This window comes from Phyllobates terribilis, unplaced genomic scaffold (assembly GCF_046119375.1).
Source record: "Phyllobates terribilis strain yellow unplaced genomic scaffold, ASM4611937v1 Scaffold_12__6_contigs__length_324123572, whole genome shotgun sequence".
Lineage (NCBI taxonomy): Eukaryota > Metazoa > Chordata > Amphibia > Anura > Dendrobatidae > Phyllobates > Phyllobates terribilis.
In genome coordinates this window covers 177308580-177380668 of record NW_027362772.1, presented here as the reverse complement: position 1 = coordinate 177380668, position 72089 = coordinate 177308580, and the positions used below count along the sequence as shown (strand labels likewise).

At 47.7% G+C, this 72089-nt stretch overlaps 1 pseudogene; it reads left to right on the top strand.

Moving 5' to 3' along the window:
- Nucleotides 1–44469: 44469 nt before the first annotated feature.
- Nucleotides 44470–45561, top strand: LOC141173186 (actin, cytoplasmic 1 pseudogene; annotated as a pseudogene).
- The last annotated feature ends 26528 nt before the right edge of the window (nucleotides 45562–72089 follow it).

The window sequence follows — 72089 nt, the reverse complement described above, 5'->3', positions numbered from 1 at the left end:
GTGACTCCTCTGCAAAGGCTGACAGACTGACCCTGATCTTAGTTGGTGCCCACCTTATATACACCCTCTATGTGTGAGCTCAGGTGACCAGCACCCAATGAGCTCCTATCTTTACCCAGGCTGCTCCCCCTATCTGCCCCTACACTACATGGGATGTACCACCCCCCCTCCCACTCCAGCCAGGAACAGACTCGGTCGTACCTGCACATTTCTAAGTGGGAGTACCGTCGGTCTGTTCCTCGGAAATGGGATGTATGTAGTGCATGCAGCCTACCGAGCTCAGATCCACACTCCATCCTTACCCGGGAGTGGAATATCACACCTCTGGATTGAGGTGCAATACTCCTGTAGCAGCCGAATCCTCAGGGTGCTACATATATGTATACCTTATAGTGTGTGTGTACAGGGCTGGTTTGGTTGGTTTTAGACAAATTGGGACCCTGGGCAAAATTCAAAGTGGGGCCCCCAATTCTGAAATATTCTCCAACAACAGAACAGGCATCTCACTTGTCATTGATGTACAATCCATGTTTTTACAGCAGCAGCTATTAATCATTTACAGGACCATTTACAGTTTGCTATGTTACAGAACTGTAATATATCTGTAAAAATCGGTTGCTGTACTGTGTCTCTGAATGACATCAGATTTTTTTTCACCCGTAGCCTTGAATGGGCGAGGCTCATCCGATTTAAAGTAGAAACTAGTGCATGCTCAGTCAGTAGAAAAAAAATCCCTCATCTGCAATGCCCCATTGAATAACAATGGATCGAGTCCCCCCCCCCCCCTCAGGATTTTGTGCTTTGCATGTCTTTTTGGAAAATAGAGCAGGTCATGTCACTTTTTTCACCCACTGGAAGTAATGGGTGGTGAAAAAAAACGCTGGCAAAACACTCCAAAAATGTAGGTGTCAAGTTTTCAGCGTTTTTTGTGCATAAACCAGAATGAGATATTTTTTTTTTCACTGAACTTAATGTACATGCATAACAGAGACAAAGTGACAATGAAAAAAACACTGAAAAAACACACCAAAAACGTACCTAAAAAAAGCAAAAAATCAAGAAAACAGCAGCAAAAATCCTGAGCAATCTCCTGGCAAGAGATCAGGTTTTGCTGCAGAAAATGAATGCAAAAAAAATATGATGTGTGAACATAGCCTTACAGTCAAAGAACAGAAAACATTAGCACAATGCTGTCTTTTTGTACATCAAAAAGCGATTTAAAAAAGTAATGTCCCCCCGAACTACTGCTAATATCCCTCTGGCTTCAGTGCAGGAATTCTATTTGGTAGACTGAGTAGCTGCCCAAATACATTCGTTTCTCACAAAGGAGCTGAAGATAGAGTGGCTGTAGATGTCAGAGGGTGAACAGCAGCACATTGGGTCAGTGGTTAGCACTGAAGCCTTGCAGTGTTGAGATCTTGGGTTCAAATCCCAGCAAGGACAACATCTGCATGGATTTTGTATGTTCTCCCTGTATTTGCGTGGGTTTCCATCTCAGTGAAAAAGGAGCCATAGAGTGTCTGGGAACCTTCCCACACACACTTTTCTTAGCCAGGACTGCTTCTCGGCAGGGTTGGACAGTCCCACCAGAGAATCCTCGGGTGGGCCCTGATTTCTCCATCAGGAGATTTCATGATAGCGCAAAGTTTGCAGCAGCTATGGGGCTCTTGAGCGGGGAGAAAGGTTATCCCTCAGAATCAAATCCTCTGGTGGGCCTAATGTTTTTAAGTTTGAAACTGCTTCTCAATGGGAGTTGTATTTCACCACAGCCATATTCTTTAGCTCGGTGAAAGGACTGGCATAGAGGGAAACTGTATCTACTCCAGCTGTCATTTCTCCGTCACAGGTTCTGCCGATTGTCACACACGACCATGCCTGGCTGTATGTTCAGCCTGGGGAGTGCTGCAGTGCTTTCAACTTGTGACTGATGTGGTCATTTCGGAGATGGAGGCCGAACTGGAGGGGGAGGTGCAGGAGCTCAACAATGTGATTACATTGAGATTACATTGGAGACTCTGGTTTTTATACTAAAGAAAGGTCCTACTGTGGTTTTTTTTTTTTTACATTGTTTTTTTTAAGACAAATGCATTCACCGGCAAATGTGATTTTAAAATTTTACAACCTTATCTGGACATGTGATGTGTGACACATCGTCAGACACATCCTGTTTCATTAATATTGGAGGGACTCTGAAAGTCACAAAACCTATTTTTATAGGGCCATCAGGCGGCCCTCGCTATGGTTAGAGAGCCATCAGCTGGCTATGCTTTGCTGTTCCAATTATTAACGAGTGGGTCTGCTATACTGTTATTACATATGCAGTGACTGCAAGGGCTGCCAAAAATTTGGACACAACCCAATACCTCTAAAGAGACATAGAGTAGGGTCTCAGTAAAAAAAAAGAATTTCCCATTATAAAGGAGCGGGTCTCCTATAGTGGTAATGCCCATGCTGTGACTGCAAGGGCTGCCAAAATTTGGGAAAAAACCCACTAACAATTTAAAGACACATAGAGCAGGGCCACAGTAACAACTACGACATGTTCCCATTAGAAAGGAGAGGGTCTGCTATTCAGTTATAGGGTATGCAGTGAGTCCAACGGCTGACAAAATTTAGGAAAACCCCCACTAACAATTTATAGACACAGAGCAGGGCCCCAGTAACAACATATTTGTATTAGAAAAGAGAGGGTCTCCCATAGTATTTGCCTATGCAGTGAAGCAATGGCTACCAAAAATTTGGTTGAACTCCAATGCCCTTGGCAAGAGACGTAGAGGTCAGAGAGCCTCCCAAAAACAATGTTTCCATTATAAGGAAGCAGGTCTTCCATAGTGTTTGCCTATGCTGTGAAGCAACGGCTGCCAAAAATTTGGAGGAACTCCAATGCCCCTGGCAAGAGACATAGATATGTTGCTATGGTACATATGGTGGTGATATGGAGAAGGATGTGAAGGATGAGGATGCAGAGAAGGAGGAGGACAAGAGCAAATAGACAAAATCAGGAGGCGTATACTCATGTCTGGTGTGAAAACAGAGGTGCATGGGAATAGAGTTAGCCCTCCCCAAAAAAAAGACACTGTATTTGAGTTTATGTTACGCTGCTATCATTCGGTGGTGTTGAGACGTCTGGCACAATCCAGCAATTGTTCATTTTTATAAGAGTCAGCCTGTCAGCATTTTCAGTTGACAGGCAGATGCACCTTTTGGTTATAATTCCACCTGCAGCACTAAAAACCTGCTCTGACAAAACGCTAGTGGCAGGGCAGGCCAGGACCTCCAAGGCATAGAGAGCCAGTTCATGTCACATGTCCAGCTTGGATACCCAATAATTATAAGGCACAGAGGAATCACGGAGGACGTTGGTATGGTCAGCAAGGTACTTCCTCACTATCTTCCAAAACTTTGCACTCCTTGTGAGAGTACCCTGCGCCTCATGGCCTGTGCGATGGGAGGGTCTGAGAAAACTGTCCCAGAACTTTGACAGTGTTCCTCTGCCTTTGCTGGATTGCATTTGTGGCTCTCTCGCTGTCCAACGAACTTTGACCTCTGCCTCCAGCGTTTTCAGATGGGAATATTTTCAATAATTCTGCAACAAGGGCCTTCTCATACTGCCCCATTTGATTTGGCCTGTCCTGCAAAGGAATAAGAGACAGAAAGTTCTCCCTGTAGCGTGGGTCTAGAAATGTCACCAACCAGTAATGACTGTCACTCAAAATTTGGACAACGCGAGGGTCATGGGAAAGGCAGCGTTTCATCGGAATTGGATATTTCGCCTCCAGCTGTTCGCCCCCAGCAATTCGCCCCCGGATACATTTCGCCCCCGCACATTTCGTCCCCAGCAATTGTTCCCCATGATGGTTTTCCCCTGCACATTTCACCCCCGCACATATCACCCCCAGTTCGCCCCGGTCCGGGGGCGAAACGTGCGGGGGCGAAATGCGCGGGGGAGAATCTTCCTGGAGGCGAATTGATAGTAGCGAAATGTGCGGGGGCGAACTGATGGGGGCGAACTGCTGGGGGCAAATTGCTGGGGGCGAACTGCTGGGGGCGAAACTTCCTATAACCATGTAACATAAACTCAGCCATGCGTGCCAGACTGCTAACAGGCAAGACTTCCATGTCCTCACCAAGAGGATGACTGACCATGCTCTCCTCCTCCTCCTCTCTGTCCTCTGGCCATCCACGCTGAACAGACGGTATGACAGCTGTGCAGGAAGTACCTTCTATAGTGCATGAAACTAGCTCCTGTCCTTCCTCCTCCTCCTCCTCATTGTCACCCAATCCACGTTGGGATACGATGAGGCTGGACTGTATGGAATCACCTTGTATGGTTCTTTGCTCCATCTCACTCATCATGCTCCCCCTGCAACGCATCCTCTTTAATTGCGAGCAGAGAGTGTTTCAGAAGACAGAGAAGCGTGATGGTGACGCTAATTATGGCATTATCGCCGCTCACCATCTTGGTGGAGTCCTCAAAATTTTGGAGGATAGTAAATATGTCTGACATCCATGTCCACTCCTGAGGTTTTATGTGTGGAGTCTGACCTGAATACCGACGGCCTTGTTGATGCTGGTATTCAACAACTTCCCTCTTCTGCTCACAAATCCTTCCTAACATCTGCAATACAAAGTTCCAATGCGTGGGGACATCGCAGATCAGTCGGTGAGCTGAAAGCTGCAAACATTGCTGAAGCATGGCAAGGGCAGCAGAAGCTGTAGCTGACTTTCTAAAATGGGCACACAGGCGGCGTACTTTGACATGCTGATCCGACAGATCCGGGTAGGTTTTGATAAACCGCTGAACAACGAGGTTAAGCACATGGGCCAGGCATGGTACGTATGTAGCACCCCGAGGACTCGGCTGCTACAGGAGTATTGCACCTCAAACCAGAGGTGTTGTATTCCACTCCCGGGTAAGGATGGAGGGTGGGACTGAGCTCAGCTAGTTGCATGCACTACACTCATCCCATTTCCGGGGGACAGAACAACGGTACTCCCACCAGATAGATGTGCAGGTACGACAGCGTCTGTCCCTGGCTGGAGTGGGAGGGGGGGAGGAACATCCCAGTAGTGTAGGAGCAGTCAGGGGAGGGACTCTGGGCATAGGAGGAGCCCATGGTTGCATTGTGACCTGGGCTCGGGTGTCAGAGGGAGTATATAAGGTGGGCACCATCTTAGGACAGGGTCTGTCTGTTCAGAGAGGAGCTCAGCCAGAGAGGGCTGAGGGGGAGCTGTGGCTCTGTCTGGGCCCAGCTCCAGAGCCAGGCCTGAAGCAGAGAGCGGAAGAAAAAGGAACACAAGGAAAGGCCCAGAGACGCAAGCAGAGGGAACCCTGAGATCCCACGAGTGAACTAAAACGGGTGAGGGGTTGGCAGAGAAGGGTACCGGATCCCAAGCTGGTGGAGGCAAATCATCCTTAGCCAGGAACCGGAGGTCGTGGTCAAGCTTTGGCACGACCCCTCGCCAAATCCACCAGGAAGGCACGCCACATAGGGTCAGGAAAACCGGAGAGAGGTTTTGCCCCATAAGGCCCGAGGAAGCCGGACATAGGTGGGTCCCTGGTGAGGACGGCCAGTAGGAAGGAAGAGAGGGGAGCTCAGGACAACGCTCTGGAACTGCCTGGGAGTTGGCCGAGTCCCGCACCTGGTGGACGCAGCACGGCTCGGGTGGTCACTCTTGGCCGAAGTGACCGGAGCAACACCTGTGAGTAAAAGCCTTGAAACTGCACCACACGTCTCTGAGCTTCCTTGCTGCACCATCACTACCACTATCATCCACATCTGCTGCCCTGAGGCCATACCCCTCCCGTTGGGGGTTATACCATCCACGCTGCACATCCGTACCACCGGCTTCAGCGGACTGTCCTGCAGCGGCGGCTTCATAGCCGCATTCAACGGGTGGCGTAGTCGAACACCGTACCATCTTCTGCTAAACTCTGCCGCTCAGTTTGACTCCCTGGGCACGGACCGGGTCACCGCCACGAGACTACTACCCCCATCTGATCCGGCTCCGGGTAAGCCCCCGTGCGCGCGATGCCGCACGACACAGCAGGCCCAGGGGCGCGTCAACTTTGGCGTAGTCGGCAGGATTACGTGCCCGCAACCGACGGGTACTGCGTGCCTGAAGAAAAGTTCACATTTACCGTAAAAAGGAGTCTCCCGCCAATTCCGGAGGGTCCCCGCCATCGGACGCCATCTCGGATCGTTTCCCGCCGTTTGCCCGCCATCTGCAGCCTTTTCCCCCGATCCACGGAGTTTCCCGCCATAAGGAGACGATTCCCGCCATCTGAGACGATTTCCCGCCCTGGCAGAGCGGACTCCATTGTGGGCGTGCCAGAGGGTGGCAAGAGGCCACCTCCCATCGTGGGCCAGGTCCAGGAATGGCGCCAAAAGCGGAAACCGCCCCCACCAGCAGAGACTGCAATGATAGAAATGTCCATCAGCGTGAGAGGGCTGCCCCTGGAACTGACAATTACTAAGTTGCCACGGGACCACCCTCAATGGGGGCGGATACAGAACAAAACAGAGAAGATGGGTGCGGCCTGGAGGAGTCTGGACAGATCGCACCCGGAGATGGAGGAAGAGTCAATCAGCACCGACCCTGTGGTCCGGAACCTGTTGCAGGCTGCCACCCCAGAAGGCCTGGTGGAGATCCTGGCACAGCTCCCCAGAAATCGGGAGCGTGCACAGACCGCGCTGGAGGCCTTGGCCCGGAAGATGGCCCGAGTGCAGCAAGAAGCACTGGCCGAGTGGAGGAGAGAGATGGTCCAGCAGGCTGGAACCCGCCAGCAGAGGATGCCACCCGCAACGTGGAGCGTGTCTGCCCCTGAGGATGGTGCAGGAGGAACGGAGGCCGGAGACGACGCCGCGGAGGGAGCCGCAGAGATGGAAGCAGGTAATGGGGACGTCATCACCCCGAGCCCCGTAGCCGTAAGCCTGCCCCAGCTCCCCGTCGCAGAGCCCGAAGTTCCACTCACCGCGCCCGTTGCCGCACCGCCGCTGCTTCCAACTAGGCCTCAAACGGCAGGAGCCGCGGTCGCGCCCTCTGTTACGCCACGCCCCTTGACCCTGAGCGCGGCAAAAGAGGAAGTGCCCCCGGCCTGGTCGCAGGGCCGAGTACCCCAGGGCGCCGCTGTCTCCACAGTACCCTTCACCTTCAGAGTGCCACCGGCCTGGTCGCAAGGCCTGGTGAATCCGGGCGCCGCTGCCCCCACCGCGCCCTCAACCTCCACAGTGCTGCCCCTGGGCGAAGATCTGTTTGCGCAGCATACTAGCCCGGACGGGCTGCCTTTCGTTTGGCCACCGGAGTACGTCAACCCCCGACTCCGGAAGGAATGGCGTCTGTGTGAGCCTCTGATCCCGGCTCCGGCACCCGCCAAAATTGTTCCGCTCCCGCTGGAGGAGGCCCAATTTGTATGGGACCCCACCGGCGAAGACCTCATGGGGTTCACCCAAGAGACCCAGGCGGCCGCAGCCCAACGTGAGGAGTGTTGCCGACAACAACTGGAAGTCTTTCAGAGGGAACGGCGAGAGAGGCGGGTCCGCGAGGAGCGGCTGCAGGTCCAAAGCGCGGAGCAGAAAAGCCGGACCCGACGAAGCCGCCGTGCGGCCCACGGTCCCCGCGCCACCGGGACTGTAATAAAGTTTCAAATGGAGCACGGCTGGGGCTTTATCCGGGATCACAGAACCCCCGGCGATGTCTTTGTTACCCGCAGGGATGTTGAGAGCCACCTGCCGGAGGGACACCGAGGACGTGACCTCTACCCGGGTGATGAAGTCACCTTCACCCGGCACCAGTGTGCCAAAGGACCATACGCCCTTCACGTGCACCGGTTGACGGAGGAGGAGTTGCAGTATGAGGAAGATCAAGAGGACCCGGACGGGTCTGAAGACTACCCTCAGGAGGAGATAAGGAGAGGACATCGCTACTAAAGGGGAGTAGCGTAAGCAAAGTACTGTAGATAAGTTACCCGTATGGGTATTTGACATGTTGCTAAATGGAGTGTGGTCCCCGTTGGGACTAGTGTGGGACTGTTAAAGAATTGTTTCCTGTGTGCCCCTATCCATTACCAGGCTGAGGACTGTGAGCAGCCATTCCCCTATCCCCACTGGCCGAGGACTGAGAGCGGCCATACCCTGTAAATAGTTGCGCTTCCTAAAGCGCCCCCTTCTGGTTTTATAAAGAACTGTTTTTCTCTAGTGACTGTTGCACTTACCTGGTCACAAGTTGCACGGTGGCCAGGGATCACGGACGTATTAGTCAAGAATGTTTTATATGAAAAGGTTTTATATTATGAAAAAAAAAAAAAAAAAAAAAGTTGATATATTTTATATGTAAGTGCACTTTAAAAAAAAAAAAAAAAAAAAAAAATTTGTATGTTTCATTAAGTTATGCTCTTTTCCAGCCCGAGGACGTGCTGTGGTTTACCAGGGGGGGATGTAGCACCCCGAGGACTCGGCTGCTACAGGAGTATTGCACCTCAAACCAGAGGTGTGGTATTCCACTCCCGGGTAAGGATGGAGGGTGGGACTGAGCTCAGCTAGTTGCATGCACTACACTCATCCCATTTCCGGGGGACAGAACAACGGTACTCCCACCAGATAGATGTGCAGGTATGACAGCATCTGTCCCTGGCTGGAGTGGGAGGGGGGGAGGAACATCCCAGTAGTGTAGGAGCAGTCAGAGGAGGGACTCTGGGCATAGGAGGAGCCCATGGTTGCATTGTGACCTGGGCTCGGGTGTCAGAGGGAGTATATAAGGTGGGCACCATCTTAGGACAGGGTCTGTCTGTTCAGAGAGGAGCTCAGCCAGAGAGGGCTGAGGGGGAGCTGTGGCTCCGTCTGGGCCCAGCTCCAGAGCCAGGCCTGAAGCAGAGAGAGGAAGAAAAAGGAACACAAGGAAAGGCCCAGAGACGCAAGCAGAGGGAACCCTGAGATCCCACGAGTGAACTAAAACGGGTGAGGGGTTGGCAGAGAAGGGTACCGGATCCCAAGCTGGTGGAGGCAAATCATCCTTAGCCAGGAACCGGAGGTCGTGGTCAAGCTTTGGCACGACCCCTCGCCACATCCACCAGGAAGACACGCCACATAGGGTCAGGAAAACCGGAGAGAGGTTTTGCCCCATAAGGCCCGAGGAAGCCGGACATAGGTGGGTCCCTGGTGAGGACGGCCAGTAGGAAGGAAGAGAGGGGAGCTCAGGACCACGCTCTGGAACTGCCTGGGAGTTGGCCGAGTCCCGCACCTGGTGTACGCAGCACGGCTCGGGTGGTCACTCTTGGCCGAAGTGACCGGAGCAACACCTGTGAGTAAAAGCCTTGAAACTGCACCACACGTCTCTGAGCTTCCTTGCTGCACCATCACTACCACTATCATCCACATCTGCTGCCCTGAGGCCATACCGCTCCCGTTGGGGGTTATACCATCCACGCTGCACATCCGTACCACCGGCCTCAGCGGACTGTCCTGCAGCGGCGGCTTCATAGCCGCATTCAACGGGTGGCGTAGTCGAACACCGTACCATCTTCTGCTAAACTCTGCCGCTCAGTTTGACTCCCTGGGCACGGACCGGGTCACCGCCACGAGACTACTACCCCCATCTGATCCGGCTCCGGGTAAGCCCCCGTGCGCGCGATGCCGCACGACACAGCAGGCCCAGGGGCGCGTCACGTATGTGAGCTCGCCTCGCCTCAGTGCTACATGCGATCTCCTCTTGCCACGCTTCAAGTGGACCGGGCGAGAGGCCCGAATTTATAAATGGAAAAGTGAACAGCTCTTCGGAGTGTCCAAGTGTGCTATCTGTTGTCTCTGGGCACTATGCATGGTGGGAGGAAGGAGGATCAGGGTGAGGAATATGCAGTCCAAACTCACGGCTACTGAGACTTGACCGCGTGGAAGACAGGGTAGTGGTGATTGTGGCTAAGTGACTGGAAGCATTATCTGCTATCCAACCAATAACCTTTTCACACTGCTCTGTGTTCAATAGTGGTGTTCTGCAGTCCCCTATTAATTGAGACAGGAAGGTCGAGTGAGAAGATGTGGGTGTTTGTTGTGGCACAATTTCAGCTTGCCCACGGCCTCGTCTTCTGCATGCACCATCACCATCACGTCCAGCTCCCCGTCCCTTGCCCATTTTAAATGGAGGACAATATTTTCCATGTTCACCACAAATGGCTGGATTTGAACCGCAGTGATATGTGATAAGTGTGACGGAAAACCACAGTTTAAAATAGCTGGCATGTAGGTTACTATTTTTCATAGCGACCTCATGTTAATAACTTCCCTGACACACTGCAACAAAATTTAAATGGAGGCCAGAAATGGCTGAATTTAGAGCGCACTTACATGTGATGTGTGTGACGGAAAAACAGTTTTAAATAGCTGGCCTGTAGGTTACTATTTTTCACAGCAACCTTGTGTCAAAAACTTCACTAACACACTGCAACAAAATTTAAATGGAGGCCAATATTTTCCACGTTCACTACAAGTTTCTAGATTTTTATCGCTGTAGTATGGAAAGAATCTGGCTGTATTCTGCAGTGGCAATAAGCAAACGGAGCAGAAAAACAGTGTTCTCTGGATAGCTTTTTAAGCAAATAATCAGGATTAAAATTAAAAAAAAAAAAAGATCACTGGCCCCTGATACTTGAGGCTATTTCTAGAAATATCTGTAACAGCAGCAGCAGCCAGAACTGGAATGGATCCTATTGTTCTGTATTATACAATGCAGTCTGCCACATACACTGCCTGCCTAGCTCTGACATAGAGATTATGTGTGTGTATATATATATATATATATATATATATATATATATATATACATATATATATATATATACGTATATATATATATATATATATATATATATATATATATATATACAGTACAGACCAAAAGTTTGGACACACCTTCTCATTTAAAGATTTTTCTGTATTTTCATGACTTTGAAAATTGTACATTCACACTGAAGGCATCAAAACTATGAATTAACACATGTGGAATTATATTCTTAACAAAAAAGTGTGAAACAACTGAAAATATGTCTTATATTCTAGGTTCTTCAAAGTAACCACCTTTTGCTTTGAATACTGCTTTGCACACTCTTGGCATTGTCTTGATGCACTTCAAGAGGTAGTCACAGGAAATGGTTTTCACTTCACTGGCGTGCCCTGTCAGGTTTAATAAGTGGGATTTCTTGCCTTACAAATGGGGTTGGAACCATCAGTTGTGTTGTGCAGAAGTCAGGTCGATACACAGCTGATAGTCATACTGAATAGACTGTTAGAATTTGTATTATGGCAAGAAAAAAGCAGCTAAGTATAGAAAAACGAATGGCCATCAATACTTTAAGAAATGAAGGTCAGTCAGTCCGAAAAATTGGGCAAACTTTGAATTTGTCCCCAAGTGTAGTTGCAAAAACCATCAAGCGCTACAAAGAAACTGGTTCACATGAGGACCGCCCCAGGAAAGGAAGACCAAGAGTCACCTCTGCTTCTGAGGATAAGTTTATCCGAGTCACCAGCCTCAGAAATCGCAGGTTAACAGCAGCTCAGATTAGAGACCAGGTCAATGCCACACCGAGTTCTAGCAGCAGACACATCTCTTCAACAACTGTTAAGAGGAGACTTTGTGCAGCAGGCCTTCATGGTAAAATAGCTGCTAGGAAACCACTGATAAGGACAGGCAACAAGCAGAAGAGACTTGTTTGGGCTAAAGAACACAAGGAATGGACATTAGTTGGACACTGTTGGGGATTTATTCAAAATTGAAGGCATACTGAACCAGCATGGCTACCACAGCATCTTGCAGTGGCATGCTATTCCATCTGGTTTGCGTTTAGTTGGACCATCATTTATTTTTCAACAGGACAAAGACCCCAAACACACCTCCAGGCTGTGTAAGGGCTATTTGACCAAGAGGAAGAGTGATGGGGTGCTACGCTAGATGACCTGGCCTCCACAATCACCAGACCTGAACCCAATCGAGATGATTTGGGGTGAGCTGGACCGCAGAGTGAAGGCAAAAGGGCCAACAAGTGCTAAGAATCTCTGGGAACTCCTTCAAGATTGCTGGAAGACCATTTCCGGTGACTACCTCTTGAAGCTCATCAAGAGAATGCCAAGAGTGTGCAAAGCAGTCATCAAAGCAAAAGGTGGCTACTTTGAAGAACCTAGAATATAAGACACATTTTCAGTTGTTTCACACTTTTTTGTTAAGTATATAATTCCACAGGTGTTAATTCATAGTTTTGATGCCTTCAGTGTGAATGTACAATTTTCATAGTCATGAAAATACAGAAAAATCTTTAAATTAAAAGGTGTGTCCAAACTTTTGGTCTGTACTGTATATATATGCAGTATATATATATATATATAATATATATATATATATATATATATATATATATATATATATATATATATATATATATATATTGTGAGACAGTGACCGGGATCGTATACGAGGGACGTTATATATCCCCCAGAATGTGTACAGAGACCTATTAAATCCATTGGAGTGCATTGCAGTCACAAACTCACCTGCGGCTGCAATGCAGGAATGAAGGTGAGCAATGACCTGGTCAGGCTATCTGGCTAAGACAGATTAAATAAAACCCGGCAGGGCCTTCATTTCTTGGAGGAGGTCACAGGAGGCAGTGGGGCGGCCTCCTCCCTCCATTCCGGGTTTTCCAGTGGCTCTTGCCACAGGTCCTTAAAACCACTGCACTAAGGATTAGTGTGGTTCTATGTTGGAACCTGCTAGGATCACAGCAGGGAAGCTCAGCAGGATTGAGGGTGGCTGAACCCACGCCTGGAAAGCCTCTGCACCTGTCAGGCTCTGAGCGGCCCGGCGCGGCCATTGCCCACGGCAACCGTTGTTTAAAGACTTGTGTTAACCCAGCTGCGAACCGGAGGACTGTCCTGTTTACCCGTGAGTTGCTGAATAAATCTTTTTATCTTGGACTTACTTGGGTCACTGCCTCAGTTACTGTACGGTGTGAACACCGCCGCCTTACAGCTTGGTGGAGAATGCGGGCATTGTGACTGAGGCATACTGAGACATACCCCACCGGCAGCTGCATGACCACAATCAGTTCCACCCCGTGGACAAAATGGACGAGCTATTAAAGCAGCTGGTACTCACCCAGCAGCAGCTGCTGCAGTCTCAGCGGCAACAGCAGGAGGAGCAACAGAGTCTCCAGCGGCAACAGCAGGAGCGGGAGCAGCAGCGTAATCAGCAACAACAGCTACTGTACCAGCAGCAGCAAAAAACAAACAAACTGTTGCTGCAACAGATTGCTGCCCTGCGGGAGACACCGACGGCATCAGCCTCGGAACGTCGAGATGCCCGGGACAAGGTTCGCTCAGCGTTGAGGAAGATGGGACCGGAGGACGACATGGAAGCCTTCCTGACCATTTATGAGCGCACAGCGGAGCGGGAAAACCTACCGACCGGCCAGTGGGCAGAAGTGGTGGCTCCGTTTCTGGTTGGCGATGCCCAAAAGGCCTACTTCAACCTAAGTCGAGAGGACACCCAGGACTACCAGAGGCTCAAAGGTGAGATCTTTGCCCGGCTGGGGGTCAATACATACGTGAGGGCTCAGCGTGTGTTTTCATGGGCCTATGTGGAGACCCGACCTGACCGGTCTCAGGCGTATGACCTCCTGCAGCTGGTAAAGAGGTGGCTCCAGCCTGAGACTTTGTCTCCAGCCCAGATGGTGGAGAGGGTGGTGGTTGACTGGCTGGTGAGGACTCTGCCAGCCGCTATCCAACGTTGGGTGGGGCAAGGGGACCCCGGCACACTCGACCAGGTGGTCAGCCTGATTGAGCGCTACTCGGCCACTCAGGACTTTATCCGGGACTCTGCCCCCTCGCAGATGTCACGCCGATCCCTGCCAACCGAGGGGTCAGGAAAGGGGTCGCGTTCCTCTGCTGAAGGGGAACCTCGGAGTGAGAGTGGCAGGAGACCGATTCTCTCCCAAACTGTCATAAGACCTAACAGTACCTCCACCCTTAGGTGCTGGCGGTGTCAGGGGCCGGCACATGTGGTTGCTAATTGTCCCCTGACTACGGAACCCATGGACTGCGGATATAGCCGCCGGGTCTCAATGTATGCCCAGACCGTCTGCACACCGAGCGCCGACCCCCGGGACAGTGAACTCCAACTATGCCAGGTACTGGTTAATGGGTACCCCACGGAGGCCCTCCTGGACTCAGGGAGCCTCGTGACTCTGGTACATGGGTCGCTGGTGGCAGGAAACAACCCCAGTGGACGGCCGCATGGTAGTCAACGGTGAGTTGCTCTATAGGATAGATAAGATCAGGGACGAGGTCGCGGTACAGTTGGTGGTACCCCAGTCGTACCGTCGGGTGGTTCTAGATTTGGCACACACACACCTGCTGGGTGGACACTTAGGGGTAAAAAAGACGCAAGAACGTATCTTGCAGCGGTTCTTTTGGCCTGGGGTTTACGCGGAGGTCAAAAGGTACTGCGAATCCTGCCTCGAATGTCCGTTGACCACACCCACTGCAAGTTTCCGTAGCTCATTGATACCCCTGCCAGTGATAGAGGTACCTTTTGAACGGATTGCAATGGACTTGGTAGGGCCCATTGTAAAATCTGCCCGTGGCCACCAACATATACTGGTGGTCGTCGACTAATCCACCCGATACCCGGAGGCTATACCACTACGCCACACCTCGGCAAAACTGATTGCACGGGAGCTGTTTGCCAGGTTCTGTCACCTTGGACTACCTAAGGAGATCTTGACGGATCAGGGGACCCCTTTTATGTCCAAAGTGACAAGGGAACTGTGCAAATTGCTAAAAATTAAACAATTGCGCACCTCGGTGTACCACCCTCAAACCGACGCTCTAGTAGAATGGTTCAATAAAACCCTCAAGTCCATGTTAAAAAAGGTGGTTTCTAAGGACGGAAGGGATTGGGACATGTTGCTACCCTATTTGATGTTCGCCGTCAATGAAGTACCCCAGGCTTCCACAGGGTTCTCTCCCTTTGAGTTATTGCACGGCAGACACCCTAGGGGTCTGTTGGACATAGCCAAAGAGACATGGGAACAAGAGCCGACTCCACATACAGTAGGAGTATAATTGAACACGTGGCTAGTATGCAGGACCGGATTGCGGCGGTCATGCCCATCGTGAAAGAACATCTGTTAGATGCCCAAGCAGCCCAGAGGCGCACATATAATAAAAGAGCCAGAGTCAGGTCTTTTAACAAGGGCGATCGGGTGTTATTACTGGTACCCACAGCTGAGAGTAAGCTCATGGCCTAGTGGCAAGGGCCATATGATGTTCGAGAAAAAGTGGGGGAGGTAAATTACCGGGTGTATCAGCCCGGAAGGAGGAAACCTGAGCAGCTTTACCATGTAAACCTGCTAAAGCCTTGGAAAGATCGAGAGTGTTTAGTTACAGACATCACCCCAGGCATATCGCCAGAGAGTTCTCTACCTTCAGCCAGGGAAGCTTCCGAGGGGGAGGTCAGGATAAGTGATGCCCTCACTAAACAGCAGCGACGGGAGGCTCGCACACTGGTGCAGCACAATACCGACGTGTTCTCAGAGCTACTGGGTAGGACTATGGTTATCTAACATGACATTGTCACCAAACCTGGGGTAAGGGTGCGAATAAGACCGTACCGGGTACCCGAAGCCTGGAGGCAAGCCATCATGGCTGAAGTAAAACAAATGCTTCAGTTAGGCGTCATAGAGGAATCATGGAGTGAGTGGGCTAACCCCATCATACTGATTCCAAAACCAAATGGATCGTTATGCTGCTGTAACGATTTCTGGAAATTGAATGAAGTGTCGAAGTTTGACCTCTATCCAATGCCCAGGGTGGACGAGCTGATTGAGAGACTGGGGCAGGCCCAGTACTTTACCACGCTCGATCTCACCAAGGGTTACTGGCAGGTACCTCTCACAGATTCGGCGAAGGAAAAGACCTCCTTCGTAACTTCGGAGGGTCTATACCACTATGTGGTCTTACCTTTTGGGTTACATGGGTCCCAGGCTACATTCCAGAAGTTGATGGACATAGTGCTCAAGCCTCATCAGGAGTACGCGTCCACCTATCTAGATGATATTATCATCTTTAGCACCGACTGGCATACGCACCTATCACAGGTACAAGCGGTGCTGGATTCTCTCAGAGCCGCGGGGTTAACGGCAAACCCAAAAAAATGTGCGATAGGGCTAGAGGAAGCCCCATATTTGGGGTATGTGATAGGCCGAGGAGCTATCAAGCCCCTAATCAATAAAGTTGAGGCCATAAAAAACTGGCCTAAACCGTCAAGTACAAAACAGATGAGGGCGTTCCTTGGCATCCTTGGGTATTACCGCCGGTTTATACCTAATTTTGCTGGGCGAACGGCGGCCCTGACCGAACTCTTGAAAGGAAAAAAATCGGTAATGGTTCGGTGGAACCCTCAGGCAGAAGTTGCTTTTCAGGCCATGAAGTTGGCCCTGTGTGGACAGTCGGTCCTTATCAGCCCCAACTTCAAGGAAACCTTCATTGTACAGACAGATGCCTCGGAGGTAGGCCTAGGGGCGGTATTGTCAGAAAAAGTGAATGGTGAAGAGCACCCGGTCACCTACTTGAGTAGAAAACTTGTCCCGGCAGAGAAAAACTATAGCGTGGTAGAGAAGGAGTGTTTGGCTATTAAGTGGGCCTTGGAATTGCTACGTTATTATTTACTCGGGCGTCAGTTCCGCTTGGTGACGGACCACTCACCCTTGGTATGGATGAGGAATGCCAAGGAGAGGAATGCTCGAGTCACTAGGTGATTCCTGTCACTGCAAAATTTCAGTTTCTCTATAGAACATCGCCCTGGGAAGTTGCAAGCAAACGTGGATGCCCTGTCCCAGGCACCCTGTATGGTGGCAAATGTTCAATCCCACAAGTTTGAACAGAGGGAGGGGATATGTGAGGCAGTGACCGGGATCGTATACGAGGGATGTTATATATCCCCCAGAATGTGTACAGAGACATATTAAATCCATTGGAGTGCCTTGCAGACACAAACTTACCTGCGGCTGCAATGCAGGAATGAAGGTGAGCAATGACCTGGTCAGACTACCTGGCTAAGGCAGATTAAATAAAACCCGGCAGGGCCTTCATTTCTTGGAGGAGGTCACAGGAGGCAGGGGGGCGGCATCCTCCCTCCAACCCGGGTTTTCCAGTGGCTCTTGCCACAGGTCCTTTAAAACCCCTGCACTAAGGATTAGTGTGGTTCTATGTTGGAACCTGCTAGGAGCACAGCAGGGAAGCTCAGCAGGATTGAGGGTGGCTGAACCCACGCCTGGGAAGCCTCTGCACCTGTCAGGCTCTGAGCGGCCCGGCGAGGCCGTTGCCCACTGCTAACGTTATTTAAAGACTTGTGTTAACCCAGCTGCGAACCGGAGGACTGTCCTGTTTACCCGTGAGTTGCTGAGTAAAGCTGTTTATGTTGGACTTGCTTGGGTCACTGCCTCAGTTACTGCACGGTGGGAACACCGCCGCCTTACAATATATATATATGGTACAGACCAAAAGTTTGGACACACCTCCTCATTTAAAGATTTTTTTCAGTGTGAATGTACAATTTTCATAGTCATGAAAATACAGAAAAATCTTTAAATGAGAAGGTGTGTCCAAACTTTTGGTCTGTACTGTATATATATATACAGTACATACCAAAAGTTTGGACACACCTTCTCATTTAAAGATTTTTCTGTATTTTCATGACTATGAAAATTGTACATTCACACTGAAGGCATCAAAACTATGAACTATGAATTAGCACATGTGGAATTATATACTTAACAGAAAAAAGTGAAACAACTGAAAATATGTCTTATATTCTAGGTTCTTCAAAGTAGCCACCTTTTGCTCTGATAACTGCTTTGCACACTCTAAGCATTCTCTTGATGAGCTTCAAGAGGTAGTCACCGGAAATGGTTTTCACTTCACAGGTGTGCCCTGTCAGGTTTAATAAGTGGGATTTCTTGCCTTATAAATGGGGTTGGGACCATCAGTTGTGTTGTGCAGAAGTCTGGTGGATACACAGCTTATAGTCCTACTGAATAGACCGTTAAAATTTGTATTATGGCAAGAAAAAAGCAGCTAAGTAAAGAAAAACGAGTGGCCATCATTACTTTAAGAAATGAAGGTCAGTCAGTCAGAAAAATTGCGAAAACTTTGAAAGTGTCCCCAAGTGCAGTTGCAAAAACCATCAAGCGCTACAAAGAAACTGGCTCACATGAGGACCGCCCCAGGAAAGGAAGACCAAGAGTCACCTCTGCTTCTGAGGATAAGTTTATCCGAGTCACCAGCCTCAGAAATCGCAGGTTAACAGCAGCTCAGATTAGAGACCAGGTCAATGCCACACAGAGTTCTAGCAGCAGACACATCTCTTCTACAACTGTTAAGAGGAGACTTTGTGCAGCAGGCCTTAATGGTAAAATAGCTGCTAGGAATCCACTGCTAAGGACAGGCAACAAGCAGAAGAGACTTGTTTGGGCTAAAGATCACCAGGAATGGACATTAGACCAGTGGAAATCTGTACTTTAGTCTGATGAGTCCAAATTTGAGATCTTTGGTTCCAACCGCCATGTCTTTGTGCGACGCAGAAAAGGTGAACGGATGGACTCTACATGCCTGGTTCCCACCGTGAAGCATGGAGGAGGAGGTGTGATGGTGTGGGGGTGCTTTGCTGGTGACACTGTTGGGGATTTATTCAAAATTGAAGGCATACTGAACCAGCATGGCTACCACAGCATCTTGCAGCGGCATGCTAGTCCATCCGGTTTGCGTTTAGTTGGACCATCATTTATTTTTCAACAGGACAATGACCCCAAACACACCTCTAGGCTGTGTAAGGGCTATTTGACCAAGAAAGAGAGTGATGGGGTGCTCCGCCAGATGACCTGGCCTCCACAGTCACCAGACCTGAACCCAATCGAGATGGTTTGGGGTGAGCTGGACCGCAGAGTGTAGGCAAAAGGGCCAACAAGTGATAAGCATCTCTGGGAACTCCTTCAAGATTGTTGAAAGACCATTTCCGGTGACTACCTCTTGAAGCTCATCAAGAGAATGCCAAGAGTGTTCAAAGCAGTCATCAAAGCAAAAGGTGGCTACTTTGAAGAACCTAGAATATAAGACATATTTTCAGTTGTTTCACTTTTTTCTGTTAAGTATATAATTCCACATGTGCTAATTCATAGTTCATAGTTTTGATGCCTTCAGTGTGAATGTACAATTTTCATAGTCATGAAAATACAGAAAAATCTTTAAATGAGAAGGTGTGTCCAAACTTTTGGTATGTACTGTATATATATATACAGTACAGACCAAAAGTTTGGACACACCTTCTCATTTAAAGATTTTTCTGTATTTTCATGACTATGAAAATTGTACATTCACACTGAAAAAATCTTTAAATGAGGAGGTGTGTCCAAACTTTTGGTCTGTACTGTATCTATCTATCTATCTATATATATATATATATATATATATATATAGATAGATAGATAGATAGATACAGTACAGACCAAAAGTTTGGACACACCTTCTCATTTAAAGATTTTTCTGTATTTTCATGACTATGAAAATTGTACATTCACACTGAAGGCATCAAAACTATGAATTAACACATGTGGAATTATATACTTAACAAAAAAGTGTGAAACAACTGAAAATATGTCTTATATTCTAGGTTCTTCAAAGTAGCCACCTTTTGCTTTGATGACTGCTTTGAACACTCTTGGCATTCTCTTGATGAGCTTCAAGAGGTAGTCACCGGAAATGGTCTTTCAACAATCTTGAAGGAGTTCCCAGAGATGCTTATCACTTGTTGGCCCTTTTGCCTACACTCTGCGGTCCAGCTCACCCCAAACCATCTCGATTGGGTTCAGGTCTGGTGACTGTGGAGGCCAGGTCATCTGGCGGAGCACCCCATCACTCTCTTTCTTGGTCAAATAGCCCTTACACAGCCTAGAGGTGTGTTTGGGGTCATTGTCCTGTTGAAAAATAAATGATGGTCCAACTAAACGCAAACCGGATGGACTAGCATGCCGCTGCAAGATGCTGTGGTAGCCATGCTGGTTCAATATGCCTTCAATTTTGAATAAATCCCCAACAGTGTCACCAGCAAAGCACCCCCACACCATCACACCTCCTCCTCCATGCTTCACGGTGGGAACCAGGCATGTAGAGTCCATCCGTTCACCTTTTCTGCGTCGCACAAAGACATGGCGGTTGGAACCAAAGATCTCAAATTTGGACTCATCAGACCAAAGCACAGATTTCCACAGGTCTAAAGTCCATTCCTTGTGTTCTTAAGCCCAAACAAGTCTCTTCTGCTTGTTGCCTGACCTTAGCAGTGGCTTCCTAGCAGCTATTTTACCATGAAGGCCTGCTGCACAAAGTCTCCCCTTAACAGTTGTTGTAGAGATGCATCTGCTGCTATAACTCTGTGTGGCATTGACCTGGTCTCTAATCTGAGCTGCTGTTAACCTGCGATTTCTGAGGCTGGTGACTTGTATAAACTTATCCTCAGAAGCAGAGGTGTCTCTTGGTCTTCCTTTCCTGGGGCTGTCCTCATGTGAGCCAGTTTCTTTGTAGCGCTTGATGGTTTGTGCAATTGCACTTGGGGACACTTTCAAAGTTTGCCCAATTTTTGACCTGACTTCTGCACAACACAACTGATGGTCCCAACCCCATTTATAAGGCAAGAAATCCCACTTATTAAACCTGACAGGGCACACCTGTGAAGTGAAAGCCATTTCCGGTGACTACCTCTTGAAGCTCATAAAGAGAATGCCAAGAGTGTGCAAAGCAGTCATCAAAGCAAAAGGTGGCTACTTTGAAGAACCTAGAATATAAGACATATTTTCAGTTGTTTCACAATTTTTTTTGTTAAGTATATAATTCCACATGTGTTAATTCATAGTTTTGATGCCTTCAGTGTAAATGTACAATTTTCAAAGTCATGAAAATACAGAAAAATCTTTAAATGAGAAGGTGTGTCCAAACTTTTGGTCTGTGCTGTATATATATACACATACATACATACATACATACACAGTTGTGCTCAAATTTTTACATACCCCAGCAGAATTTTTCCTTTCTTGGCCTTGTTTCAGAGAATATGAATGATAACAAAAAAACTTTCTCTCTACTAATGGTTATTGGATGGGTGAAGCCATTTATTTTCAAACTACTGTGTTTTCTCTTTTTAAATCTTATTGACAACCAAAAACATTTGCCGTATTTTTCGGACTATAAGACGCACTTTTTTCCTCCAAAATTTTGGAGGAATGTGGGGGGTGCGTCTTATAGTCCGAATACTATATTATTGTATGGCCGCATGGTGGTGGGTGTGGGGGAGCGGCAGCAGGGGATCAGCGGGCACAGGAGGCAGCAGCCGCCCGCTGCAGCCTACGCTGTGCCCGCTTCTAAAGAAAATGAATATTCCCTGCTCCCCACGCCCATGGGCGTGGAGAGCAATGAATATTAATTTCTCTTAATAGCCGGCACACTGGAGCCACAGCACGGCTCCTGCTGCCGCTCTGCGGTCAGTGTGCCCGCTATTAAAGCTCATGAATATTCGCTACAAACCACTCCCATGGGTTGTAGTGAATATCCATGGTCTTTAATAGCAGGTACACTGACCACAGAGCGGCAGCAGGAGCCGCGCTGCGATACAGTGTGTCGGCTATTGAACAGACTGAATGGTCACTGCTCCCCACGCACAGAGTCCCGGCGTGGGGAGCAGTGACTATTCCAGCACAGCGTCTCACACTATGTGAGGGCGCATGGCAGGGACGCCATGTGCGCCCTGCCATGCGCGGCTCACACAGTGAGAGTGTCGGCAGCATAGCGGTACAGCGCTGGAGGAGAGAGGAGGTGAGTATGAGTGTTTATGTTTTTTTGTAGGCAGCTTGATGGGAGCTCAGAGGGTGCCATACATACCAGGATGGGGGCTCAGAGGGGTGCCATGCATACCAGGATGGGGGCTCAGAAGGTGCCATGCATACCAGGATGGGGGCTCAGAAGGTGCCATACATACCAGGATGGGGGCTCAGAAGGTGCAATACATACCAGGATGGGGGTTCAAAGGGTGCCATGCATACCAGTATGGGGGCTCAGTTGGTGCCATACATACCAGGATGGTGGCTCAGAGGGTGCCATGCATACCATGATGGTGGCTCAGGGGGTGCCATGCATACCAGAATGGGGGCTCAGAGGGTGCCATGCATACCAGGATGGGGGCTCAAGGGGTGCCATGCATACCAGGATGGGGGCTCAAGGGGTGCCATGCATACCAGGATGGGGACTAAAGGGGTGCCAGGCATACCAAGATGGAGTATAAAGGGGTGCCATGCATACCAGGATGGGGGATAAAGGGGTGCCATGCATACCAGGATGGGATGGGGGCCACTTATACCAGGAAGGAGGGGCCATACATACCAGGATGGAGGATATTAGCAGAATTGGGGGACATTACCCCAATACCAGTGTCAGCAGCAGACCCCCTCCCCCATAACAGGGCATCATGACCACATTTTTTGCTTACATTTTTTTCCTATTTTCCTCCTTTAAAACCTAGGTGCGTCTTATGGTCTGGTGCATCTTATAGTCCGAAAAATACAGTAAATGATCCTGATCAAAAGATCACATACCCTGGTGATTTTGGCCTGATAACATGCACAGAATTTGATACAAATGGGTTTGAATGGCTACTAAACGTAACATCCTCACCTGTGACCTGTTTGCTTGTATTCAGTGTGTGTGCATAAAAGCTGAGCGAGTTTCTGGGATCCAGACAGACTCTTGCAGCTTTCATCCAGCCACTGACGTTTCTGAATTGTGAGTCATGGGGAAAGCAAAAGAATTGTCAACGGATCTACGGGAAAAGGTAGTCGAACTGTATAACACAGGAAAGGGATGCAAAAAGATATCCAAGGAATTGATAATGCCAGTCAGCAGCATTCAAACTGTGATTAACAAATGGAAAATCAGGGGCTCTGTAAAATACAAACCACGGTCAGGTAGGCCAATGAAAATTTCAGCCACAACTGCCAGGAAAATTGTTTGGGATGCAAAGAAAAACCCACAAATAACATCAGCTGAAATTCAGGACTCTCTGAAAACTAGCGGTGTGGCTGTTTCAAGATGTACAATAAGAAGGCACTTGAAGAAAATGGGCTGCATGGTTGAGTCACCAGAAGAAAGCCATTACTGCGCAACTGCCACAAAGTATCTCGCCTACAATATGCCAAACAGCACAGAGACAAGCCTCAAAACTTCTAGAACTTAGAGTGATGAGACCAAAATTGAGCTTTTTGGCCACAACCATAAACGTTACATTTGGAGAGAGGTCAACAAGGCCTATGATGAAAGAAACACCATTCCTACAGTAAAGCATGAAGGTGGATTGCTGAGCTATAAATGTACAGGAAACTTGGTAAAAGTTGAAGGAAAAAAAATGCCCCTAAAATAGGATCCCGACAAATTCCCGACATGGGCATAGACTGCAATAACACAATCTGCATTCAAATGAATTAAAGTTGTGTTTTTTTCTGAAACTGACTCTCTGTTTTTTTTTTAAATCTCAATTTGTGTTTTTTATTCTGAAAGTGTCCACATTCTGTGACAGTTGGAACAGAAGGTCACTTTCAGAAAAAAAAATCACACATGGAGCTCATTTAAACTTCATTTTTGCCATGGGATTCTATGGCTCCATAAGGGATTCAGGCCGAACCCAACAGACGCACTGCATAAACATAGTTTGTACAGGCCGTAATATAAAATTCACACATTAGTCATAAACTTTGCTTACAGTTTGACCCTAATGATGACGTTAGAATTATAAGGAGTTTGTATGTTCTCCACATGTGTGTGTGGATTTCCTCCCACAATCCAAAGACATACTGATAGGGAATGTACATTGTGAGTCCCAGTGGGGACAGTGGTGATAATGTCTGTAAAGCACTGTGGAATTAATGGTTGTGTATAAGTCAGTAAAATAACTAATAAATTACAGTACTATATATGCAGCAAATATATATATATACACTGTACATGCAAACACATTTATATATGTATAGATATATATACTGTATGTATGTATATTGTGGTAGATCAGCTACATATAGAGGCACACAGGAACACTGTCTCTTTAAATCTTCTGCTGAGTTTATTAAGAGTGCTGCATAAATCACAGCAGTGTTAGCAAAACAAACACGGCCTTCCTGGCCTAACAGGAGAAACAAAACATAACGTATGGCACAGTCCTTGTTGCTATGGGTAACCACCCACTTCAGGAACAAAACAACCCAAGGTTTAGCTTTCCTTAACATGAACACTACAGCTCCAGAGCTTGTGCCTCCAAGCCCTCCCCACACCAAATGCTCTGAAAGGCTGTGATTTTATCCTCTGAGTTCCTCCCTTTCTACAGGTATTTAATCACCTTAGCACTTATATGGCTGATTAACCCCTTTCTATACTTCGTGTGCTGGAACACTTTTTCTATGTTTATATCGCTGAAGCTAACAATCTTAGTGTTACACACCTTCTCTCCAGTACTTTGCCAGTGACCTTGTCACAATTTATATACATACAGTATATACTGTAGTGTGTTGATATATGTATAGGAGTAATGTTTCTCTTTGTGGAGAGTGACACGCCAGGCCTGGCATAACAATGTGAGGAGACTTTTAAGCCTTGTAATCCTCCTCTGGGAAATTAGTTGTGCAAATTGCCTCTTCAGAGAGGAAGAGAACTAGAACTCTAGCACCACCTATTGGAAGCTTCGATCCTAAAAGTCAATATTGACCCTTTAACAAACCTTTCCATTTGACTTACAATAAAAGCCAAACCGGAATCTCAGGTTGCAGACACAGTGCATTTATAAGGGTCAGCACCCTGAAACAAAGTGTGAGATCTGGTTTAGCTAGGTGAAAGGCTTCTGACCAGGATTCAAGGCGTAACGTTTCTCCTTGTGGAGAGCAACATGCCAACAAGCCTATGTGAGGAGGCTTTTAAGGCTTGCAATGCTCCTCTGGGAAATTAAATATGCAAATTGCTTCTTCAGAGAGGAGGAGGACTAGAACTCTTGGAAGTAGCAAGGGGCAATTTGCATATTTAATTTCCCAGAGGAGCATTGCAAGACTTAAAGGCCTCCTCACATTGGCGTGGGAATCTGCCTTCAAAGCTTATTTTTAATAAAAGGGGGAGTTACTTTACAAACTCATCTGCTGGCTACTGCACTAGTTTTAGAAGAGGACGCCGTATGTCGTGGGAGCGGAGAAAGATAAGAAGAATTGTTTTTTGGGGGTATATTATACCATGAAGGGGTCCAGGATGGAAGACATTATACGAGGAAGGGGCTTAAGATAGGGGAACTTACACCAGAAAGGGGAACATTATAACAGGAAGGGGAACAGGAACATTATAACAGGAACAGGATGGGGGACATTATACCATAAAGGGGCCGAGGATGGAGGACATTATACAAGGAAGGGGCTCAGGATGGGGGACATTATACAAGGAAGGGACCCAGGGTGGTGGACATTATCCTGGGAATGGGATCAGGATGGGGGACATTATTATAGAATGGGGCACAGGATGGGGGACATTATACCAGGATGGGGCTCAGACTGGGGGACATTATGCCAGAAAAAGGCCCAGGATAGGGGACATTATACTAAGAAGGATCCCAAGATTGGGGACAGTATACCATGAAGGGGTCCAGGATTGGTGACATAAGTATAGGATGGTGGATATTATACCAGGAAAGTTCTCATGATAGAGGACATTATACCAGGAAGTGGCTCAAGCTGGGTAACATTATTATAGAATGGATCCCAGGATGGGGGACATTTTTATAGGATGGGGAACATTATACCAGGAAGGGGCTTAGGATGGAGGACATTACACCAGAAAGGGGAACATTATAATAGGAAGGGGATCAGGATGGGGGAGATTACTGTACGATGGAGCCCAGGATGGAGGACATTATTACAGGAAGTGGCCAAGATGGGGGCAAACACATATGTCTTTATAGGATCTAGGACACCCCAATGGCCCACACATCTGACCAACATGCAGATAGGGGCCAAGGTCCAAATTTTGCTACGTACATGAATGCATTCTCTCCCACCCTCAATTTATTATGATGTTATCAGGGACGTATAAAGAATGGTGTTGAGGAAGACACTGACCAGGGACTAAGGCTATGTACACATGTTCAGGATTTGCAGCGGGAAATTCTGCTTCAAATTTAGATGTGTTGGCAGGAAAAACACTGTGTAGGACATGCATTCTTTATGTGTTTTTTTACAGGCCTTTTTTGTTGCATATTTTTTCCCAAGCATTATTATGGGTGAAAAACGCAAGGATTGACATGCAGCAGATTCAAATCTGCAAGAAAAAATGAGCAATGGATTCATGAGAATTCAAAAATCTCATTCACTTTGCTTGTACTGTAAAACGCGGCATATTTTCTGCAACAAATCCATGCAAAACAAAACGCAACTTGTGCATATAGCCTTACAAGGCATTACATAGAGAGTAACTGAGACTGATTAATTCATATTTATTGAGTAGCAGAAACTGTAGTTAACGAGGGGCACAGTACAGGCTTATCACTTCATATTTTGAATGGGGCGTGTATAAAGTTGTTAAGAAGCTGTTGACACCCCCCTTGAAGATCTTATGGTTATATAATGCATTGACATGTTTTAAATCTTGTTTTATATGGTTTGTGGCCTGCAAGAGTTGGCTAGCTGCAGATGTGGCGCCCCTGAGGATTCGGTCGCCACAGAGTTATTGCATCTCATCCAGAGATGTGGTACCTCACTCTCAGGTAAGGAAGGAGTACGGCTCAGGACCCTAACACTATATCCACTACACCACATTTCCGGGGGACAGGGCGAGATTGCTCCTACGGGAGAGCACAGTCCCTGATCCCTGGCTGGAGTGGGGAGGAACCACCTAGAGAGGGGGAACTATGTAGTGGATGGGTGGAGGACATAGTTCCTGGGAGCACTGGAGTAGGAGTATAAGAGGGAGGAACCATCTTAGTGCAGTGAGTAGTAGTTCAGTTCAGGCTGAGCAGAAGTAACAGGGAGCAGAGGCTCTGCATGAGCTCTGCTCCACAGGCGGCCCTAGTCAGGAGACCTGAGCCTGGAAGAAGAAGAGAGGAGAGGAGCAGGAAGGCTCCAGGAACCGAAGGGACCCTAGGGGTACGGGCCGTGTAGCAAGCCACCCGTATGCCCGCCGCTACTAGAAGAGGAGGGGGGTCAGGCCAGAAAAGGGGAACCGGTCCCTCAACTAGCACAGAGCTACAAGGCCCAACTAGGAAACCGGTGGCTGCAGCATTTCAAGTAATGCAGTCCACAAGTCCACACCTGTACACTAAGAAGGTAGCCGCATAGGACACAGGGGACGGAACACACGTCGCCCGCCAAGGCCCGAGGATACCGGATAGAAGTGCTACTGGGTGTGAGGTGCAGGGAGCAGGCCAGAGAGAGGACACACAGAAGGGGGTCCTGTAATATGCTCCGGAGTTACCTGATGGTCGACCCAGCCCCTCACTGCGTGAACACAGGACGCCGTGGGCTCCTACACTGGCCCTGTATCTGGAACTGCTTCAATCGTGAGTAAAATACATGGGACTGCACTATCTGACTCCGTGTCATTACTGACTACCTGCACCATAACCACCATCATCCATACACGCTGCCCTGAAGCTCCACTCTTCCTGTGGGGAGTCACATCACCTTGCTGCACACATAATCAGCTTCAGTGGACTGTTCCGCAGCGGCGGTTCCCAATAACCGCATCCCACAGGTGGCGTAGTCGGACTTTATATAACAGACACCCACAGACTACCCTGGTTTGACCGCCCTGGGTCACGGACCGGGTCACTGCCACAGTGACTACAACCCCCAGCGTCTACCGGCCCGGCTCCGGGTACCCCACGGCCCAGGGGGCGCATCACAGACAGGGTTAACCATTAGGGCCAGCCCATTGTGGCATGAGTTAGGTGGGCAAAACATCTCAGTTCCTATTGTTAAGCAGATAGGAAAGAGTGTTGAAACAAGAAGGACCTAGGGTCCTAATATTGGTTCAGATAGCACTTTCTGAAGGAAACCAGGACTAAGTGGCAGAAGGATTCATTATCTCAGGAAAGTTGGTCCAACAGAAGACGTTATCTATACTAGATGAGAAGTGAAAGCATAGCCAGACATGAGGGTCATAGAAAAGATGGCAAGTCGAGGACATGTTCTCCTCCTTGACAATTTTTTTGCTTTCCCCATGACTCACAAGCCAGAAATGTCAGTGGCTGGATGAAAGATGCAAGAATCTGTCTGAATCCCAGAAACTTACTCAGCTTTTATGTGCACACATACTGATTACAAGCAAACAGGTCACAGGTGAGGATGTTACCTTTAGTAGCCATTCAAACTCATTTGTGTCAAATTTTGTGCATGTTATCAGGCCAAAATCACCTCCTGGACAGTCTGTGGTGCAAAGTGACGTTGGTGGATGGAGCGAGACATGATGTCCCAGATGTGCTCAATCGGATTCAGGTCTGGGGAACGGACGGGCCAGTCCATAGCCTCAAATCCTTCATCTTGCAGGAACTGCTAACACACTCCAGCCACATGAGGTCTGGCATTGTCCTGCATTAGTAGGGACCCAGGGCCAACCGCACCAGCATATGGTCTCATAAGGGGTCTGAGGATCTCATCTCGGTACCTAATGGCAGTCAGGCTACCTCTGGCGAGCACATGGAGGGCTGTGCGGCCCTCCAAAGAAATGCCATCCCACACCATTACTGACCCACTGCCATACCGGTCATGCTGAAGGATGTTGCAGGTAGCAGATCGCTATCCATGGCTTCTCCAGACTCTGTCACGTCTGTCACATGTGCTCAGTGTGAACCTGCTTTCATCTGTGAAGAGCACAGGGCGCCAGTGGCGACTTTGTCAATCCTGGAGATCTGTGGCAAATGCCAAGCGTCCTGCACGGTGTTGGGCTGTGAGCACAACACCCATCTGTGGACGTCGGGCCCTCATACCACCCTCATGGAGTTGGTTTCTAACCGTTTGTGCAGACACATGCACATTTGTGGCCTGCTGGAGGTCATTTTGCAGGGCTCTGTCAGTGCTTCTCCTGTTCCTCCTTGCACAAAGGGGGAGGTAGAGGTCCTACTGCTGGGTTGTTGCCCTCCTAAGGCCCTCTCCACATCTCCTGGTGTACTGGCCTGTCTCCTCGTAGCGCCTCCAGCCTCTGGACATTACGCTAACAGACACAGCAAACCTTCTTGCAACAGCTCGCATTGATGCGCCATCCTGGATGAGCTGCACTACCTGAGCAACTTCTGTGGGTTGTAGAGTCCGTCTCATGCTACCACGAGTGTGAAATCACAACCAGCATTCAAAAGTGACCAAAACATCAGCCAGAAAGCTTTGGTACTGAGATGTGATCTGTGGTCCCCACCTGCAGAACCACTCCTTTATTGAGTGTGTCTTGATAATTGCCAATAATTTCCATCTATTGCCTACTCCATTTGCACAACAGCATGTGAAATTGATTGGCAATCAGTGTTGCTTCCTAAGTGGACAGTTTGCTTTCACAGAAGTTTGATTTACTTGGCGTTAAATTCTGTTGTTTAAGTGTTCCCTTTATTTTTTTGAGCAGTGTATATGTAAATGGTAGCTTATATATGTTGGAGGGCAAAAAGCTGGAAAAATCACCTATACTATACTAATATGCACTATATTGTCCATGTGGTGGCTATATGGTGACATACCTGTATTATATAGCTGCCACTATAGCGTTGCCACCACCCGCGCTCCAACCCCAACGCATGTTTCGGCAACGAGCCCCTTGACAAAGGCTCGTGATATACAGTACAGACCTAAAGTTTGGACACACCTTCTCATTTAAAGATTTTTCTGTATTTTCATGACTATGAAAATTGTACATTCACACTGAAGGTATCAAAACTATGAATTAACACATGTGGAATTATATACTTAACAAAAAAGTGTGAAACAACTGAAAATATGTCTTATATTCTAGGTTCTTCAAAGTAGCCACCTTTTGCTTTGATGACTGCTTTGCACACTCTTGGCATTCTCTTGATGAGCTTCAAGAGGTAGTCGCCGGGAAATGGTTTTCACTTCACAGGTGTGCCCTGTCAGGTTTAATAAGTAGGATTTCTTGCCTTATAAATGGGGTTGGGACCATCAGTTGTGTTGTGCAGAAGTCAGGTGGATACACAGCTGAAAGTCCTACTGAATAGACTGTTAGAATTTGTATTATGGCAAGAAAAAAGCAGCTAAGTAAAGAAAAACGAGTGGCCATCATTACTTTAAGAAATGAAGGTCAGAAAAATTGGGCAAACTTTGAAAGTGTCCCCAAGTGCAGTTGCAAAAACCATCAAGAGCTACAAAGAAACTGGCTCACATGAGGACTGCCCCAGGAAAGGAAGACCAAGAGTCACCTCTACTTCTGAGGATAAGTTTATCCGAGTCACCAGCCTCAGAAATCGCAGGTTAACAGCAGCTCAGATTAGAGACCAGGTCAATGGCACACAGAGTTCTAGCAGCAGACACATCTCTACAACAACTGTTAAGAGGAGACTTTGTGCAGCAGGCCTTCATGGTAAAATAGCTTCTAGGAAGCCAATGCTAAGGACAGGCAACAAGCAGAAGAGACTTGTTTGGGCTAAAGAACACAAGGAATGGACATTAGACCACTAGAAATCTGTGCTTTGGTCTGATGAGTCCAAATTTGAGATCTTTGGTTCCAACCACCGTGTCTTTGTGCGACACAGAAAAGGTGAACGGATGGACTCTACATGCCTGGTTCCTACCGTGAAGCATGGAGGAGGAGGTGTGATTGTTTGGGGGTGCTTTGTTGGTGACACTGTTGGGGATTTATTCAAAATTGAAGGCATACTGAACCAGCATGGCTACCACAGCATCTTGCAGCGGCATGCTATTCCATCCGCTTTGCGTTTAGTTGGACCATCATTTATTTTTCAACAGGACAATGACCCCAAACACACCTCCAGGTTGTAATGGCTATTTGACCAAGAAGGAGAGTGATGGGGTTCTATGCCAGATGACCTGGCCTCCACAGTTACCAGACCTGAACCCAATCGAGATGGTTTGGGGTGAGCTGGACCGCAGAGTGAAGACAAAAAGGCCAACAAGTGCTAAGCATCGCTGGGAACTCCTTCAAGATTGTTGGAAGACCATTTACGGTGACTACCTCTTGAAGCTCATCAAGAGAATGCGAAGAGTGTGCAAAGCAGTCATCAAAGCAATAGGTGGCTACTTTGAAGAACCTAGAATGTAAGACATTTTCAGTTGTTTCACACTTTTTTGTTAAGTATATAATTCCACATGTGTTAATTCATAGTTTTGATGCCTTCAGTGTGAATGTACAATTTTCAAAGTCATGAAAATACAGAAAAATCTTTAAATGAGGTGTGTCCAAACTTTTGGTTTGTACTGTACATACATACATATACACACCAGTGGTGGACAAAGACAGAAAAGGGCTCCTATGCAGTCTAAGGCTATGTGCCCACGATGCAGAAATGCTCAGGATTTTTTCCTGAGCGTTTCTGCATCTCCCTGGCAGAAAAAAACGCATGCGGATTGTACATACGTTTTCCTGCCAGGGACATGCGGAAGTGAAGCGTTCTTCACTTGCATTTCAGCATGTGGGTTGACAAGTGCTTTCAAAGCGATTTTAGCCATCACTTGGAAAGTGCTTGTCAACTTGGTCACACTATATAAATCCATGTAAACGGCATGGATTTATATACTGTGACCCGAGAGAATGTCAAAAAATAAAAAAATAAATATATACTTACCCTCCGATGGCCCGCGCTGTCTTGATTTTCTCCGTCCCAGCTGCCGGCAGCGGTAGAGTGACGGACCTGCCGACGTGAGCGTCGCGTGACCCGTCACATGACTCTGACGTCAACGCAGGTCCTTCATTCCATCGCAAACTGCTGCCAAGCAAGGAGGAGCCCACCGCGGGCCGCCAGAAGGTAAGTATATATTTATTTTTTATTTTATTATTTTTTTTACAGTTTTCTATGGTACCCGGGTCCGGAGGAGAGTCTCCTCTTCTCTAGACCTGGGTACCATCCACACATTAGAACGCATGGAATGCACATCTACTTATATAGTGATGCGTAATCCATGTGCTCTAATGCAAGTCAATGGCGGCGAAAACGCAGCACTTCCGCAAAATAATTGGTAGTGCTGCGTTTTTTTCCGCAATGATAATCCGCAGCGGAAATTTCCACAGCATGTGCACAGCACATGCGGATTATCATTGGGGAACATGGCAGGCCTTCTACCATGCGTTTTTTAAGTGTTTCTGCAGCGTTTTTGCCGCTGCGGAAACGCTTAAAAAACGCATCGTGGGCACACAGCCTAATAGTTATATCTATGAGACATATGCAAAAAGAAGAAGAGAGGTGGCACTCACCATTCCTTGAAAGATCCTTTATTCAGTAAAAATTAAAACATGGATAGAGGAGAGTTTTTGAACACATAATGGATGATGGCCGTTTCACCCTTTAACGGGTCCTGGCATCATTCAAACAAAATAACATTATTTAAAGAATGACACACCAAGCATACAAAAACCGCAGCGTCAAAAGCACGATAAAAAATCATTCTTTGCCAATGATTATAATTCATTCGTTAGGAATTCTGCTGTTCCTACTGATTAGTCAGACAACAGCACAGAAGCACAACACAGCATAAGGCAGGATGGCCGAGCGGTCTAAGGGGCTGCGCCCAGGTCACAATCTACTCTGGAGGCATTGGTTTGAATCCCTCTTCTAACAATTGCTATTTTTATTGTGATATATCATTTTTAGTTTATTTATCCTGTTGCTCTGTGTTGTTGTGCTCAGTGTCCGTTTTTTAGAGTTTCTGCAGGAAACTGTATTTTTTGGAATATTTTGGGCTCCAGCAAAGTGGATGGGATTTACAGAAATCTGCCCATTGTGCTTTATGTTAATCAGCATAAGCTGGCTCGCAGTGCGTGTTTTCTTTGCAGATTTTTCCCAAAGACTTGCATTAGTTACAGAAAATCTGCAGGTAATAAACGCATATAATCTGCATATGACTGTATCAATAAAGCTTTGTCAAAGCCAAATACCAGTCAATATTTGTGACATGCAGAAGTAGTGCTGTTGCTTCCAAAGCATCCAGCAACTGTTACAAATAGCACAAGCACAGGAGACAGGAAGTGTTGTGCTTCAGAAGCATTCAACACCTAGAGGGGTTAACACAGTCACAGGAGACAGGGAGTGTTTTAGCAGAGCGCCAGGGGGATTTTGGGGAACTTGTTATTGTAGTCTGGCTGAAGCCGAAGAGAAAGGTGGTGTGTGATCTGGATCTGACAGAATCCAGGAAAAATGGTGGTCAGCAGCATTTACTGCAAGGAACGCACGTCCATAATCCTCAAGGAACCCACTCGAGGAAATATCAGCATACAAAAGTTAAAGACAGCGTCCATGCCAGGGTGTTCAATTGCAAAAGAGGTGTTTATTCCACCATCCCAAAACACACAACATTTCGACCCTGTGTTGGTCTTTGTCAAGTATAGGTGAAAAAACATGGGGCCGTCCTTATGTAGTGTGGTTCACAATAGCTCACCAATCACTGCAAAGGTTCAACCCCCACATCAATAAAGATTAGATATTTAGAATATAGTACAAAAAACATAGATCCATACATTTGCCGCGCCCCCTGGGCCTGTGTTGTGGATGCACGGTGCGGGAGTACCCGGAGCCGGATCGATGGGGGCTGTAGTCTTCCATGGCGGTGACCCGGTCCGTGCCCAGGGCGGTCAATCCAGTGGCAGCATTAGTGTAATAATAAGTGTCCGACTACGCCACCCGTGGATTGCGGTCAGTGGGGACCGCCGCTGCGCTGCAGACCGCTGAGGCTGATGTTGTATGCGCAGCCAAGTATGGGATAACTCCCCATGGGAGAAGTATTGCCTCAGGGCAGCTAGTTTGGATGATGGGAGCGATGGTGTGAGCGTCCCAGTACTAATGGTGCTGGTGCGGCGATGAAACACAGAGACGTGTGGTTGCAGTTTCCAATGCTTTACTCACAGTTCTTTACTGGTCCTAGTCACCTCGGTACCGGCGGTGACTGCCCAAGCCGTGCTGCATCCACCAGGCAAGGGGCTCGACCAACTCCCAGGCAATTCCAGAGCGTGCCACAGGGCTCCCTTCTCTTCCTTTCTCTGGCCGTCCCCACCAGTGACCCACCTTTGTCCAGCTTCCTCGGGCCTTCTCTTGGCGAAACCTATCTCCGGTTTCCCTGACCCTATGTGGTATGCTTTCCTGGTGGATGTAGTGAGGGGTCGCACCAAGATGTGGTCACAACCTCCGGTCTTTGGCTGAGGAATTTGTTGCCTCCACCAATTTGGGATACGGTACCCTGTTCTGCCAACCCGTCACCCGCAATCTCCTGGGCCTATGGGGTTCCTTCTTCTCTCGTGTCTCTGGGCCTTTCCTAATGTGCTGTTCCTTGTTTCCTTTCTGTTCCAGTTCCTTGCTGTTTCTATTCCTCTCCTCTGGCTCTGGCCTCCACTCCAGGCCTGCCTTGTGGAGCTGGGCCCAGACTGAGCCACAGCTCCCTGTCAGCCCTCCTGGCTGAACTCTCCTTCTCTCTTCTCCTCCTGACTGGACTGACTCTGTCCTAAGATGGTGCCCACCTTATATACCTCCCTCTATGTGTGAGCCCAGGTGACTAGCAACCAATGGGCTCCTACCTATGCCCAGAGACCCACCCCTATCTGATCCTACACCACTGGGTGTACTTTCCCCTCCCCACTCCAGCCAGGGACAGATTCTGTCATGCCTGCACTCCTGTCTCGTGGGAGCACCGTTGAACTGTCCCTCGGAAATGGGGTGTGTGTGGTGCATGCAGCCTACCGAGTCCTGGTCCACACTCCATCCTTACCCGGGAGTGGAATATCGCACCTCTGGTTTGAGGTGCAATACCCCTGTAGCCGCCGAGCCCTCGGGGTGCTACACATTAACACAGATGTTATTTTAAATAAGACATCCATAAAATACAATCTTACTCAAAAACAAATATATTAGACCATTATTTACATATGTATTGTAACGTAGTTCACCTATCAGGCTTGGCATTACGATATCTAAGCAACCACCCACCAATCACTTCATATGGGGTCATAAGTATGGAGGCTCTCCAGACCAATCACCATAGGTGTATGGATAGGCACTAAAGGAGGATGTCCACAATCATATGCATGAACTCCAAGCGGATCACACCAGAAGGACCTGTCACATCACAGGAAAGCGATCACATGACCGCACCCATGTGACCTTTGATCCCATCATGTTTGCACAAACAGCGTACATTATTGCTCTAAATGCACATTTTATTGCTAGAATTACCCCCACATTATGTACATATACCTGTCCTAACTCCATTTAATATAAACATTGTAATGGCATAAATTGTAAGCGCACAATACCTTTCAGCTGCATCTGCAGGACCTGCCACATAACTAGAGGGAAGTCACAGGACCAAGACCACATGATCAGCGGTTATGTGGGCTCAGCTATTCACCAAGACTCCCATTCAGCACTAGGGTAACTACCACAAGGAATAGGGGTGGGAAAGGAGAGGGGGGCACAACATAATGCCTCTAGCATCATTATAATTACTGCAATAATACATATGCCTATGTACAAAAATGCATAAAAGCCAAGCAAAGAAAATAACTCCACAGTGAGACAATCATAGGAGGATCAAAGTTCGGGGAGAGGGCCATGGTTTAGCCCACATATAAACATATACATTTATATATAAAAATAGTAGTTATCCCTTAAAGGGGTAAACGCCCGATGTCTTCGTCCTCGTACTTCGATCCACCTTCAGATTAATTCCAACAACTGGTCTAAAAGAAGAAAAAGAAAACAAGTGTTAAAATCACATATACATATAGGTGGTGTGTGATCTGGATCTGACAGAAGGTAACTGAACAGGATTCAGATGAGGAGAGAAACTAAACACAGGTCAGATAAACTCCCTGAACTAACAGTGCAGAGTATTATCGGGCAGGAAGATAAGGACTAGAATGAATTGTGTCACAGGGATCATCTCTCTCATCAAACCCTCCCCACCTCCATCTCCATGCAGGATAAAGAATGCTGTGTACTATTGTGTCCTTGTGAAGGAAAACCCTGTGGTTGTGTATGCATAGAAGTGTGCTAAGAGATCTAATCTATGCTGAGTTATGCTACTGAAGAGACTGTAATACTGTGCCTTGTGAAGAAACTACTGTATTGTTACTGGAGCCAGTTGCTCAAGAAACTCAGACTGTACTCTATTGAAGATTGTTGCTGTAATATCCCTGAATTGCACTGGCCGTGCTTCAGGTTAAATTCCACTGTTAAACTGTTGAAAAAGACTCTTGTCAGATGTGTCTGGTCAGCAATTGAATCTATCCTGTGCCTGAGAGAAGCTGCAGCCTATGGTCGCCCTGAGTAACGGTTCCCCAGGATTCCAAAGAATTCATGAAACCTGTCTCGCCCTATTTTAACCTAGTGGCTTGCATGTAACATATTATCAAAACAAAGCAGCTTTATTTAAAGAATGACACATCAACAAGAGACAAAAACTGAAGAGTCAAAAACACATTCTTTGCCAATGATTAAAATTTATTCGTCAATAATTCTGCTGTTCCTATTGATTATTCAGACAACAGTACAGTAATCCAAAACAACAGAAGTCAGGATGGCCGAGCGGTTTAAGGCACTGGCCTCGTGTTGCAGTCTCCTCTGGAGATGTGGGTTCAGATCCCACTTCTGATATTTTCTGTTTATCGTGTTGTTTTGCTCAGCGTCTGTTTTTTGGTGTTTCTGTAGAATATTGTATTTTTGGAACATTTTAGGGTCTGCTCTTCTGAAACTTTCCAAGCACATTTAGGACACACTTTGTGCTTCTCCATCTTCACGTCTATTCTATAGGACATACTTGTCTATGCAATAACAACTGTAGCTATACATAGATACAATTAACAATTCTGAAAAGAAAAGGAAAACAAATCAACTAAGAAAAAGCTCATATTCGTAAAAATAAATTGATTAATATAACAATTTCTACAAAATAAAAGTCCTCCTCATGCAACTTCCTTTTGGAAGTGCATTGAGGTGAAGGGTACATTGCTGGAAAAGGAAGAAAAAAAAAAAAAAACTCTTTAAAACTCTTAGTTTGCGAGTGTGAACGAGCTGCGTGTGTCCGGAGAGTAAGTGCGAACGAAAGTAAGTGTGTGACTTGTTTTTCAGTGACTTTGGATTCAGGGAGTTTGGAAGGGAGGACTTAGGACTGAATTGCTAACTGTATTTCATTCTTTCTTTACTTTACTTTTTACTTAATTAATCCACCTGACCTACTTATCTGATTCCCCCGTCCATACTTGATACTTAATTGATTCCCCGTCCATACTTAACTGATACCCCGCCGATATCTAATTGATACACTTGCACATCCCTAATTTATCCCCGTCCATACACCTATATATAAATAATTGTGTTTTGTACTTGTATATATATACTGACTGTATCCCCATATTTAGAATGACGTCCATTTTGGCCGGAGCCGTGCAGTGTACATCTTGCACAATGTATGCATTCCGTGAGCAACCGCTCGAGGATCCATACTGCTGCGAGAGATGTGAGCATATCGTGCACTTGGAAGCCCAAATTCTGGATCTAAGTGCTCAGATAGCGGTACTGAGGAGCATCGACAACATGGAGCGGAGTTTGCTGCTCACCAAGCAGACACTCAATGGGTCAATACTGGGGGTGGAGCATAGAGGGGAAGTGCAGGCTGAACAGGCAGGGAGCTGGATAACAGTTAGGAGGGATAGAGGGAAAAAGTATAGGAAGGCTGGTTCAGAACTGGCATTATTGGAGCACGACAGATCCTCTGACCGCCGGGGGAGTGTATGCTCCAGTAATGAGGGGCAGGGGGGAAGTGTAGGGCAGGCAAGACAGGTTCTGGTAGTGGGTGACTCTATTATTAGGGGGACAGACAGGGCAATCTGTCACAAAGACCGGGATCGCCGAACGGTGTGCTGCCTCCCTGGCGCTCGAGTCCGGCACATCGCGGATCGGGTTGACAGGTTACTGGGAGGGGCTGGCGAAGACCCAGCGGTCATGGTCCACATCGGCACCAATGACAAAGTGAGTGGTAGATGGAGGGTCCTTAAAAATGATTTCAGGGACCTAGGTAGGAAACTTAGGGCAAGGACCTCCAAGGTAGTTTTCTCAGAAATACTACCAATCCCGCGAGCCACACAGGAGCGCCAACGGGAAGTTAGGGAGGTGAATAAGTGGCTAAAGAGTTGGTGCAAGGCAGAAGGGTTTGGGTTCATGGAGAACTGGGCCGACTTCGCGGTCGGCTACAGGCTCTACGTAGGGACGGGCTGCACCTCAATGGGGAGGGTGCAGCGGTGCTGGGGAAGAAGATGGCTAATAGGATGGAGGAGTTTTTAAACTAGAGACGGGGGGGGGAGCCAAGGAAATAGGTGGGATGTGAGGCAAGCAAGGGGGAAGGGGAGAAGTGAATATAATGAGGTTGGAGATGGGGGTGGGGATAGTACAGTTAGATCGTTAGAGAAGAATAGGATGCTAAATAACCCCAAAGTTTTATCTTGCATGCTGACCAACGCAAGAAGCCTGACCAATAAGGCGGATGAGCTGCAGGCGCTTATATCGGAGGAGAGGTATGACATCGTAGGTATAACAGAGACTTGGCTAGATGATAGCTACAACTGGGCGGTAAATTTATTAGATTATAGTTTATTTAGAAGGGACCGGAAACAGGGGAAAGGCGGAGGAGTCTGCTTATATGTAAAGTCATGTCTAAAACCCAGACTAAGGGAAGATATAGGAGAGGGAGAAGAGGGGGTCGAGGCCATGTGGGTAGAGATAGAGGGAACTAAAAATAATAATAAAATATTACTAGGGGTCTGCTATAAGCCACCCAATATAACAGAGGAGAATGAGAATCTGCTATTAGGACAAATAGACAAAGTAGCAAAACATAATGAAGTGATTGTAATGGGGGATTTCAACTACCCAGATATTGACTGGGAAACAGAAACCTGTAGATCTCAGAAAGGAAAAAGGTTCTTGACAAATATTAAGGATAATTATCTCTCCCAACTAGTGCAGGAACCAACGAGAGGGAAGGCTGTGTTGGACTTAATATTGACTAATAGGCCTGATAGAATAACTGAGGTACAGATAGGGGGGCACCTAGGTAATAGCGACCATAATATTATCGACTTCAAAATGCCCTTCAGTAGGGTTATCAATAAGGGAACAACAAAAACATTAAACTTTAGGAGGGCGAAGTTTGATCAGCTGAAAGAAAGCCTTCAACTTATTGACTGGGACAAAGTTCTTAATCAAAGGAATACGAATAGTAAATGGGAAACCTTCAAAAGAATTCTGAATACTCAGTGCGAGAGATATATACCGTATGGGAATAAAAGGGCCAGAAATAAGAGGAAACCAATATGGTTGAACAAGAACGTAAAAGGGGCGCTAAATAGCAAAAAAGAGGCATTCAAGAGATTAAAACAGGAAAACAGTAAGGAGGCACTAATGTGTTACAAGGAAAAAACGAGAACCTGTAAAAAACAAATAAAAATAGCGAAGGAGGAAATAGAGAGACGTATTGCTAGGGAAAGTAGATCAAATCCCAAACTGTTCTTTACGTATATAAATAGTAAAAGGATTAAATCAGATAATATTGGACCGATAAAAAGTGAGGAAGGCAAAATCATAGAGAAAGATGAGGATAAAGCTAATCTATTAAATAATTTTTTTTCGACAACTTTCACAAAGGAAATCGAACTAACAGGAGAAATGAGAAGTGACAAACTTAATCCTCCACTAAGTATGACAAATCTAACCCAAGCTGGGGTACAGAAACGCCTCAGTAACATTAAAATAAACAAATCACCAGGACCTGATGGCATACACCCACGGGTACTAAGGGAACTAAGTAATGTGATAGACAGACCGTTATATCTTATATTTAAGGACTCTGTTGAGACTGGGTCTGTGCCACTTGATTGGCGACAGGCGAATGTAGTGCCAATATTCAAAAAGGGAGCGAAAAGTGACGCCGGAAACTATCGGCCGGTGAGTCTGACGTCCGTTGTGGGCCAAATTTTTGAAAGCTTCATTAAAGAGGCAATTACGGAGCATCTTGATGCTAATAATCTTTTAATCCCGAACCAACATGGATTCATGAGGAATCGCTCCTGCCAAACAAATCTGATTGACTTCTACGAGGAGGTTAGCTCTCGAGTAGATCAGGGGGAACCAGTGGATGTCGTGTATCTCGACTTCTCAAAAGCGTTCGATAGCGTGCCACATAATAGGTTGGTATACAAAATGAGAATGATGGGGCTGGGGGAAAATGTCTGCAAGTGGGTAGCTAACTGGCTAAAGGATAGAAGGCAGAGGGTGGTTATAAATGGAATATACTCAGATTGGGTAAGCGTCACTAGTGGGGTACCACCAGTCTTTATTCGGCTTTACAAACTATGTTACTATGTTACTATGTAATCTGAAATTAAAAATGACTTCCATAACAAGAAAGGTCAAAATAAAAGATAACTCATGTCATAAAAACAAAAAGTGTCCAATATTTTTACTTTTGTTGTAAATATTTATACTGGTTAGGTCTCGTTACATCTGTTTTTTCTGCTTGCAAATTATTGGGTGAAAAGAAAAGTAACTTGCCAAAACCCAAGATTGAACAAGAGACCTTTAGATCTTGAGGTTAACTCTCTCCCAGCTGAGCTATTTCAGCTGCATTGGTGTCTGCTGACGCGGTCGTTCTGCAGGTCAAATACAGGATGAACATGAAAGAAAAAGGTGGCTCCAGCAAGCGATATAGGAAAATATAGATATGGATCTAAAGCATCACATTTAATTAAACGATTAAAAAAAGGGAAAGTACATTACAAACATTAACGGAAAAGGGGAAAAAGACAATGCGGTCTACGTGTTTCGAATATGTAGCTCTTAGTCCTGAAAAGGTACGTCTGAAGGAATGAAAAAATATATAACACTTGCCCCAGAAAGAGGGCGTGATAAGGACATGACTGTTTTGTCCAGAAAATATATTAACCCTATATAGTATAGAATAAAAAGGAAAAGTACAACATGAAGCTTATGCATCAATTTAACATATATAGACATGTTCATAATCATTTAAATGAATGAAAAAAAATGCAAAAATTTCATAAAAACACTCTATTAATGCAGATACATGAGATCCGTTTTGAAATTTAAACCATTAGGAAATCTGGTGTCCAATTTTAGAATCCAAAATCCTTCACGTTTTAAAAGGAACTTGGCCCAATTGCCCCCTCTAGTAATGTCTACAACACATAATGAATTACAATCTCCTTGGTGCGTCTCAAGAAAATGTCTGAATAGTCCTGACATAGAACGTTTTATTTTTAACAGATCACGGATAGCAAAAAAAAGACATCCAAAAAAGGAGCTCTGTCCATTAGTACTGGTATATGGGCAATTGATGAAGTAATAACAAGCTTTAAAACCATAAAATATTAGTGTATGGGCCCCTCTGGGGAAATGCACATATTATATAATACTTAAAACTAGGTGTAACTCATGTTCAAACATAGTAGTAAAAGTAACTTACATGTGGGTATGTAGTGGCATTAGCTCACACGTGGTCCTCGCACTCCAATGCACGTTTCGTCCTAGCTTTGTCAAATGGAAAATCAGCAGCACATCTGCCCAATGTGACTATCATGATGGTTGTTCTGAAAGGTAAATAATGCTTTTTTTAGTGATGATTCATTAACTTTGGCAACTTTCCATAAAATTCTGTAACATTCTCCATACAGTCTTGTACCTGAGTTATGACTAACAACAAAAACTACTTAACAAGATACTAATCAATTCTTTCAACTAAAACCTTAATATCCCTAGTGGCCTAATGGATAAGGCACTGGCTTCCTAAGCGAGTGGTTGAGTGAGTCCCATCTGGGGTGGCCTGCATCATGTTTTTAATTCTCTCATTTGCCACTGTTTCATGTTGTTAATTTCAAAGTATATATTTTTTTGTTAGTGATTTTTTTATAAATTGGTTGTCTCCTTTTGCTTATTTTTAGCACTTAGTCCGAGCCATGTGTAAAATAGCAAATAGAGCTTTACTTACCTGCCTCAGGTAGAGCGCTGCCTCTCTGCTCCGCCCCAGTCTCTGTTGAGTGGCTGTGACAGTGCTGCAGCCAACTGCTGAGCTTAGCGGCTCAGTCAATGCAAACTGTTTGTTACAGCCAATCAAGAGAGGCTGGTGCAGCTCTGGACCCAGGTTTGTAAGGAGATACTTTTGCAGATATCTTTGAAGATAGAATGGCTGAACGACCTAAAGGCCCTCCTTACTTGACCATGCTAATATCAATGGATTCCTTGAGATGGCTTAATGTGTATGGGGTTCTGCTTTTGGACTGTCGATTGCATTGTTCTACCAGAGATAAGCTACCAGCCAACCTGTCAGTTTGGGGCTTTCTCATAGAGAATACAGGAGTGCTCGGCAAAGCATGCACTTCAGCGTATGGGAGAGTCGAGATGGCTGTTGGCCAATAAATCCACTCAAGCATCATTTGGCCCACAGCCATCTAATCTATATGACCATTCTTAGGAGCTGTTGTTAGATTGTAATCTCCCCTGGTAGTTTGGATTCAAATCCTACTTCTAACAAGAGTTAGGAGTGTTTTTTATTAGGTTTAACCTGTTACCTATTACGGTCTTACTTAACGTTTTCTGTGCATGTTTATAAATATATGCCAGTGGCGGACAAAGACAGAAAAGAGCACCTGTTCAAGAACAGTATATGGACCCTTTGCAGTCCAACTGATTGGGTCAACTGAAAGAGCTCTGTGTAATGGGTGAAAGTGGGTTCTTCTTTGATAATTATCACTAGATATTGCTGATCAGCTATGCTACCCATAAATTTAACTGTAATTACCATGAGATTTTGCAGTTGAGCCAGTTCTTTTTGTGCAAAATCAAGTAACTGTTTAAAGGGAACCTGTAACCTGCTGATATTTGGTTAATCTGCATTCTAAAGCTGTGCAGCTGCTGCACTGACAGCCCAGCTACCAGGAGGAAAATAGTGCTAGCTGGCTGTCAGTCAGTGCCGTGGCCAGGTTACCGCCACCACTCACTATGTACTGGGTGGTTGCTCAAGCCACAATGGCCACACCTCTAAGACAGAAAGGAGGAGGCTGTCAGGAGGATTAAAGTTCATTTCCTTCTGGCAGTGGGACTCTCAGTATGGCGGCTGCATAGCTTTAGAACTCTGTTAACCTGCATTTTATCCCCATATCTGCAAGTTAATAGCATTTGGAGACATAACCGGTTCCCTTTAACAGTCTATTAAAAAAATAAGGTCGTGGCCGCTTGACATTTCCGCTTTGTCTGATCTAAGCCTTAAAGAGTAACCTTTGTTTTAATGTTTTTTTTTCATAAATCAATAGTACACATGAAAATAAGAAACGTTGTTATTTATCATATCAGAGAAATCTGCTTCTGCATCCCACTAGACTTATCTTTCATTCTCAAAATTCTCAATTTTCGGGTAAAATCTATCTTTAATAAAAACAGATTTTCCCATTCCTGAGATAGAAGATGATAGTTGGTGTTCATAAAGTTCTATGTGGAACAGTAACTGTTGTTTCAGGAGAACTTGCAGTAGATCATGTGGATCTGCCTATAGCTCCTCACTCCTCATCGTCCCTCCAAATGAAACGACAGTTGGTGCTTTAAAAAATTCAATCTCAGTAATGGAGAAATCTGTCATCAGTGAATATAGATTTTATCACTTTTACCCATGAAGTGAGAGTGAATGATCAGTGCAGGAGGAGAAAGAAGTAGATTTCTCTCATAAGATAAATTATAAAGTTGCTTAATTCATGTGTAATATTGATTTATGAAATAACACTTAAAACGACGGTTACTCTTTAAGCTTGAGAGGTGGATGAGCGACAAACTGAATCACTGAACTGAATCACTGAATATTTACCACTGTCTTTGGTAAAGGAGCATTCCTCTCCAACAGTTCTCCAACCTTTAAATTTCCAGCAGCAGTCAGGATAGGCTGAGTGTTGCAGTTTGCAAAAGATCAGAGGCGGATCTGCCAGTTGGCCAGGGCTTTGGAGCCCCTTATTTGAATGCAGAGTAGCAATATAATAATTTTAGGTTAACTATCATTTAAATACACTTAGAATATTGTGACATCACTGATTGCTTCTGCATATTCCACACCAGAAAGTGCTCATCTCTCAGTGAAGATCTGGCCAAGACATAAAAATGTCTAATTATCTAGATGCTCCAGTCGTCATTTTTGACAATGGATCCGGTATATGTAAAGATGGACTATCTGGTGATACTGTACCAAGATCAGTCATCAGCTCAATGATTGGTCGTGTTAGAACCGGATACAGCATGCTGGAAGCCAACAGAAAAGCTTACTATGTTGGTGAAGAAGCTCAATCCTTAAGAGGAATCTTGGCATTGACATATCCCATAGAGCACGGCATTGTGAAATCTTGGCCGGACATGGAGAGGATCTGGAAGCATGTGTATGACTGTGAGCTTCAAATTCAATCTAATGAAAGCCCCGTCTTGCTATCTGAAGCTCCGTTCAATCCAAGAAGCAACCGTGAGATCATGGCAGAAGTGATGTTTGAAAGCTTTAATGTCCCTGCCATGTATGTGGCATTACAAGCTACTCTGTCTCTCTATGCCAGTGGTCGCACAACAGGCTTAGTCGTGGACATTGGAGATGGTGTCACCTCTACATTTCCCATATTTGAAGGTACTCCACTGCCCCATGAAGGAAATCGTCTTAACTTCGCTGGTCGGGACATCACAGATCATTTAATGAGGCTTCTTATGGAGACCGGACATTCCTTTGTTAGCAGCGCAGAGAAAGACATTGCTAGAGAAATAAAGGAGAAACTTTGCTCTCTGGCTTTAGATTCAAAGTAGGAAGGGGAAAAGTGTTCTGCAGAAGGTTTAGAGAAATACATACTTCCAGATGGGAAGGTCGTTACCATTGGCCGCCAGAGGTTTCTTACGCCAGAGATCCTATTTTCTCCATCTATCAATGGATGCTCTAGGTGTGCACAAAATGATCATTGAAAGCATTTATGGATGTCACTTTTCAAAAACATCTTGTTGTCTGGTGCATCTACCCTTTTCCCAGGCCTTGAGGATAGACTTTACAACAAAATTAGAACCCTGGCACCAGAGACTGTTCATATTAAAGTTTTTGCCTGGAGTGATAGTAAATTTGCTCCGTGGATTGGAGGATCAATCCTGACCAGATTAGAATCTTTTAAGGAGATGTGGATCACATCCGAGGATTACAGCGAGTTTGGTTCATCCATTATACATTGAATGGCCTGACTCTACATTGTACATAAAACCTACTATGTCTTACTTATGTGACAGTAAAACAGTTTCATCTGAATATGAGTCCTTTGTGTTGCCTTTTGGTGGTTAAAATCGATAATGTGCAATGTGCCACAAATTTCTGGCTTTCATGAGCAATTTCAGTGAATGAGAATTTTGAATTCAACTCACTCATTTTCATGTGCGCGTCTATGGCTTTTACAGAAGATTTTATGACATTTTTGCAGCAGCAGACAATGGCGTAACATGATAAATAACAATGGCTACCTTGTAAAGCCCTTGCGATTTCAGTGGTTTCCACCAGTCCTCCAGATGGTTGCATGTCAATGCCATACATCATTTATGTCACTTTTGCAGCCAATCAATAGCCTAAGCTGTGATATGACTGCGGAAGTCACTGATAGGCTGCAGTGGTCACATAAAGGATGCACAGCACATCACAAATTATTCAAGGAAATTTAAAGGTGACTTACAGTATAGTTATGTATTATGTTATGTTGTCTCCTCATAGCCAAATAAAATCAAATCTGGGAAAATCAGTTAAACTATTTTTGCATATAATAATAGAAAAATGCAAGCCAGAAATTAACCAGAAGAAATCATTTTTTTCAAATATAAAAATAAGAAGAATAACATATAAATATTAAAATAAAACCACACAATTGAGCTAAGAGCGTGGACACCTGGAAAATATTCTGAAACGTAAACTGCCTCCTGTAGTATGTACATGCATTACCTGGATATCTTAGCTAGCACATATAGTCAAATAGTATCAAACACATGTCATGTTTTAGGAGCCTTAAAGGCTCGTAATGACCTGGAGAATCATATTGGCAGGTCAGTTTTAGCATTTAGTGAACATGGTAAATAAAAAACTAAAAAAACTGTGGATTTGCAATTTTTTTGAAATCTCAACGCACTTGGATTTTTTTTTAAATGTTTTCCAGTACAATACATGGTAAAATCAATGTTATGGATTAAAAGAACAACTCGTCCCACAAAAAACAAGCTCTCACATGGCCATATTAATGGAAAAATAAAGTTATGGCTCTGGGAAGGAGAGCAAAAAATGAAAGTGCCAAAATGGAAAATTGCAAGGTGCTGAATGAGTTAATTTTATTGAAACAGCAACACTCAGCCAAGTAAATGAAACATAACTGGTATCAGGGTCTCTGTCCCTATATCATGGTGCTCTCAGCTTACATAGTAAAATCTTGCTGATAGATTCATTTTAATTAGTGATGAGCGAACGTGCTCGCCACTGCTCGGTATTCGCCCGAGCATCACGGTGCTCGACAAGCTCGTCACTCAGCAAGTATTTCCGGGTTGCTCGGGTGGGAACTCGGGTCCCCTCCCTTCATGTTTGGCGCCCTTTAGAGAGCCAGTGAACATGCAGGTGTGGCGCCCTGCTGTTCACAGGTACCACAGGACCCAGGGTGCATGGACGGACTTCTCCACAAGAGGCCCTCATTACATACAAACACCTCCGCCCTTCCACCTCATACCACCAGAGGGAGCCCGTTAGGGATATATATATATGGAGGGTGGAGCCAGGCAGTCAGTCAGAAGAGAGAGTCAGTCAGACAGAGTCAGAGAGTGTAAGAGCGTGCTGACGCTGAGAGCAGCGAAGACGCACCACGTCTGCTGCTGAGTTCTGAGGGCCCCGAGTGTGGCCGACGGCAAGGAGGAGAGGAGAGAGGAGTTAAGGGGGCAGAGGAGCGTCATAGACTTACCCCGTAGATACAAACCGGACACCAGGTCTGTGCCTACAGGTTCTTTATACCCAGTAGGGACCACCGGCATTCCAGGAGGACTACAAGTCCCTGGCAGACCTGAAGCTAGACCCATTACAGGACCAGGAACCATGAAGGCCCCGGCGACCAGGGATAGTGGTTGCCAGCAGAAGGTCCCACTACCAAGCGACAGGTGAAGGAACAGCACGACACATAAGCTAGGCCAGTTGCAGGCTGGCCAGGAGCATACAGAGAGGCAGACACAGACCAGGAGGCCTTATACCCGCTCACTGGGGAGAAGTCCTGAAGTGCACCCATCCTACTGAGTACCCTGGACCGTACCTGACATCCGCACCAGTAAAGGTATTGAAGCGAATCCCCTGTCTCTGTCAGTTACTCCTGCTGAGTCATTCCGCCTGCACTACAGGTCCCAGCATCACCACCCACCATCAAACTCTACCCTGCCCTGAGGCCCGCTCCCCCTTTTCCCCAGCATCTATTGGCCTGGACTCCGAGTACCCCATTGCCCTGGGAGCGCGACAACTCCTGGCGTCACAAACAGGATTTCGTGCCCGTTGCAACGAACAGGATTGCGTGCCCGTTGCCCACGGGTACTGTGTGCTGTATGTGAACTGTGTTTTTACTGTGGTGAACATCGCTGCCATTACCGCGTCGCCACGCGGGAAGAAGAGGGGCGTAACCGCGGGAATCAGAGAGGCGTGACTTCTGGAAGTGCGCGAAGCTCAAGCCCCGCCTCGCGCTCTGAGGCAGCACCAGGAAGCGTCAGGTCCTGGAAGGAGACCGTCATCTGTTGAGCTGCGGCCTACCCGATTAACGAAACATGAGGTAGGCTACAGTTTACTAGGGGGGCGCAACCATGGCCGACGACCAGCGAGACGCCAGAGAAACGGATAATGCTCCTGATGCTCAACTTGCGCCCGGCGCTGCTCAGGCCGGAGTGGCCGCCCCACCAGCAGGGGTCGTGACTCCGTTGATACCCATGGCCCTGCCGTATATCCCGGGAGCAAAATGGCTTCCCCAGTATGACGGCAAACCAGACACCCTGTCTGGTTTCAAAAGGAAAATATGTGGTGTACTGGATATGTACTCAATGACTGGTAAACAGAGAGCCACCGTGGTGCTGGGACAATTGACTGGTGCCACAGAGCAGGAAGTTGAAACCTGGCCAGCCGCAGACCAGGAATCAGTATCCATTATCTTTAAGAGACTGCAAACTGTTTTTGAAAGCCGCACTGAGACAGATCTCCGGATGAGTTTCTACCACTGTACCAAGAAACCTGAGGACAGTATCCGGGACTATGCCTGGCGCTTACAGGAAGCCCTGCGGGCCCTGAAACAGGTTAGTCCAGCCAGCATACAAGATGAGTTTAAAATGCTGACAGAACAATTCATCCGGGGATTGAGGTCCCAGGAGGAAAGCATAACCGTACGGTGGTGGGCCTTAGATCATCCAAATGCCACCTTTGATGCCCTGAAGGACCTGGCTATTAAGGGTCTGCAGCCCCTGGAAACAACAGATACTGCTATCCAGCGTTACTAGGGTGGGGCCACCCCAGTGCCCGCAGCACCCACTGCTCCTTCATTGACAGCTGAAACAAAGATGCAAACAGTGCCCCCTAGCGAGCTGGACATCCTGCGCTCTGAAGTGTGTCAGCTGAGTAAAACCCTGGCCACTGTCCTGAGCACCCTGCAGCTACAGGCGGTGCCCGAGCCGGAAGGAAGGATCCTACTCGCCGACAGTCCTGAGGATGTCCTCTGGATGAGGAGAAGAAGGAGGACGACACCACCCCGTAGGAGGACAACGCCACCCCGTGGGAGGACCAACGACCAACGTCGCCCTCCAGGAGACTTCATCTGCTACCGCTGCCACACCGCTCGGAACTGTCCTTTAAACGGGCAAACCCTGGGGCCGAGGGCCGACACCCAGGAGTAAATCACCCAGGCCCATCAAGCTGGTACCACCGGTTCGTAGGAGGAAGGCCTTTCCTGTCCATCATGCTGGACGGCATAGCAACACCTGTGTTACTGGACACCGGCTCACAGGTAACCATAATACCTGATGTCCTTTACAAAAGGTACTGGCCCATAGATGAACTCCACCCACCAGCCCCGAACCTCTCTGTGTATGCCTCTAACGGCCTTCCTCTTAACCTAGTAGGGATTAAGGATGTGACAGTGAAGGTGGGGAGAGTGGAACTAAAGGACCAAGGTGTTAGAACCTTGCTCTTAGGTTTTTTCCTTTGCTGGTCACATGACCTTGTTGGCCTATTTAATCCTGCTCCGCCCTTCTGGCTTTGCTGGACTTCATTGTATAACTACTTTCTAGCTAGCCTGTGCTCTGTATCTAACTCTGTTAGTTTGCTTGGTCTACGGACCTCAGTGTTCTATATATTTTGTTTGTTTGTCTGTCTGCTACTATTTCTGTTAGGAGGTGTCCCATTTTCCTCCCAGTCCTTAGTACTTGTAGGGATTCCTTCCCCACATCTATAGGTCTCCGTACAGACTAGCTTAGGACTTTAGCAGGTCTGATCGCAGGATCAGGTCCCCTGTTACATCGTAGGGATTAAGCTGAGTTCTATCGTAGGGACAGATCTACTCTCTTTCCTTAGCTCTGGTAGCAGAACATAACAGTAAGTCCAGCCTGCAAATTCTCTAAGGAAAGATTTTTCTGTTCCATCATGGTGTCGGTTCAGGATTTGGCTCATCGCCTGCAGGGACTCTCTCTGGAGGTGGCCGAGCTCCGTCAGCACGTGAGTAACTGTCCTGGAGCACATTTCTTGGAGCCTAAGGTATGTTTGCCGGATTTATTTTTTGGTGAACACCGAGAATTTTTTTCATTTAAAAATGCTTGCTTATTGTATTTTCGTTTGAGACCCAAGTCCTCTGGGGATGAATCCCAGCGCAAAGGGTTCATAATGTCACTTTTGCGCAAAGAGCCTCAGGAGTGGGCCTTTTCTTTGCAACCTAGTGATACATGCTTCAGATCAGTGGATAGTTTTTTTTCTGCTTTGGGGCTATTATATGATGATCCTGACCGTGTCGCATCAGCTGAGACTGAGTTAAGACGTTTGAGACAGGGATCAGGTAATGTGGAAAAATATTGTACTCATTTCCGTCGATGGTCTACTCAAACAGGGTGGAACGATTCTGCTCTGAAAAGTCTATTTCTTGCTGGGCTCAATGAAAGGGTTAAAGACCTGCTAATTGCTTATCCTACACCTGAAGATTTGCAACAGGCTATGCAATTAGCTATACGGGTGGATAGGAGACTGCGTGCAAGGGTTAATGAGAGCAAATCCTCTGCTATGTCAGTTTCTGGTTATGAGAATGTGTGTACTAACAGTGGTGAACCGATGGAGATTGGATCGGTGGCACCTCGCTCTCAAGAAAAAGACCGTAGATTTTTTGAAGGCTTGTGTTTCTATTGCGGAAAATCTGGTCATTTGATTAAAGGCTGTGAGCTTCGTATGAAGAAAGAAAAAAAAATGGTCAGTCATGCCCGTATTGCCTGTTTAAATTCCAAGGGTGTATTTTTAGCTGCTTCCACGATTGCTCAGGAAAAATTAATGGAATTTCGGGTGTTTGTCGATTGTGGGTCTACTCTGAATGTAATTGATGGGGGATTCTTGGAAAGACTCAATTTAAAACCCGAACCTTTATCATCCCCCATTGCTGTGGTTTCTGTGGATGGTTCCCCTTTGAAGAATATTACTCTCAAGGTCTGTGAATTTCCTCTCACTATTAATGGTGTTCACCATGAGAAATTGGATTTGGTAGTTTTGAATAACTTGCCTTCTCCAGTAATATTGGGATTGCCCTGGTTAAAATTTCACAATCCTGTACTGGATTGGTCTACCAGTGAAATTAAATCCTGGAGCCATAAATGTTATGACAAGTGTTGTAACGGGCGTATTGCAGCTTTGGATAGGGGAGAATTGCCTGTTCCTATTCAGGATTTTTGGAGAGTTTTTTCTGAGAAGGAATCGCAGGTTTTGCCTCCCCATAGAGACTATGATTGTTCTATTGAATTTGTCCCTGGAGCGACTCTTCCTAAAAGTCGTTTATTTAACCTTACTATTCCTGAGAGGAAGGCTTTGGAGGAATACATACAGACAAGTTTGGCCGCCGGTCACATTAGGCCTTCTAAGTCTCCTGTGGCGGTTGGATTTTTTTTTGTAAAAAAAAAGGACGGCGGTTTACGTCCTTGTCTGGATTTTCGTGAGATTAACAAAATTACTGTACGCAATCCTTACCCACTGCCATTGATTCCTGATTTATTTAACCAGTTAATGGGGGCCAAGTGGTTCTCTAAAATTGACCTTAAGGGGGCATACAATCTGTTGCGCATGAAGGAGGGTGACGAATGGAAGACTGCTTTTAACACTCCTGTGGGTCATTTTGAGAATCTGGTTATGCCTTTTGGTCTTACTAATGCTCCTGCATTTTTTCAGAATCTTATTAATGACATCCTTAGACCTTTGATCGGCAAAAATGTGGTTGTGTATTTGGATGACATTTTGATTTATTCGCCGGATCTGGAGTCTCATTGGCGGAGCGTACTTGAGGTATTACAGTTGTTAATGGACAATTCGCTTTTTGCTAAGCTGGAGAAATGTGAGTTCGCTGTACAGAGAATTAGTTTTTTGGGTTACATTATCTCCAGCGAAGGTTTTGAGATGGACCCGGTTAAAGTTCAAGCTGTACAGGAATGGCCTAGGCCTATTGGTTTGAAATCGATACAGAGGTTTTTAGGTTTCGCCAATTATTACAGAAAATTCATAAAAAATTTTTCTAGTATTGTCAAACCTCTGACCGATCTCACCAGGAAAGGTGCTGATGCGGTTCAGTGGTCTTCTGAGGCTATTGAAGCTTTTGTGTATCTCAAGGAGAGGTTCACCTCTGCTCCCATCCTTATGCAGCCTGATGTGACTAAGCCGTTTTTGGTTGAGGTTGATGCTTCCTCTGTGGGGGTTGGCGCAGTATTGTCTCAGGAAAACGGGGATGGATTACATCCCTGTGCCTTTTTTTCAAAAAAATTTTCGGAGACTGAACTGAATTACGATATTGGTAATCGGGAATTATTGGCTATTAAACTCGCATTTGAACACTGGCGCCACTTCTTGGAAGGTGCGGAATTTCCCATTCAGGTTCTTACGGATCATAAAAATCTGATATATCTTGATGCTGCCAAGCGCCTGAATGCCCATCAGGCTAGGTGGGCACTGTTTTTCTCGCGGTTTAATTTCTCCGTTACTTACATCCCTGGTACTAAGAATGTTAAGGCGGATGCCTTGTCTCGCAGTTTTTCTCCCATAGTCGGTGCTGAGAAAGAGGAGAACATTTTACAAGAAGGTGTTGTGATAGCTGCTTTGGACTCCGTTTTGGAAGATGAGATTCTTAAAGCACAGGAGAATGCCCCATCTAACACTCCTCATGGGAGGTTGTTTGTGCCTGGGACCTTTAGGAGAGATTTGTTTGTTGAGTGTCACGAATCTCGGTTGGCAGGTCATCCCGGAATCTCTGAGACCAAGAGACTGGTGGGTCGCAGTTTTTGGTGGCCTGGATGGCAGAAGGAAGTCATTAAGTGGGTGCGTCAATGTACTATATGTGCTAGATCTAAGTCCTCACATACTCCTGCTGCGGGGTTGCTTTGTCCTTTGGAGGTTCCCAGTGCTCCTTGGACACATTTGGCTATGGACTTTATAACTGACCTTCCCCCCTCTGAGGGTTTTACTGTCATCTGGGTGGTCGTGGACCGTTTTAGCAAGATGTGTCACTTGGTTCCCTTCGTCAAACTGCCCTGCGCTAAAACTCTCGCTAAGGCCTTTGTCAAGGAAATTGTCAGACTTTATGGCGTTCCTACTGACATTGTTTCTGATAGGGGTCCTCAGTCCGTGGCTCGTTTTTGGCGTGCCTTTTGTGACAGGTTGGGAGTTCATTTATCGTTCTCGTCCGGATATCATCCTGAATCTAATGGCCAGACAGAAAGGAAAAACCAGGATGTTGAGCAGTTCTTGAGTTGTTTTGTGGCAGACAATCAAGAGGGGTGGTCTGAGTTTCTGCCACTTGCTGAATTTGCTCTGAACAATCATACATCTTCTTCTGCTGGTTGTTCGCCTTTTTTTTGTTGTTCTGGGAGACATCCGTCGTTTGGGTCGTTCTCCAAGTTGGGATCTGCCGTGCCTGAGGAGGAGAATTTTTCCGGTGATTTGGAGAGAGTTTGGACGGATGTGCGTGGTAATCTTCAGGAGGCCAACAGAAAATCTAAAGACTACTTTGAAAGGAAACGACAGGAGGTTTTGTTCGCTGTTGGTGACATGGTTTGGTTGTCCTCTAGGAATCTGCGGTTGAGGATTCCTTCTCAGAAATTGGGTCCCAAGTTTGTAGGGCCCTTTAAGGTGCTTCAGGTTGTCAACCAATCTGCTGTTAGGTTGGAGGTTCCTACCTCCTGGAGAATTAATCCGGTATTTCATGTCTCTCTGTTAAAAAAAGCTGTTGTGTCGGATGGTGACGCCTCTGCCTCTGTTCCTCCGGTGGTGGAGGACGGGGAATATGAAATTTCTCGCATCCTTAACTCTAGACGGTATAGAGGTAGTTTGCAGTATCTTGTGGCCTGGAAAGGTTTCGGACCCGAGGATAACTCTTGGGTGAGGTCAGATGATGTTTCCGCGTCCAGACTTATCAGAGCGTTTCACAGGAGATTTCCTGATAAGCCTGGTCCTAGGGGATCCGGAGGATCCTCTTAGAAGGGGGGGTACTGTTAGAACCTTGTTCTTAGGTTTTTTCCTTTGCTGGTCACATGACCTTGTTGGCCTATTTAATCCTGCTCCGCCCTTCTGGCTTTGCTGGACTTCATTGTATAACTACTTTCTAGCTAGCCTGTGCTCTGTATCTAACTCTGTTAGTTTGCTTGGTCTACGGACCTCAGTGTTCTATATATTTTGTTTGTTTGCCTGTCTGCTACTATTTCTGTTAGGAGGTGTCCCATTTTCCTCCCAGTCCTTAGTACTTGTAGGGATTCCTTCCCCACATCTATAGGTCTCCGTACAGACTAGCTTAGGACTTTAGCAGGTCTGATCGCAGGATCAGGTCCCCTGTTACATCGTAGGGATTAAGCTGAGTTCTATCGTAGGGACAGATCTCCTCTCTTTCCTTAGCTCTGGTAGCAGAACATAACACAAGGACTAATTGTCATAGAATCTAACCCAAGTGATACAGACTTGTATATGATACTTGGTACAAATATTGTTGGTAACTGTTTGGGAGAAGTGTTGTTTTTGCTCCAACAGATTGCTGACACTGCCAAACCAGGGCAGAGGAAGGTGCTCCAGAGAGAGATTCGAGCCCTCCTGTACCAGCAACAGGTAAAGCTAACAGGTGGTGAGATTGGTAATGTACGGGTGACAGACCAGATACCCATTGTGATTCCCCCAATGAGTGTGATGCTAATTTGGTGTAGGGCAGCAATAGGTCTCAAGGGACAGAACTACCAGGCAGTAGTGGAGCCCATTAGCTCAGAGCACAGACCTACACTCTTAACTGCTAGAGGGGTAGCTGACATACGCAATGGGAGGGTGCCCGTATGACTCCTTAATTGTGGGGAGGAGGAAGTCAAATTGCCAAAGTATGCCACTGTTGCTAAATTGTATACTGTGAATGATGATGCCATACACACAGTAGAATCCTTGACCGCACCAGATGCAGTGGAGGACAACGACTCCGAAGCTCAGCTGGAGGATTGGTGTCAATAGCTCCATGTTGGAACTGACGCCACTCCTGTCCATCAGAAACACGGTGTTTACAGAGTGGTTCAGGAATATGAACAAGTGTTTAGTAAACACCCACTTGACTTTGGAAGGGTTAAAGGGGTACAACACCACATACCCACCGGTAACCATCCACCCATTAAGGAGCGTTATCGACCCATACCACCAGCACATTATCAGAAAGCCAAGGAAATGTTGCGTGACATGAAAAAGACAGGGGTAGTAAGGGATAGCTGTAGCCCTCGGGCTGCTCCCCTGGTCCTGGTCAGGAAAATGGACGGTAGCATGAGGATGTGTGTAGATTATAGAGAGATTAATCGCATAACACATAAAGATGCATACCCTTTGCCCCGTATAGAGGAATCCCTGGCTGCACTAAAACCTGCCAATTACTTCTCTACGCTGGATCTCACTAGTGGGTACTGGCAAGTCTCTGTTGCTGAGGAAGACCGGGAGAAGACGGCCTTCACCACCCCGATGGGACTGTGCGAGTACAACAGTATGCCGTTTGGACTCTGCAATGCACCCGGAACGTTCCAGAGGCTGATGGAGTGTTGCTTGGGACATCGGAACTTCGAGACTGTGCTGCTGTACCTGGATGACGTTATCATGTACTCGAGGACGTATGAAGACCATCTGAAGCACCTGGAGGAGGTATTTGAAGCATTGTCCCGGTATGGGATGAAACTAAAGCCTTCTAAATGCCACTTGCTCAAGCAGAAGGTTCAGTACCTGGGGCACGTAGTCAGCTCGGAGGGAGTAGCAACAGACCCGGAGAAGGTCACTGCCATCCAGAAGTGGCCTGAGCCGAGAAGCATCAAAGAAGTACGGCAATTCCTGGGACTGGTCGGGTACTACAGGAGGTTCATAAAGGACTATACCAAAAAGCTAGCACCTCTACAAGAGCTCCTGGTAGGACAGTCCAAAAGAGGAAAGAGTCCCCCATTCCAGTGGGGCAAAGAACAGGCTGAATCCTTTGCGGTAATGAAGGAAATCCTGACTGGTGAAGAAATCCTGGCTTACCCTGACTACAGCCAGCCTTTCCTGCTGTACACCGACGCCAGCAGCGAGGGACTGGGAGCTGTGTTGTCCCAGAAGCAAAATTGAAGAGAGAAGGTAATTGCGTATGTCAGCAGGAATCTACTCCCTACCGAGAGGAACCCGGAGAACTACAGTCCCTTCAAGCTGGAGTTCCTGGCCTTGGTCTGGGCTATCATTGAAAGGTTCAAGCATTACCTAGCCTCAACAAAATTCACAGCCTTTACTGACAACAATCCCTTGACACACCTGGAGACAGCCAGGTTGGGAGCCATGGAACAGCATTGGGTGGCCAGACTGTCAAATTATCAATTCACCATCAAGTACCGGGCAGGTCACAAGAACACCAATGCTGATGCCCTGTCAAGGATGCCTCACCAGGAAGACACCAAGGATGAAGTGGATGATTTAGAGGAAGTTGAAGTACCTGCTTTCCACCGAAGCGGAGTGGTCCATGAGCAACACGTCACCAGAAGACGTCAGGGAAGGATGCTGAATCCTCTACCCCACCACAGTTGGAAGGAGACCCAGGACAGTGACCCGGTTGTCAGCCTTATCAAAAGACTGATCACCCAGGAAGATTCTCACCTGGAGAAGGATGCTCCTCCACAAGCCAAGCAACTGTGGAATGAAAGAAGCCGGCTGTTCATCTCAGAAGATATGTCAACCCCAAGACCCATGAAATGGTGTGGCAGATTGTTGTACCCAGGACGGATATCCAGATGGTGTTAGAGGCCTATCACGATCAAGCAGGTCACTTTAGCTGGAAGAAGCTGGAAACCCTGCTGAAGGACCGGTTCTATTGGGTTGGAATGCGGAGTTCCATAGAGAGGTGGTGCCGGAATTGTGGGCCCTGTAGCCTCAGAAGGAAAGACTACGGCAGCCAGAAAGCACCCTTGCAATCCATCAAAACCACCCAGCCCCTGGAAATTGTCGCTATGGATCACGTCAAGCTGTCACCCAGCAGGTCAGGCTATTCCTATGCACTGACCATGGCGGATCATTATTCCCGGTTCCTGGTGGTAGCCCCTGTCAAGGATCTGACAGCAGAAACTGCAGCAAGAACGTTCCAAGCATACTTCTGCAGCCCCCATGGATACCCAGACAAAGTGCTGATGGATCAAGGCCCAGCCTTTGAAGCCGATCTGTTTAAAGAATTCTGCCACCTGTACGGATGCAAAAAGATCCAGACTATGTCATAACACCCTTAGACCAATGGTTTGTTTGAGAAAATGAACAACATCATCATAGACCTGCTGTAAACCTTACCCTTGGAAGAAAGAAATCAGTGGCCAGACAAACTACCTGACCTGGTAGATCTGTACAATCACATACCTATGAGTTCTACAAATTGTACCCCAGCGTACCTCATGAGAGCAAGACCTGGGAAATTGCCCATGGACCTGGAACTCGGAGTGGTAGAACCAGAAGCAGATATGTCCACTGAAGACTGGGATACAAATCGGCAAGAGCAGTACAGGAGAGTACAGGCCTGTGTCGAAGACAGTCTGAGCAGAGTAAGGGAAAGACAGGAACAGCAGTACAATAAACATGCACCAGCAGAACCCTTGGCACCTGGAGAGATACTACTAAAGCGGAAGAGAAGAAGTCACAAGCTCGATGACCAGTGGGAAAGAGAGCCCTACACTGTGCTGAACTCCAAATTTGACAACAGTAAAACTTGCCTGATTAGCAAAGATGGAGGAAAAACAACTGCAAGAGTCTCAAGAGACCATCTGAAAGTGTGCCCAGGTCGACTGAAGACAACGGAAGAAGAAGTACCTCCTATAGCACCGGAAGAACCCAAGGAAGACGTGCTTCACACAGTTCTAGGAGATTTCCCTGCGGACTGGCCTCAACTTGATGGAGCAGTGATTATACCCGTTATACACTTCTATCAGCCACAAGAAGAACCTGTGAGCGCCCTAGAAGAACCTGCTCAGGAACAGAAAGAGTCCCCAGTAAGAGGAGGATTACCCATTGAGACGGAGCCTGAAGGCCCAGTGTGTAACGGGTCTGGGAGGCGGAACCTCTGAGCTACTATACAAGGGGGCGATCCTTGTAAGGGAGCGGGTGGCGACCAGGCAGGCAGTCACAGCAGGTGACCGGGACAGTCTCTGGAAGAACGGGCAGGAGGTCACGGCAAGTGACCGGGACAGTCTCTGGATGAAGGGTTGGTACGACCTGTGGCGGCTGATGGTAGACGTGAGCTCCCAGGTGAGCAGGTGAGAGTCTCTGGATAAACGGGTGGTCACAGCATGTGACAGCGGAGCCTCCAGGAAGACCAACAGACAGGCAGCAGATGAGCGCTCCCAGGTGAGCGGGCAGAAGTCTCTGGACAGGCGGGTGGTCACAGCACGTGACGGCAGAGCCTCCAGGTAGGCTAGCAGACAGGCAGCAGATGAGCGCTCCCAGGTGAGCGGGCAGGAGTCTCTGGACAGGCAAGTGGTCACAGTACGTGACGGTGGAACCTCCAGGTAGGCTAGCAGGCAGGTAGCAGATGTGCGCTCCCAGGTGAGCGGGCAAGCTGGTCCATAGACAGACTGACAGGAGTTGGAAGGCAGACCGTCGGACCTCAGGTAAGCAGGCAGGTAGCTGATGTGCGCTCCCAGGTGAGCGGGCAAGCTGGTCCTTAGACAGACTGACTGGAGTTGGAAGGCAGACCGTCGGACCTCAGGCTAGCAGGCAGGCATAAGACAGCAAGCTGGCAGGAATCTGGCAGGTAACTGGCAACGGGACCTGAGGGCTGAAGCAGAGTAGTGAACAGTGCTACAACATTGCTCGGGCACCTCCATTTTGGAGGAGGTGCCTTAAATATGGGAGGTCCTCCGGCAATTGGCCGGGGACTCCTTAGGACGGCGCGCGCGGTCCCTTTAACAGAGGGGGAGCGCGCGCCCTAAGCACACTGCCGGGGAAGGAGCGTGTGCCGGAAGGAGCGGGGAGAGAAGCGCTGGAGGAGGCCGCGCCAGGAGCGGGGAGGTGAGAGGGACGGCGTCTCTGCCTAGGACGGGGCAGAGACGCCGATGCTACAGTACCCCCCCCTTTAGGCCCCCTCTTTTTTTGGCCAGAAAGGAATTTTTCAAGGAGAAGCGGGGCGTTGATGTTCTCCCTGGGTTCCCAAGTTCTCTCCTCAGGACCAAACCCCTTCCAATCTACCAGAAAAAAGGTCTTTCCTCTTACCCTCTTGGAGGCCAGAATACTCTCTACCTCAAAGACGTCATCAGCGGAAACCGGAGCAGGAGGAGCACCTGGATTTTTGGAAAAAGAGTTAAAGACAACGGGTTTGAGGAGAGATACGTGGAAGGAGTTGGGGATCCGTAGGGTGGCCGGGAGTTTTAATTTGTAGGCCACAGGGTTAATTTGCCTGAGGACTTCGAAGGGACCGATGAAACGAGGGCCCAACTTGAAGGAGGGTACTTTGAGCCGCACATGTTTGGATGAGAGCCAAACCTTGTCTCCCGGACGGAATTGAGGCGGATCCAGACGTCTCTTATCAGCATATCTCTTCATCCGCTCAGAGGACAGAAGAAGAGCGGACCTGGTACTCTCCTAAATAGTAGAAAATTCACTGACAAGAGACTCCGCAGCAGGGTTGTCCACAGAAATGGAGACAGGAAGTGGAATCCGGGGATGCTGGCCACTGACTATAAAGAACGGGGATTTGGAAGAGGATTCGCTCTCATGGTTGTTGCAAGAGAACTCGGCCCATGGTAGGAGATCCACCCAGTCCGAGTGGTGAGCATCAATGAAGTGCCGGAGGTAACTGGTCAGGATCTGATTAATCCGCTCCACTTGACCATTTGACTGTGGGTGATAAGCGGAGGAGAAGTCCAGGGTAATGTCTAGCAGCTTACATGTGGCTCTCCAGAAGCGTGAGGTGAACTGAACCCCACGATCCGACATGATGTGGCGGGGCAGGCCATGGAGACGGAAGATGTGGCGGATAAAGTCTTTAGCCAGCTCGGGTGCAGACGGAAGACCAGGCAGGGGAATGAAGTGGGCCATCTTAGAAAAGCGGTCTGCGACAACCCAAATGACAGTACAACCGGCAGAAATAGGAAGATCGGTGATGAAGTCCATAGCGATGTGTTGCCAAGCAGCAGCAGGTACGGGAAGGGGCAGGAGATGGCCGGCTGGTAGATGTCTGGGAACTTTATTACGAGCACAGGAAGAGCAGGCCGCGACGAAGTCTACCACGTCCTTACGCAGGGTAGGCCACCAGTAATGCCGGGTAATGAGTTGGAAGGTCTTCTTTTGGCCAGCATGGCCAGCTAGTTTAGAAGAATGACCCCAGCGAAGAACCCTTTCCTGATCTGGTACAGCTACAAACGTCTTACCGGGTGGGAGACGAGTCAGATCCAAGGGAGCCATATTCATAACTTTGGAGGAGTCGATGATGTGCGTAGGCTCCTCCTCCTGATCGGAGGACAGGAAGGACCGGGACAAGGCATCAGCTTTGACGTTCTTGTCCGCCGGACGGAAATGAAGAATGAAGTCGAAGCGGGCAAAAAACAACGACCACCGGGCCTGGCGAGGATTGAGTCTCTGGGCATTTTGGAGATATGCCAGGTTTTTGTGATCCGTGTAGATAATTACCGGGTAGAGAGCCCCTTCAAGCAGATAACACCACTCCCCCAGTGCCAATTTGATGGCTAGCAATTCGCGGTCTCCAATGGAGTAGTTGCGCTCAGACGAGGAGAAGATCTTGGAGAAGAAGCCGCAGGTTACCATTCTCCCGGTAGAAGATTTTTGGGTGAGCACCGCTCCGGCTCCGGAGGAGGAGGCATCAACCTCCAGGAAGAATTGTTTATTACTGTCCGGACGGTGCAGGATGGGAGCAGAGGCGAAGGCTTTCTTTAAGGAAAGGAAGGCCTCCTCGGCTTCAGGCGACCATGTCTTGGGATTAGCCCCCTTACGGGTAAGTGCAGATATGGGAGCAGTCCGAGACGAGAAGTGTGGGATGAAAAGACGATAGTAATTAGCGAAGCCCAGGAATCGCTGTATCGCCTTCAAACCTTAAAGACGAGGCCATTTTAGAACGGAAGAGAGCTTCTCGGGATCCATCTGCAGGCCTGTCTGGGAGATGACATAGCCCAAGAACGGTAGGGAGGTCTGATCGAAGAGGCACTTCTCGTATTTGGCATAGAGATGGTTCTGCCGAAGCCTAAGCAGGACCTGACGAACATCCCTTCGGTGTGTGGAGAGATCCGGAGAGAAGACCAAGATATCGTCCAGGTATACCACTACGCAGGAGTACAGGAGGTCACGGAAGATGTCGTTAACTAGTTCCTGAAAGACAGCGGGAGCATTACAAAGACCGAAGGGCATCACAAGGTACTCATAGTGACCGTCCCGGGTATTGAATGCCGTCTTCCACTCGTCTTCTTGACGGATACGGACCAGGTTATATGCTCCTCGAAGATCCAGCTTGGAGAAGATCCTGGCGCCCTTGAGACGGTCAAACAATTCGGAGATGAGCTGCAGGGGGTATTTGTTTTTTACAGTGATGAGATTAAGTCCTCTGTAGTCAATACAGGGACGTAGCGAGCCGTCTTTCTTTTTGACAAAGAAGAATCCGGCTCCAGCCGGGGAGGTAGATTTTCGGATAAATCCCCTAGCCAGATTCTCCTCGATGTACTCAGACATGGCCCGGGTCTCGGCTGCAGACAACGGGTAAATACGCCCACGGGGCGGAGTGGTACCAGGTACCAAGTCTATCGGGCAGTCATATGGCCTATGGGGTGGCAACGTCTCTGCTTCCTTCTTACCGAAGACGTCCGCATAGGGCCAGTAGGGAGCCGGGAGACCAGGTAAATTAGCAGGAGTAGGCGGAGAACAAAGTGGGCGGACCGGGACCAGGCAGGTCCTATGGCAGTCTGGACCCCATCGGAGTACTTCACCGGATCGCCAGTTCAATACGGGTTCGTGTGTCTGGAGCCAAGGTAGACCTAGCAACAGGGAGTGAGAAAGTCCGGACAGCACATGGAATGAGATCTCCTCAGAGTGCAGCATTCCCACCTGCAGGGTTATGGGTTCAGTGACGAACAGGATGGTCTCCGAGAGAAGTCTTCCATCCACAGAGGCGACTGACAATGGTTCAGCCAGGGACTTGGTGGGAATACGGTATCTCTCTACCAGAGACTGGAAGATGAGGTTTCCAGCAGCTCCGGAATCCAGGTGGGCGAGTTCAAAGTGGCGGTTCTTTCCCCAAGCAATAGAGACCGGTAGAGTCAGAGACGGAGAGGGCTTACTTTTGTCTAGGACGACCTCTCCGAGCGGTCCTAGACACTGGCGTTTCCCGGCTTTTCCGGGCAGGAACGAATGAAGTGCTCCATACTGCCACAGTAGAAGCAACTCCCCTCGGCACGGCGTAAGTCCTGACGGGTTTTGACCATCTTGGTCTGGTCGACCTGCATAGGCTCAGGAGAGTGTACTTGGGAAGAGACGGAGGGAATGACGGGTTTCTGAAAAGTAGGAGCTAGACGTGGAAACCTCCTCTCACGGGTGACCTCTTTGGCACGCTCCTGGAACCGTAGGTCAATCCGGGTGGCAAGAGTTATTAGGTCATCGAGAGTGGTAGGAATGTCCCGACCGGCGAGTTCATCTTTAATACGGCCGGACAGACCCTCCCAGAAAACAGATACCAGAGCGTCGTTATCCCAGGCCAGCTCCGAGGCAAGGGTACGGAACCGTATGGCATATTGGCCCACAGTGAGACTTCCCTGACGGAGGCGTAGCAGAGATGATGCGGATGAGGTCTTCCGTCCGGGTTCGTCGAAGACTTTCCGGAAAGCCGTGAGAAAGGCAGGCAGGTCGGACACCAGGGGGTCTCCTCTCTCCCAAAGAGGATTTAGCCAGGCCAGGGCCTCCCCGGTGAGATGGGACATGATGAAGGCAATTTTGGCCCGGTCGGAGTTAAACTGGTGGGACAGGAGTTCAAAGTGAAGGGTGCACTGATTAATGAAGCCCCGAGCCTGAGCGGGGTCGCCTCCGAAGCGAGGAGGTGCAGAAAGCCGGGGTCCGGGGAAGGATACCATGGAATTGGTGGGCAGCGGAGCTGCCGGATTGCGAGTCATGGTACTGGCGGAGGTTGCTGGCGGAGCAGTCAGAGTGTCCAGGCGAGAATTGACATTCCGCAGGTGACCCAGGATGGACTCCTGTTGGGACCTCTGACGGGACAGTTCATGACACAGGTCCGAGAGCGAGGGAGCTTGGGTGCCACCGGGTTCCATGGCCCGAGCAAACTGTAACGGGTCTGGGAGGCAGAACCTCTGAGCTACTATACAAGGGGGCGATCCTTGTAAGGGAGCGGGTGGCGACCAGGCAGGCAGTCACAGCAGGTGACCAGGACAGTCTCTGGAAGAACGGGCAGGAGGTCACGGCAAGTGACCGGGGCAGTCTCTGGATGAAGGGTTAGTACGACCTGTGGCGGCTGATGGTAGACGTGAGCTCCCAGGTGAGCAGACGAGAGTCTCTGGATAACCGGGTGGTCACAGCATGTGACGGCGGAGCCTCCAGGAAGACCAACAGACAGGCAGCAGATGAGCGCTCCCAGGTGAGCGGGCAGAAGTCTCTGGACAGGCGGGTGGTCACAGCACGTGACGGCAGAGCCTCCAGGTAGGCTAGCAGACAGGCAGCAGATGAGCGCTCCCAGGTGAGCGGGCAGGAGTGTCTGGACAGGCAAGTGGTCACAGCACGTGATGGTGGAACCTCCAGGTAGGCTAGCAGGCAGGTAGCAGATGTGCGCTCCCAGGTGAGCGGGCAAGCTGGTCCATAGACAGACTGACAGGAGTTGGAAGGCAGACCGTCGGACCTCAGGTAAGCAGGCAGGTAGCTGATGTGCGCTCCCAGGTGAGCGGGCAAGCTGGTCCTTAGACAGACTGACTGGAGTTGGAAGGCAGACCGTCGGACCTCAGGCTAGCAGGCAGGCATAAGACAGCAAGCTGGCAGGAATCTGGCAGGTAACTGGCAACGGGACCTGAGGGCTGAAGCAGAGTAGTGAACAGTGCTACAACATTGCTCGGGCACCTCCATTTTGGAGGAGGTGCCTTAAATATGGGAGGTCCTCCGGCAATTGGCCGGGGACTCCTTAGGACGGCGCGCGCGGTCCCTTTAACAGAGGGGGAGCGCGCGCCCTAAGCACACTGCCGGGGAAGGAGCGCGTGCCGGAAGGAGCGGGGAGAGAAGCGCTGGAGGAGGCCGCGCCAGGAGCGGGGAGGTGAGAGGGACGGCGTCTCTGCCTAGGACGGGGCAGAGACGCCGATGCTACACAGTGGACAGTGTACTTGCCAGTCCCATAGAGAGATTAAGGCAGTTCTATAATCTACCAGCACGTAGATTAACAGAAAGAGTACGCACAGACACTAGTGACACCCCAGTGCTACGAAGGTCCACACGCAGCACACAAGAACAAATCCCTGCCCGGTTTAGGAAATAAGCATGAAGTGTCTGCCATCTAAATAGTTACCCAGTTGGGTATTGCCTATTATTTATTGTATAAGCTGTCAATAATATGTGTGCATTTAGTTACCCGTCAGGGTACAAAGACTTGTAGGCTGAGGACTGTGAGCAGCCAAAAACTGTCCTTGTAAATAGTTGCACTCATCAAAAGTGCCCCCTTATAAGACCACAGAACAAAAACCCGTTTGGCTTGGCCGAAGACGTTGTCCAGCACCTGGATCACTTATGCCCTGTAGCCACCCCCAGGGCCTACATTGAGGGTTTTCAGGCGGGTCCCTCATGTTACTCTTGTTACATCTTCAGTGAAATGGACACCTGGTTACGGGACATACTGTAACTTTATTATTGTTATTTTTGTTATTGTTGTTAACCTGCTTTGTAAAATGCTTCAGTCCAGGAGTACTGAATTGTGCTAGGGGGGAAAGTGGCACCCTGCTGTTCACAGGTACCACAGGACCCAGGGTGCATGGACGGACTTCTCCACAAGAGGCCCTCATTACATACAAACACCTCCACCCTTCCACCTCATACCACCAGAGGGAGCCCATTAGGGATATATATATATATGGAGGGTGGAGCCAGGCAGTCAGTCAGAAGAGAGAGTCAGTCAGACAGAGTCAGAGAGTCTGAGAGCGTGCTGATGCTGAGAGCAGCGAAGACGCAGCACGTCTGCTGCTGAGTTCTGAGGGCCCCCAGTGTGGCCGACGGCAAGGAGGAGAGGAGAGAAGTTTAGGGGGCAGAGGAGCATCATAGGCTCACCCCGAAGATACAAACCGGACACCGGGTCCGCGCCTACAGGGTCCTTTTTACCCAGTAGGGACCACCGGCATTCCAGGAGGACTACAAGTCCCTGGCAGACCTGAAGCTAGACCCATTACAGGACCAGGAACCACGAAGGCCCCGTCGACCAGGGATAGTGTTTGCCAGCAGAATGTACCACTACCAAGCGACAGGTGAAGGAACAGCACGACACATAAGCAAGGCCCAGTTGCAGGCTGGCCAGGAGCATACAGAGAGGCAGACACAGACCAGGAGGCCTTATACCCGCTCACTGGGGAGAAGTCCTGAAGTGGACCCATCCTACTGAGTACCCTGGACCGTACCTGACATCCGCAACAGTAAAGGTATTGAAGCGAATCCCCTGTCTCTGTCAGTTACTCCTGCTGAGCCATTCCGCCTGCACTACAGGTCCCAGCATCACCACCCACCATCAAACTCTACCCTGCCCTGAGGCCCACTCTACCCTGCCCTGAGGCCCGCTCCACCTGTGGGGAGCCGTTCCATCCCAGCTGCCTTATCAACTGCCTCAGAGGTCTGCAGCAGCACTGGTACAAATTACCAGAAACCACAGGTGGCGTCACGATCGAACTATAAACCCCATATAAACTTTCCCCCCTTTTAGTTGACCACCCTGGACCACGGACCGGGCCAGCCACTGTGACAGATCCCCCTTTCCCCCAGCATCTATCAGCCCGGACTCCGAGTACCCCATTGCCCTGGGGGTGCGACACAGGTATTGCCTGCCACGCATTGTAATGCCATAGTCATATTGGTTGTGGGCATTGCAGTGATTGGCTGGCCGCACAGCGTTATGCGGTCTATATAAGACCCGGCGCAGCTATGCTCGTCACATTGTACCCCGGAATCAGGCAAAATAGGGAGAGGTGCTGTTGAGTTAGGGAGAGATTTGCTTGTTTATAGTTAGTATAGGTATTCCACAATATATATACAGTACAGACCAAAAGTTTGGACACACCTTCTCATTTAAAGATTTTTCTGTATTTTCATGACTTTGAAAATTGTACATTCACACTGAAAGCATCAAAACTATGAATTAACACATGTGGAATTATATACTTACCAAAATGTGTGAAACAACTGAAAATATGTCTTATATTCTAGGTTCTTCAAAGTAGCCACCTTTTGCTTTGATGACTGCTTTGCACACTCTTGGCATTCTCTTGATGAGCTTCAAGAGGTAGTCACCGGAAATCATTTTCACTTCACAGCTGTGCCCTGTCAGATTTAATAAGTGGGATTTCTTGCCTTATAAATGGGGTTGGGACCATCAGTTGTGTTGTTCAGAAGTCAGGTGGAAACACAGCTGATAGTCCTACTGAATAGACTGTTAGAATTTGTATTATGGCAAGAATAAAGCAGCTAAGTAAAGAAAAACGAGTGGCCATCATTACTTTAAGAAATGAAGGTCAGTCAGTCCGAAAAATTGGGCAAACTTTGAAAGTGTCCCCAAGTGCAGTTGCAAAAACCATACAAGAAACTGGCTCACATGAGGACTGCCCCAGGAAAGGAAGACCAAGAGTCGCCTCTGCTTCTGAGGATAAGTTTATCCGAGTCACCAGCCTCAGAAATCGCAAGTTAACAGCAGCTCAGATTAGAGACCAGGTCAATGCCACACAGAATTCTAGCAGCAGACACATCTCTTCAACAACTGTTAAGAGGAGACTTTGTGCAGCAGGCCTTCATGGTAAAATAACTGCTAGGAAACCACTGCTAAGGACAGGCAACAAGCAGAAGAGACTTGTTTGGGCTAAAGAACACAAGGAATGGACATTAGACCAGTAGAAATCTGTGCTTTGGTCTGATTAGTCCAAATTTGAGATCTTTGGTTCCAACCACAATGTCTTTGTGCGACGCAGAAAAGGTGAACGGATGGACTCTACATGCCTGGTTCCCACCGTGAAGCATAGAGAAGGAGGTGTGATGGTGTGGGGGTGCTTTGCTGGTGACACTGTTGGGAATTTATTCAAAATTGAAGGCATACTGAACCAGCATGGCTACCACAGCATCTTGCAGCGGCATGCTATTCCATCCGGTTTGCGTTTAGTTGGACCATCATTTATTTTTCAACAGAACAATGACCCCAAACACACCTCCAGGCTGTGTAAGGACTATTTGATCAAGAAGGAGAGTGATGGGGTTCTACGCCAGATGACCTGGCCTCCACAGTTACCAGACCTGAACCCAATCGAGATGGTTTGGGGTGAGCTGGACCGCAGAGTAAAGGCAAAAGGGCCAACAAGTGCTAAGCATCTCTGGGAACTCCTTCAAGATTGTTGGAAGACCATTTCCGGTGACTACCTCTTGAAGCTCATCAAGAGAATGCCAAGAGTGTGCAAAGTAGTTGTAACGGGTCTGGGAGGTGGAACCTCTGAGCAACTATACAAAGGGGCAGTCCTTGTAAGGAAGCGGGTGGCTCCCAGGGTAGGTGGGCAGGTAGTCACGGCTAGGGACGGGGACAGTCTCTGGATAGAAAGGCAGGAGATCACGGCAAGTGACGGGGACAGTCTCTGGGTAGAAGGGCAGGAGGTCACGGCAAGTGACGGGGACAGTCTCTTGACAGGCGGGTGGTCACGGCAAGTGACGGCTAAGCCTCCAGGTAGGCTAGCAGGCAGGTAGCAGGTGGATGCTCCCAGGTGAGCGGGCAAGAGTCTCTGGACGGGCAGGTGGTCACAGCAAGTGACGGCTGAGCCTCCAGGTAGGCTAGCAGGCAGGTGGCAGGTGGACGCTCATAGGTGAGCGAGCAAGAGTCTCTGGACAGGCAGGTGATCACAGCAAGTGACGGCTAAGCCTTCAGGTAGGCTAGCAGGCAGGTAGCAGGTGGACGCTCCCAGGTGAGCGGGCAAGAGTCTCTGGACAGGCAGGTGGTCACAGCACGTGACGGCTAAGCCTCCAGGTAGGCTAGCAGGCAGGTAGCAGGTGGACACTCCAAGGTGAGTGGGCAAGAGTCTCTGGACAGGCAGGTGGTCACAGCACGTGACGGCAGAGCCTCCAGGTAGGCTAGCAGGCAAGTAGCAGGTGAGCGCTCCCAGGTGAGCGGGTAAGAGTCTCTGGACAGGCAGATGGTCACGACACGTGACGGCACAGCCTCCAGGTAGGCTAGCAGGCAGGTAGCAGGTGAGCGCTCCCAGGTGAGCGGGCAGACAGATCCATAGACTGACTGGCAGGGCTGGTAGGCAGACTGTCGGACCGCAGAAATGGAAGCAGGTAGACAAGTATCAGGCAGGTATCAAGCAGGAATCTGGCAGGTAACTGGCAGGTAACTGGCAGGTATCTGGTAACGGGACCTGAGGGCTGAAGCAGAGTAATAGGCTATGCAACAACATTGCTCGGGCACCTCCATTTTGGAGGAGGTGCCTTATATATGGTGAGGTCCTCCGGCCATTGGCCGGGGACTCATTAGGACGGCGCGCGCGGCCCCTTTAAGAGAGGGGAGAGCGCGCGTGCCCTAAGCACAGTGGCCGGGAAGCAGTGCGCGCTGCCAGCAGAGCGGGAGGAAGACGCCGGGCACGGAGCGGAGAGGTGAGGGGAACAGTGTCCCTGCCGACGCTACAGTAGTCATCAAAGCAAAAGGTGGCTACTTTGAAGAACCTAGAATATAAGACATATTTTCAGTTGTTTCACACTTTTTTGTTAAGTATATAATTCCACATGTGTTAATTCATAGTTTTGATGCCTTCAGTGTGAATGTACAATTTTCATAGTCATGAAAATACAGAAAAATCTTTAAATGAGAAGGTGTGTCCAAACTTATGGTCTTTACTGTATACATATATATATATATATATATATATATATATATATATATACATATATACAGTGGTGACCAAAAGTATTGGCACCCCTGCAATTCAGTCAGATAATACTCAGTTTCTTCCTGAAAATGATTGCAATCACAAATTCTTTGGTATTATTATCTTCATTTAATTTGTCTTCAATGAAAAAACACAAAAAGAATTGTCCTAAAGCCAAATTGGATATAATTCCACACCAAACCTAAAAAAGGGGGTGGACAAAAGTATTGACACTGTTTGAAAAATCATGTGATGCTTCTTTAATTCGTGTAATTAACAGCACCTGTAACTTACCTGTGGAACCTAACAGGTGTTGGCAATAACTAAATCACACTTGCAGCCAGTTAACATGGATTAAAGTTGACTCAACCTCTGTCCTGTGTCCTTGTGTGTACCACATTGAGCATGGAGAAAAGAAAGAAGACCAAATTGTGAGGAAGCATGAGCAATCTCAAGGCTACAAGTCCATCTCCAAAGACCTGAATGTTCCTGTGTCTTCCGTGCGCAGTGTCATCAAGAAGTTTAAAGCCCATGGCACTGTGGCTAACCTCCCTAGATGTGGACGGAAAAGAAAAATTGACGAGAGATTTCAACGCAAGATTGTGCGGATTGTGGATAAAGAACCTCGACTAACATCCAAACAAGTTCAAGCTGCCCTGTACAACAGTGTCAGCCCGTACTATCCGTTGGCGTCTGAATGAAAAGGGACTGTATGGTAGGATACCCAGGAAGACCCCACTTCTTACCCCGAGACATAAAAAAGCCAGGCTGGAGTTTGCCAAAACTTACCTGAGAAAGCCTAAAACGTTTTGGAAGAATGTTCTCTGGTCAGATGAGACAAAAGTAGAGCTTTTTGGGAAAAACCATCAACATAGAGTGTACAGGAAAAAAAAAGAGGCATTCAATGAAAAGAACACAGTCCCTACAGTCAAACATGGCGGAGGTTCCCTGATGTTTTGGGGTTGCTTTGCTGCCTCTGGCACTGGACTGCTTGACCGTGTGCATAGCATTATGAAGTCTGAAAACTACCAACAAATTTTGCAGCATAATGTAGGGCCCAGTGTGAGAAAGCTGGGTCTCCCTCAGAGGTCATGGGTCTTCCAGCAGGACAATGACCCAAAACACAGGTCCAAAAGCACTATAAAATGGTTTCAGAGAAAGAACTGGAGACTTCTAAGGTGGCCAGTAGAGTTGAGCCACCCCCGTAGTGTTCAAGTTCGGTTCGGTTCATCGAACACCCGTATGTTTGCCAAACTGTTCGTCGAGCTGTTTATCGAACACCGTTGAACACCGTTAAAACCAATGGCAGGCAAACATAAACACATAGAAACACATTGAAAACATCTTCAAAGGTGTCCAAAAGCTGACAAACTGCTCAGAAGACTCAACTAACACATGGAAAAGTGACAATTACATATAGTCATGTGAAAAGAAAAGAGGTGGAGGAGTAAAAGGCGGGGGAGACACAGATATATGCATGTCATGCCCTTCTAAAACCAAAAAAGTGCAAAGCTGACAGGGCCTCTCCGTTCCTGCCCGTGCCACCTCCATGTCGCCGGGTTTGTGCCTGAGCTGAGGTGGACCCTGACGGCCAGCCCCCCTCTCCCAATACTGGTGCCTGTCCGCTGGTGGGTCGAGCGAGCCCCCCTGCGGTCGAGGCAGGTCTAAGCTTTTTAATTTCAATTGTCTCTGTAATTTGAATGAGTACACTTTAAATCCTTTTACAAGGATCTATTGGAGGGCAAGTCTGATGCCAGCAGCTGTGGGAATTCCAGATCCAGTAGCGCCCACTAAAGCTGCTGCAGTTAAAAAGTTTTTATAAGGATCGAGCCTCGCGGTCCACCGCAAGGCGTCCTACCGCCAGTCCCAGCCCCTGTGCCTTGGGGTGCCTCCCCGATGCTCTTCACTGAGTGTCCCGGGGGCCCGAAGCATTTCCTTTGAAAAAATTAAGTGTCCAAACTACAGGTGGTGTAGCTTGCTTAACAGGTGGGATAATCTGCTGACTAGCAGACACTGCTACTAGGTCCAAAGTATTTCCTGGTCTAGAGGCAGTTAAAAATTTGTAATTAGATACTCTCGTTGGATGCTGAGAAAGCATTCCTTAGAGTCTCCTGGCACACCATATATTATTCTCTTAAAAAGCTTGGGGTAGGGCTCTAGGGGACCCTTTTATAGCCAAAATCATGGCCCTGTATCGCAATCCGTCAGCTAGGCTGAAGATAAATGGAACATTTTCATCACCTTTCATAATCACCAATGGGACAAGGCAGGGATGTCCTCTGTCCCCTCTCTTATACATCCTAGTGATGGAGCACCTGCTCTCATCAATTCGCGATAACCCCAATATTAGGTGGATTGAGGTGGGAGGCACCGAGTACAAGTGCTCTGCATTTGCTGATGATGTCCTAGTATATATCACTCAATCACATATATCCATCCCTGCTGTTATGGCTGAAATAGATCACTTTGTTACATGGTCAAATTTTAAAATCAATGCAGCGAAGTCTGAGGCCCTCGATGTCTCCCTCCCCAAATCCATACAGGATTCCATCCAGTCCAACTTTCCATTTGCCTGGCCCTCACAGAGTATCAAATATTCGTATTCATAGAGACCTCTCCCATCTATTTTATCTTAATTTTTGGCCCTTTATTAAACAACTCCATAAAGATCTTACTTCTTGGACGGTGAAGGATTTTTCCTGGTTCGGCAGAATAAGTATACTATAAATGAACATCCTACCTAAACTCTCATACCTCTTCCAAACCATTCCCGTGTTAATTCCCTCAAATTTTTGGAAAAGACTATGACGCGCCCCTGGGCCTGTGTCGCGCTGCGTTGCGCACGCGGGAGCTTACCCGGAGCCGGATCTCTTGAGGGTTGTAGTCTCGTGGCGGTGACCCGG